A 72,089-nucleotide genomic window follows, 5' to 3' on the forward strand; every position below is an offset into this window, starting at 1 on the left:
ATTCTGATGAACCGCGGGACTTCATTATTCCGGTACTTGTCTACAACTGTGCTATCCCTCACCAAGGATAATTTCAAAGTGATACAGGGGGAACATTTGCTAAGACAATTGGGCGAGGGGTTGAATCCTCTGAGACCCAGGATTAACCAACTCCAAACCACTGCGATAAGGGAGACCTGGTGTGGTTGGTCCTTTGCATTTTTAGTTGTTGTTTATGTTTCCCTCAGCCCCCCTCTCCTCCCTTCCTGCCCTCTGTGGTCTGTAAACAACTTGTGCTCCTCTGGGCTTCGATTTTGTTTTCCTCATGACTTGCGTCTTCTGTAATGCATAGTGCCAGCGTCCTGGCTGTGGGTCCTTCCAGCTTCCTCTCTCCCTCACGGCTGTTCTGGGTCACAATGCTGGGGACCTGAGGGATCAGTGGGGTTGTTATGTGTTAATGTTTCAGGTTCAACAGGCCTGGGGGACCCAGGACAGCAGGCCTGTGGGGAGACAGAACCTGTTGGAATGAAAACAGAGATTTAAAAACTAGAATGAGGCGGACTCAGAAGTGAATATTGGGCAGAAGCTACTTCTGAGAGTCGTAAAGAGGGACAGAGCGGGGAGGGGAGGCTGTGCTCAGGCGTGCGGCTCTGAGCACCGATGACTGCAGGAGGAAACGCGGTGAATATTTTGCCCCAAATAGGAGCGTGGCCCCTGAGAGTGGGGACTTGGAGTCTGGAGTTGTCCCACTCCAACTCCAAAGAATTAATAGTTTGCATCTTCTTCCTGCCTTCAAAAAATTAAAGCCCCAGGCCTTGTATACCCTCCAGATGAATGCTAGGAACCACGTAGAAGTCAGCAGTAATAAAGAAAAACCCTTGGGAATGGCTGGTTTTCTCTTTTTTTAAAAACTGTATTTATTTTTAGAGAGGGGAAGGGAGAAGGAAAGAGAGAGGCCACTATCAATGTGTGGTTGCCTCTTGAGGGCCCCCTACTGGGGACCTTGCCTGCAACCCAGGCACGTGCCCTGACTGGGAATCAAACTGGCGACCCTTTGGTTTGCAGGCCTGTGCTCAGTCCACTGAGCCACACCAGCCAGGGCTGAATGGCTGGTTTTCTGTTTTCCAGGATTTGTCCCCATCACAGCAGCTGCAGCTGGGTTAGGACGAGGAGTTCAGGGACAGATTGTGGCAGGCCTCTGATGTGAACTGACTGACATGAAAGAAACCAATGCACCCCTCATTGCCCGACCAGATGCCTCACGCAGCACCACACCAGCTCGTGCAACAATAATACGACCGCAGCAGGCCAGTAATGATGGCCAGGATTTCCAGCACAGACCGATTGCACATTCGACTCATGGGCTGCTCCCAGAATTGCTCTGGCCTCATTACTGTTAGAAACAGATGAAGATAAAAGTGAACATGGCCCCATGAGTCATCTCGTCAGGACTCAGGTTACAGACGCAGCCCTTGCAGGAGAAGGACTGAGAACAAACCCTCTGAGATGGGCCACAGACAACAGCAGAGAGTAACCCCTCTAGGAGTCTCGTTCCCAGGAACGTAGTGCGAGAGAGCTGTTCCACGATAATAGAGGCTTCTTGTTAATCTTTTCCTGAGTAAACATGTGCGACAGCCATGTGGGAATATCATCTGCAGCTCCAAGTCTTCCTAAAATAGAGCATCCCTAATTGCAAATATTTAACTTCCTTTACAAATATTCCTCTTACTCTTCCTTTTGTCCAGCTTGGGGAGGAGAGAGGAGTGGAACAGGTGACAGGATAGCCTTCTCTGACACTCGTCCCATGCCTCCCCGGGGAAGTAGCCTTGGTCTCCCTCTGGAGAAAGAGAACTGGCAGTCAGAGATATCCTACAAGTCAAGTGTTCCTTTGTCCCTGGCACTCCATGATCAGCTATGACACTCAACATGGCAACATCTTGTGGGAATGCATAGGTAGCTTGGGGTTAAACCTCAACTGATCCAGTTAGCTGTGCGACTCTGGGCAAGTTGCTTAACCTCTCTGGGCCTCAGTTTTCTCACTGATAACTTGGGAGTGATGGTACTCACCCTAAATCAATGCTATCAGTTACTTGACAAGGGGAGCAAGGTCTTGGTAAGTAATTCTACTCCATAGGACAGGGCTTGAGGATGTGCTGTGGGTCCAGATGGTCTGCAGTTGGATCCTGGGTGCATGAAGGACCCCGGGTCTTCTGCCGACTGGTGCCAGTCACGTCTGCCTGTTTATGTTCTCCTTACAGATGTTCTCTGGGCAAAGGAAGAATTATGGGAGGCCTGGTGTGAGGAGGCTTATGCTGAATTCATGACTGTTTTCAAACTGGGAGTTCTACTCCTGGAAACCCAGAATAGGAGCTCACAGAAGCAAAGAGGTTTAGAAGCAAAAATATCACCACTACCACACTAAAATGAGCTCAGACGCTAAAGAAAGTCGAGACATAATGTAAGAAATACAAGGTGAAAATAAAAATAATGTAAAAACGGGGTTTATCACTATTCATTTGTAGTAGTGACACAGTGCAAGTAATCTAAATGTAATACAATAGGGGCTCACTTTAAAAATGGAATATTATGCAGCTGTTAAAATGTGATCAAGGAATATGTACCGACAGAAAATTTAACAACATGCAGCTGAATGGAAAAATATATTTGAACTGAGACATCAAAATATTAACAGATTTATTATATATGAGATGAATTATGGATATTTTTTCTTTGTAATCACTTAAAAAAACAAAACATAAAATTTACCTTGTTCACTTTTTTTCCTTTAATTTATTGGGGTGATACTGGTTAACAGAATTACACAGGTTTCAGGTGTACAAGTCCACAACATATCATCTGTACACTGTATTTTAAGTGTATAGTTCAGTTTTTAGCAGACAGCATACCCTCAAATAATGTTGTTTTGTTCAACATCATTTCGTTGAGATGCTGTAGGAACTTCAGCTCTGTTTGTATTATTGGGCCTATGGTAAAACTAGTTTGGTTATACACGGTTTTGATTAGAGCCAGAAAGCCTCTCAGTGACATTGAGGACTCGCTGTACTCAGAGAACCAATCTCCAGAACTTTGTCGTCTTGTAAGACAACACTCCACACCCATCAGCCTGCTGCGGGCTCCTCTTCTCTTCCCTCCAGCCCCTGGCGACCCCCGTTCTACTATGCAGCTCCATGAATTTGACTACTCTGGGTACCTCCTATAAGTGACCTTTGGGGACTGGTATATTTCACAGACTAATGTCCTCAAGCTTCATCTGTGTTGCAGCACGCGGCGTGATTTCCTTCTTTTTAAAAGCTGAACAATACTGCATCGCACACATAACACATTTTGTTACCCACTCGTTCACTGATGGACACTCGAGCTGCTTCCAGCTCGTGGCCTTTGTGCGTAATGCTGCAATGAACATGGGCGTGCCGGTATCTCTTGCAGATCCTGTTTTTAATTGTTTTTGGTAGATACCCAGAAGTGGGATTGCTGGATTATGTGGTAGCTCTATTTTTAATTTTTTGAGGAACCCTCATATTATTTTCCACAGCGGTTGCACCATTTTACATTCTCGCCAACAGTGCACGAAGTTTCCCTTTTTTCACACCCTCACCAAGACTTGCTATTTTCTGTTTTTTTGAAATAGTAAGGTGGGTTTTTTTTTTTTTTGTACCCTGGTATATTTCCCAATTTCTTTTGTACTCTGACTAACTGCTACTTTTATCATCAGGAAAACCAAAATAAGCGTAATATAAAAGATAATGGGGAATGACACATGTTTTCTGTGACCAAGCTACAAGGACTAAAGCATTGAACTAATGATTTGAAGCTACTTAAGGACGAAACCAAGGCAGAGAAAACTCTGCCGTGTTTCCTCCTTCCATGCTCTGCTTTATTCTGAAAAGGATTTGAAATATCGCCAAATAGGAGATTAGGGGCGAAAAACTTGAGTGTTTCCTTGCCATTTCTTTCATAGCAGCTCTTTCAGTCTGTATGCCAGTCAAAAAAAAAAAAACACCAAAAAATAGTAGGAACAATATTGGGTCCTGGTGAACGTGTCTGCTGGTGAGAATCAGGGGAGAGGAATGAATACGTAAAAGAACACCATATATTTTTACTCAAATTCAAGTGAAAGGGCATAGACAGGAACATTATTATTTTTTTACCGTGGAGAAGAAACTAGCAAAAACACAGTAGCGTCACAGAGCAATGGCATCTGTTCAGGGGTGCCGAGTTCAAGGAGCAGCCACGATGCTTCCTTTATCTCATTCATCCCCATGCTTCCTCCGTGCTGGGTACTATCATTCCTCCACATTACTCTTCAGCACATTCAGGCTTGGAGAAGTTAAGTGACTTGCTCAAGGTGGCCCAGCTGAGACAGGCCAGATCTGGTGAACCTAGCCAGCCTGCACGATCCAGAACCTCTTGTTTATAACCAGGATGTTTTTCCATCTCAGATGTGACTGTCCCCTGGAAGTAAAGCTTATGCAGTCCCAAGCTAGCAGGTGGCCTTTGAATTTCAGGATTACTGTCCCATTTGGACTCCTCTAGGCTTCAACTCCACATTCATCCAGGAGTTGGTGTGGCGAGACATCTCGTGTTCCTGCCCCACACTGGCAAGCTCCGTCTTCTCTGTCCCTGGTGAGAAGAGCCTCGGGGCTGTGTCAGAGAGTGACAATGGCTTTAGGTTGTCAGGGGAGCCAGCCGGAGCAGTCCCAGGATACAGGGAGCAGAGCCTAAGGCAGAGCCTCGCTGGAGCAGTCATACTTTATGGTTTACTAATGAATTCCATTTTATAGCCCAACTCCCTTCAGTTGTCTCTTCCTGTGATTAATTCCCGCTCTCCGAGTCCCCGTGAAGCAGACGGTTGTTGATAGGGAGTGTTCCGTGTTGAATGAGTAAAACGGACTAATGCATGTTCTCTCCAGCCAGAGATAACCTTGCTTTAAACATGATGAATGCACCGTTTACGAGGGCAGATAGCACCGGGGAAGGGGCTTCAGCTCACGCAGCAGGCGCTGGCCACTTAGGGAGAAGCGCACTGCCCAGCAGTGTTTTAATCTCTCTCTCTCCCCCACCACCTCAGCCTCTCTCTCTCTCGACTATTTCCAATAACTGGATCTGTCTGGGTCCCTAAAATGAAGCGATTCACTGATATAAATAACCCAGCTGACGGCTTTGTATTTCAGTCCAAGTTGCCTTCATCCCAAACTTCTTAATTTTGGCCCAGGCCACCAAAACTCAGAAGAAAGCCACCAGTCACTGGTGATTGTTATTTATGGGGATGTGTCCAGTGTCTAGAAAGTTATAGATAAAGGGGGAAGGCGAGCAAGGGAGGGGAGTGAGCTAGCATATTGCTCAGGACTTGGACGAGATGCCCACACGACCCACGTGCCCACTGGAAAATAGAAAGAGGAACGCCAAGCCAAGCTGTCTCCGTGTGAACAAATTATTTACACGCCTCATTTCCTGCAGCTCTTGCAGCGCATCCCTTCCACGCTGGCAGGAGAAAACTTCAGAGAGGGGGGTGCAATTCCCTCTCCCAGAACTGATAACCAAATAAAATACTGCTCTATTTTCTGTCTAATAAGCACAAGAAGTTCCATAACTCCCTTGATTAAGCATATTATCCTTCTTCAGAAAGTCAGCTTGATTTATGCAAAAAGTGATTTGGACATACTTTCTCCGGCCACGGAGATTTCATAATTCCTCGTGTATGTCTGGAAAATCTCCTCTCGTCATGAGTCCAAACCAAATTAATGTCTCCAGAGTGACCGGAGGAATTAATGAGGTTTCTGCTGTCAGCTCTGCCCGTCCAGGGTCAAGTAAATCATTGGCTGGCCCTGGGGCCGCTGCTTTCGGGCTGCCTCTCTGACTCCACGTTCAATGATAACAACAGTGCACATGCCTTTGAAACACTGCATCACCGACACTCTCCGTCCATCTGCCGGGACATATTTTAGGCTCTGCTTCTCTTTCTGCCTTAAACTCGGCCTTTAATGGAGTCAGTAATCGCTGATAAATGGGGTATCAATGAAGCCAGTGGACTGCAGGTTTCCCCATTCTTCCCTGCCGGTGTGGGCTCTTTAAACCCCCTCCGACGTGACTGAAAATGATTGTGTGCCTGGCTCTTTAATTCCCCTGACTGGTGTTCTTGGCTGGAGACTTGATTATTTATTTTTTCCCCCTTCTTTTTGGACAGACCAAGCCGGATGGGTAAAAGGCTTTCCTGGGAAGTCTTGTTCTTATGAGGGGAAACCCCACACCCTGCAATAAGTCTGTGTTCACAGAACTGGTCGGAGTCTTTAGGGCATTTCTGTTGGTCTCCTCCATCACCCAAGAGCTAGGACCAGCCCTTCAGTGGGCCTAACCTATGAAATGATTGGGAGGTTTCAAAAGCTTTGAAAGTGACTTTTTGGGAATCTTTGTACTGGAAGTCTGGAGTTTTAGTGTTTGCCACTAAACTTCATCACCCTTTTCCCCTTTATTTATAAAGAAGGATTCAAAGCAAGTGAAGATTATGAGCAAAAGCCATGATTGTCTCCCTCCTGGTCTCCTCCTTCTATTTAATTTTGCTTTTCTCATGAATATTTTGTTGAATTGCAGCAGCTAATGAGAAAATAGCCCAGACAGTAGGGCTGGTAAATTCCTCTGTGGATCCTTACTTAGTCTCATTTAAATCTTTTCAAAATAGAAAAACGTGCTGAAGTTATCCACCAGCCATATGGCTAGAAACATGGCCCAAGGGGGCATGAAAGGTCAAAGGTACAAGTGTGGTCCCAGTCTCCTTGACCTCTCAAACCCTAGGTTCCACAGCTATACAGTGGGGCTGGTCACACCTGCCGTCCTTATCACACGGGGTTTGAGCACACGGCTGCAACCAGCTTCCATGTTTGAGCCCTTGTGGGGCCGGGTATGGGCTGAGCGCCTTCCCTGCGGTACCTCTTTTAATCCTCACAGTGATTGTGTGTCGCAAGCTCTGTTTGATATCACCGTCTTACTGACATCAATAGAATAATGAGTTTTTAAAAAATGTTTTATAGCTCTGACTGTTTTTAAAACACTTTTTTCTACATCATTTTTCCTCCTCAAAAACTCTTTTAGGTATTCATTGTGTTCCTTTTGTTGACATTTGGAAAGAGGACAAGAGGCTTTTTCAAGGTTGCGCAAGTCAGGAAAGGCAGCGGTGTCACTTGAAGGAGGCTTAGCGATTGTAAACACGCCTTGGTGGGGGAAAAGCTGTGGGGCTGATATAATTAGGTGCCCAGTTATCTTGGATATCATATAGCCCTTTAGCCCCTGCGTGGCCAACGGTGTGGTCACACTCATATTTTAGAATAGACTGTAAGACAAACAATAAACCAGAGTGTTGCGGGCATGTGAGTGGAGACCAAGGAAGGAGGAGGTGTGGACGGAACTGGCGACCTGAATGAGGAACTTCAGGGATTTTGGTGAAAGGTTGGGTCCGAGGAAACCCTGATGAATAATTTTGATAAAGCTTTGAAAATGTCAGGCAGGCTGAGGCTCTCTGGTGCTTCTCGTGCGTTTTTGATTTTGTGCAGCTGGGAAACACCTCAGAAGTTTTTCTCCTGTTGTGTCTCCCATCGGTTGGGACCTGGTGTGTGGGATGAGGGGCTGTTTCCATTTAAAGTAGAACAAGGGAGTAGAGGGGACATTAGAATTTGTGTCAGGGGGCTGCATTGGAGAGGTTCTCTTTGAAATGTCAAGATGTGCTTTTTGTGGGTTCCTAGGTCCTCAGCACCTAACGCCCCCAAACAGACCTAGGTCCTGGGTGCTTCCCCATTGCCAGGGGCCAGCTGGAAAATGTGCGTGGGCCTGTGGGTGTGTGGAGAGAGGGCAGGTTTTATTTCTCTGAAACACAGTGGGTGCTTTGGCCAGGCACAGGGGTGTGCGTGGGTGTGCGGTGTGAGTGGTGGCCTCTACTGTCATAACCACAGGCCCCGGAGCCTGGAGGAGCCTGGATCATGTGTTCGCATGGACTTCTTTGTGGGTGAAGCCCTGAACTTGAAACTCTCTCTCTCTCTTTTTTTGTAAAAGATTTTATCCATTTATTTTTAGAGAGAGGGTAAGGGAGGGAGAGAAACATTGATGTGAGAGAGAAACATCAATCGGTTGCCTTCTCATTGGCACCCCGGCCAGGGGATGAACCTGCAACCCAGGCATGTGCCTTGCATGGGAATTGAACCAGCAACCTTTTGTTTTGCAAGACAACGGCCAACCCACTGTGCCACACTGGGCAGGGAGAAACTGTCTTCACTGTTACCTCCTACAGTACAAAACCCTGAACAAGTCAAGGGTCACTTGGGACTCACTGACTTGGAAATGGTGGCAGGGAGGAGGGTGCTGTACCACCTCACTGGGCGGTGGAGACTGGTAAATGGATTAAGTGTGCGGAAGGGTTCTAAAACAGCTGCCAGCATTAATCACTATTAGGGATCCCTCCCCCCACAATTTTCTGTGTGGAATCAAGTGAAAATTAAAGTCAACGGTCCCTTACTTAAAACCACAAGCCGGAAAAGTGTGGAAGACACGGGGAGGGTGGTGGTGGTGGTGACGGTGGGGGGCAGGGACATGGGTCCTGGCCGGACCCTTTGTAGGTGTGTTTGGAGTTTGGCAGAACCTTCCAGAGGGATCACCCCCGCTGGCTGCACCCCAACACGAGCACACAGGCCCTGGAATTGCAGGTGACAATCAATTTGTTTCCCCACAACTCTGAACCTTGCCTTAGGATGTGAGTGCTGGGCGCAGATAGTGAAATACACTTCAGCTTTACTTAACTTCCCAGTGAGCGCCATAGTATATCATAAAATAGAAATGAAATGAAGTGAAACACTGGGAAATTTCCAACACACCAGCCCCGGGCTGCCACAGGCGCTCAGTCCTCCTCGCTCAGCCTGCCTCTGAAGGCTGTTTTGTGGGGGCTGCTGTGCCCCTCCTGTTTGGGAAGGGTCTGTGTCACCATTCCATCCAGGTGCTGCATGCTCTGGGCAGACAGGGAACCTTGTCCCACCTCTGCCAACAGCCTAACCAGCCCTGACTCACCAGGTCCGGACGAAGCAACTGGTTGCTTGGAGGCACAGGGTTTCCCAGCAGGTTTGCTTGTATCAGTTGGTGTTCAGTTCATGAGGCTGGTGGACCAGAGGATGTTCCTGCAACAGGATGAGGAGGAGGAAGCTGTGTGCTATGACAGTGAACCTCCAAGAGGTGAAATCCACACTCCCCCACGCTGGCGACCTTATCTCTGGGGGCTGTGAGGTGTCTTAGAAGCCCCCTGTTGCTGTCACTGTCATTGCTACAAGACTGTCATACAGTGACATTGTGCTGTGGTTGTGCTGTGTGGTTTAGAGAACTAAACCCATGTGATTTTGAGCAAACGAGGGCCACTTGCTCCTACCACAGAGCCCGGCTCAGGCTCTAGAGATGCCCAATGGATGTGTGTTGAATGAGTGACTCAGTAAATGATCGGGCATGTGACACTGTCCCTGGTTATGTTTCTGGATGATAAAGAGAACTTGGAGATGGGGAGGGGACCTCTGTCACCTTGGTCTTGACTGGGAAAGGAGATGAGATTTCGACTTGGAGGATGCCCCTGAGCAGAGAATGAAGGTCATGTGGCCTCACACAGGGTCTGGGGAAGGGACCAGCCCGAAGAGACAGACTGCGGAGGGGCCTTGGATGAGAGCCAGCAGTGTGGGCTCTGTCCTGAAGGCAAACAGAAGACAGCACACATTTTTGTCCTGACTAAATGTGATGTAAATGCAGATCGATCGATCGATCGATCCATCCATCCATCCATCCATCCATCCATCCATCCATCCATCCATCTCTATCTAGAGAGAGAGAGAGAGGCCAAGTCTGCAGGCCTCAGCACATCAGGATATGGTGAGGGTGGTATCTAGGGGCCATGCAGGGAAATCTAGTGGAGGGTGGGGGCAGTGGATTGTTGCTCAGAGATGGGCAGAGAGGGACAGCTCCCCAGGGAAGGTGCAGGTGGCTCCAGTTCTAAAGCCTTGGCCCGCAGTGTGTTCTTGGGCTCACCACATCCCTAAGAGAATGAACAGAACAGTGTCTCATCGTGGGGGACGAGAAGTGACCCTCCTCAGGAGGCAGTGCAGGGTAGGTGGTGCTGCATCTCTGTGAGGGGAGCGGGGGTGTGGTCAGACACCTTGGGCCCTGGTGCAGGGACCCTCCCTGTGCAGGGCTGGCCAGTGCACAGGGGCAGTGTATCTGCCTTCCCCTTCACCCTGTCACACCAGCAGATCCGTAACAGGTTCACAGATTACATTGGGAGTGTTTGGCAAGAACAGCGATCTGTTGTGACATCTTTGATGTGTGTGTGTATTTTATTCTTCTCTCCCTGTAACCCAGTTTTGCAGATTTCTAGGTAACTAGGATTTAGATAGAACTTAAATCATACCGTATAGCTTACGAAATAATTGGTTACTGGCAAGCCTTCATTTAATGTAAGTTTAGGCTGTGAAAAGCACCACGAGTTAGAGGGGAGGAGGATTGGGAAGCTGGGAGAAAAAGGTCAGGGGTTAAGGAAACAAACCAATTCGTAGACAGAGACAAACGCATGGTGACTATGGAGGGAAATGGGGGGTGGGGGGGGGTGGGGGAGGTAGGAGAGGTTAAAGGGAAGGTTAGTGGTAATGGATGGAGACCTGGCTTGGAGTGGTGGACATATACAATGCAGTATACAGGATGCATTTTAGAATTATACCCCTGAAACTTATATAATTTTGTTAACCAGCATCACCCCAATAAATTCAATAAAAATTAAAAAGAAAACGCACCAGGACTCATTGATAGGTGTTTGAAATACCCTGCATTCCACTTCTGTCCTCACTCTGAGCCCCTCCCTTCTCCCCCTTCCCTCAGTTACCAGGAATGATGTAACCTTCCTCATTGGTGCCAGTCCTACGTGAATCCCCATGTGACTGGCTGAATAAAAGTCTGTGTCCTGTAATAATGCCTAATAATACCAGGCCCCTTCCAGGAAAGTTTCAAAATCAGAGAATTTGATGAGCAAAGCAATTGCCACATATTCATGGCCTTGAGTGTGCTTCTCACCATGCCGTCTTCATACGCATTTCCCCCTCATCGTTATTGCAGTTTTACTTCATTTATTGAGAGAATCATGTTGAGGAACCCGTTGCCTCATTAAGACACATGCAGACCTGATGCGTGGGACTCCAGTAGGCGGGGCCGACCTCGGTTCCCTGGGTGGGGGAGGAGATGATTGGAGGAAATTAAGTCCAACAGGCAGAACAGGCGGTAAATTGGCAGGTACCAGGCACGGGGAGTCCTAACCCAAAGTAACAGAGAGTCTAGCCGGTGGGGCAGGGTGGTGGGGGTCAAGGTGCTGATGACAACAGCTGGCCTTCACTGGGGCCCTGATCTGCTAGTCAGTGTCAGGGTTTCCCAACCTAATTTCTCACTCCGACATTAAACTGATGCTCTAGCTGATCTAACCTCATTTAATGCTCACGTCCACCTTTCAAGGTTGACTTTATAGATAAGGGACCTACAATGTCAAAAGGTTAAGTGCCAGGCCACACTGCTAGTGCAGGACAAGGCTGTGACTTAAATCCAGGGCTGGCTCCCAAGGCTGTGTCTCTTCCTCACCACGTGTCACTGTCTCCACAAGGAGGTTTCCTGCCCAGTCTAAGCCAGTGGAGCTTCTCTGGTCTCATGGGGGGGGGGGGGGGCTACTGCTGGGTAAGAAACCACCCCAGGCCTAGGGCTCACCTTGCCTGGAACCAGGGTCAGCTGGAGTCCCTCTATAGCACCTAGCATCATGGACACACACACACACACACACACACACACACAAAACCTGGATGGGCTCTCACCACAGAGGGGACTTACACTCACCAGAGCAGCAGGCCAGCTTCCCTGACTTTGTAACTCTACCTCTGGAGGCCTGAGGGGTGATGGCCAGGCTTTGGGACTGTTGGGAGCTCAGGCCACACCTCAATGATGTAGATAAAGAGAGATCTGGCAGAAACCGAAGAATACATGGTGGGCTAGGCGAGGGAGATGGCCTAGTATGTGGTTCAGAAATAGAAGAAAAAGAAAAGAAGGAAGGAAAAGAGAGAGTGAATAGGCCAAAAGGACAGGTCCATGAGGGTTACAAGCAGGAGGAAGGAGACGAAGTAAAGTGGTGGAGATAAGGGGCTAATAGAAGTTAGTCTGCAACTCCTAGGTGGGGCTTGGACTCCTTGGACTTGTCGCTCTCCTAGGAGAGGGGCCTGGGGTCATGCGAGTGTCATGTGGCTTTTCTAACCCATTTTTTGTAACCCATTCAGATGGGTTGTAAATTAATTCTCCTGCCTGAAAGGTGTGTGGAACTTCAGGGGTACATGTTTAAGCAAAAGGAAGAATTGAATTTTCTGTTGTTGATGAAGAGTTCATATTTGTTCTTTCTTTTTGTGTGTTCACTACCCAAATGGTGTTTCAGTGATTATTCTGTTGTCCTAAAAAATTCTCTCTCTTAGGCCTGTTCTTGCTTGAAGACCACTTCCTTCATCTTGAGACTTCTCCTTTGGTTTCTATGGTTCATGCTGTTGGCTCTCTTTACAGCTCTCTGATGTTCTTTAGCATCCTGTCTAACTCCTTTTCATCAGCCCATCCAGAGTTGAGTTTTACCAGTTGTATCAGGTGCCTATTGCTGCCTAACAAACTTCCCCCAAATTTAGTGCCTTTCAACACTGACCTTTTATTTAGCTCCTGGGTCTGTGGGTCAGCTGAGCAGTTCTGCTGGTCCGGGTTGGGCTCTGTTGATCTTGGCTGGGCCCTCATCTCTCTGCAGTCAGATGCCAGTTCAGCCGGGGGGCTGACTGGGTTAGGGTGGCCTCAGCTGGCATGACTTGCTCTGACTCCATGTGGTCTCTGTCCTTTAGCAGGCTGGCCTGAACTTGTTCATGTGGTGGCAGAAAGTGTGCAAGGCTCCCTGGGGCCTAGGTGTGGACCTCACTGCATGTCACTTCAGCTGCATTTTACTGAACAAAAGCAAGGCATAAAGGCAGTCCAAAGTCACAGGGTAGGGAAACAGACTCCTGGTGGTAGGAGATGCAAAGTCACATTGCCAAGGGCTGCCGGTTTGGAAAGGATGGAGAATTGAGGTCATTTTCCTGAATGTTGTATCTCTAGGATTCTGTCTTTGGTAGTTCAAATGTTCTCTTTAGATAAATTCAATTAATGTCATGGTATTCCCTTCACCTCATGCCCCATGATGTCCATATAGTCTTCTATAAAAGTTTCTTCTGTCAAATTGAAGACTGTGCTTTTGGCATCACCTTAACTGACTGAAAATTCCCTAGCAGTGCATGGCACACTTTGGTGAAAGGAATCTGGATTAGGGGTAGTGGCAGAGACCGCTCCCCATCCAGCAGAATGGATTTCCTCCTTCTGCAGTAGAATTGCAGAGCAGTGGCTGGGCACATGGCTGCCCAGTTAGAGACTACATTTCCCAGTCTCCCTTGCAACTAGGTCAGGGAGTGTCCCCCGTTTATAGCCAATGGGATGTGAGCGGAGGAAAACTTGCCTGAGCTGCCCTGCCTTTTCCCAGTGGCTGGACCATGGTGGGTGCTGGAGCAGCTAACTTGAACCCCAGAAATGGAAATCATCTAGAGGATGGCAGAGTCACACTATAAGCACAGGACTAACTATTTATGAACTACAAAATGAGAGAAAAGTAGACTCCAATCTTGTTAAATCTATACATTTTTAGTGCTATTGTTATAGCAGTTTAACCTGTGCCCTAACCAATACTTGGATGGGACAGGAGTGAAATGGGGATGGGGGGGGGGACAGTGGCCAAGCCAGCTAGTGGACAGGTGGGGTTCAAGGTGGGAGGTAGTACCAGACTCCATTTTTTCTTTCCTCTTCTAAACTTATTCATCATTTCTATGTTTTTATGTTCTCTTTCTGCAAGGCATTTCCTCTCTCTCTCTCTCTGTTCTATAATGGAATGGAGGGAGGATTAGCAACCACAATGGAGGCGAATGGTATTATATTGGATGTAAGAAGAAACTTTTTATTTTGAAAAAAAACAAAAAAAGAAAGTGGAAAAATAGTATTCAAGAGTGTTTGTATGCCCTGCACGCAGCTTCCCTGTCGTTAATATCTTGCATAACCATGGTACATTTATCACAACTAAAAAATTAACATTGGTATAATACTGTTAGTTGAACTATAGACTTGCCAATTTCTCCAGTATCTATAATAATGTTCTTCTGTTCCAAGATCCAGTTCAGGCTACCATGTTGCATTTAGTTGTCATATCTTTTTGACTCTTCCAATGTGTGATGGCTTCTTATTCTTTTCTTGTCTTTAATAAGCTTGACACTTTTGACCCTTTTGGTCAAGTGTTTTATAGATCATCCCTAAATTTGCATTTGTTTGATGTTATCTCATGATTAGACTGGGATTACAGATGTTTGGGAAGAATTTTTCAGAAGTGAAAAAGTCTCATCGTACCATACCAAAGGATACATATTTTTTTTGTGTTGTTGTTAGTGACGTTAGCCCCACAAACTTCCTAGTTTCCCTTTTTTTACTCTGTTTGTTAGGAGTGAGTCAAAGCTCTAGCCTATGTTAATGGGGCATTAAGCTCCTTTTTAAAAGGAGGAGTATCAGAGAATTTGTGAATGTATCTTAAATCACCACACTTATTAATAAGTATTTTGGAGATACTTTGAGGGTCTGCACTATCTTGTTTCTCCTTAAAGTTTCTCTCACTAATTGTAGCATAAATCAGGGGATATTACCTACTGTAATTATTGCTTTGTTTTAGCAGTTATTTTTTATTTTTCTTATTCCTTCTACATTTATTAGTTGGAGTTCATGTGTCAGAAAGATTTGTCTTTCTTCATTTATTTATTTAGTTAGTCATTTATTTATATCATTGTTGACTTGTGGATACTTATTTTATTCTTCAGATTTTAGTCCAATATTACTGTCGTTATTTGATGGCTCCACTTGTTCCAGCTTTGTTCACTGGGGCCTCTTTGAGGTAGGCACCTATATCCTCCTATTTTACTTTTTTTAGTAGCACTTCCTTTGTTTTTATTTTGCATTGTAAGACACCACAGAATCATTTTGTGTTTTCTCTAGTCTCGCTTGTCTCCAGGGATTTCTGGTTATTGGAGAATGATATTTAGAAATCAAGATCTAGGCAGTAGGTGTGCTCATTGCTATTGGGATGTCACTACTTCTAGCACCTCTGCAGCAGGGAAGCTAGGAAATGCATGTGTATATATATACTCACCCATGTGTGCACACATGTCTGTGTTTACTTCTGTATTTCTCTGTCTGTCTGTTGATAGGTAACATGAGTTCATTCTGATATCTTTGATTTGAATTCGGTCAGTACCACAGGATTTGTTCTAGACCTCTGTTGGTTGTTTATTTATAACTTTGTTCTCTGACAATGGGAAACCTAGATCTTACTATCTCCATTGTATTTCCTTAGTTGTTCAGCCCCAGTGCACATGCGAACTCATTTCAAAATTGTCTACCTGTACCCTGGTGGTAGAGAATCGGAATAGAGTGAAAATGTACAGTTCTTTTTCTTTTTGCCTTTAGTCTTAGTATGCTATCAAAACACTGTCTTTCAAAGTTTCTCAGCTGAGTTCCCTTTTCCCCTAGCTCTTTCCCTGAAGCTTTGCATTATATTTATAACAGTTAAATTCGTTTGTCATGATTGGTATTATGCCTGCCTTCTCCTAAACATCCTGGCTGATTTTTATAAAAGTTTCACATAGTTCAGTCTTTCTGTTGTGCAGTTTTATGGTGTCTGACAAATTCACAGAGTCATTTATCTATCTCCAAAGTACCATAAAGAACAGCTCAGATTTCCTACAATTCCCTGTGTGCTCCTTTGTAGTCACTGCCCCTCTCAGCCCCCACAAACCCTGATCTCTTTTCCATCCTTCCGCAGCACGGTGGGGCTGCCTTGCTTCAGTGAGAAATGTATTTAAGGTTCATTCATGGCATTATAGGGAACAGTAGTTTGTGGAGTGGTGTCCAGTTGTATGGATGTACCACAGCTTCTTTTATCCCTTCACCTGTTTGAGGACCGCTGAATTGTTTCTAATTTTTGGAAATTATGAGTAAAGCTGCAATAAACTTTTAATTCAGATACTTTTATGTAAAGGTAAGTTTTTCAATGACTTGAGGAGGTGCCTATGCTGGGGATTGCTGGGTTGTATAGTAAGTATGTGTTTGACTTTATATAAGAAACTGCTACATTTTCCCTAAGTGGCTCTGTCACTTTGCATCCCCCTTAGGAACGAAAGAACGCTCATTTTTTTTAAAAGATTTTGTTTATTATCTTTAGAGGGGAAGAGAAGGAGAGAGGGAGAGAAATATCAATGTATGGTTGCCTCTCACGCGTCCCCTGCTGGGAACTGGCCTGCAACCCAGGCATGTGCCCTGACTGGGAATCGAACCGAGGTTGTTTGGTTCGCAGGCCTGTGCTCACTCCACTGAGCTATACCAGCCAGGGCAGAGCGCTCATTTTTAATGATACTTGCAGTTTTGTTTTCTTAAGTTATAAGAGTTTCTTTGAACAAACATATTCAGGATACAACTCTTTTATCAGACATGTGGTCTGCAAATATTTTTCCAGCTCTGTGGTTCTTTTTAATTCTCTCAATACTGCCTTTGCGCAGTAAAATCTCAAATTTTGATAAAGTTCAGTTTATGAACTTTTTTCTTTGAGGAATTTGCTTAGTATGTTATATTGAACTTTTAATGTGCCATAGAACACCTTTTAGGTTATGGTATATCTATTTTATTTAATAACATACTCTATCATGATGAACTCTACTATGTTTTTAGTATTTATAATACAAATTCATATTTCTGTTCATGCCTTCTTTCTCCATGATATCTAACACAAACTAGATGCTGCTGTTCATTAGTGTCTCTTTGGAAAGTTTTTCTATTAATTCAGCTATTGCTTTGAGGGTGGCCAGTCTGAGTGGACTTGGGGACAGAAGGAGAATTAGACCCGGTGGCACCCACTCTTGCCCAGCTCTGGGGACTGGAGTCACCATAGTCATGTCCCCTCTCAAAGTCTCGGCTTTCTCATCTGTTCTATTTCTACCCGCCTTGGTTGTTGTACAGATAAAACCAGGTAGAGGCTCGCATGGGAGTAGTTTTTATGTTTCTGTTTTTTACATTTTTATCTGCCCCCAGTCTCTTCCACATTGCACGAGAGATGAGAAACAGTGGAGGAAACAGAGAATGAATGACAGGCGTCTGTGCAGTATGGGCACTGGTGTTTCCACGGCAGGAGGAGGACCTGCCGTTCACGCCCCCAAGTGTTCCCTGACCTGGTGGTCTGTGTAGGAGGTGCTTTAGAGTCCACACCCCACCGTCTTGGGGCTGGCCCTGGTCCTCCCCCATCGATTGGGAGGTCATGTGAGGTCGACTGTGACCGATGGCTTCCCTGGGGCCTGCCTACCACCACTGATTTCACTCCTGAATGCAAAACAGTGAAGCATAGAGACCACTAAGTACAAAGCTTTTCTTGGGTTATTCAACTTTTTCCTGTTGCTTAGAACTATACAGATCATGGAATGCTATTTGTGGAAAGGACTTTGGAGGTTCACGACTCCATTGTATGGGTCCTGATTTTAGAACACGGTGGGCACACAAGCTTCTATAGGGCAGTGGCGAATTTCCTACCAAATCACTAGGGGCTTTTCCCACCAGGTCACCCTGGTGCTTTCCTACCCCCACCCCCCACCTACCCCAGCTTTGATGCTGGCCAGGCCCTCTCTCTCTGATGCCTTCTTTTTCATTTTTTTCTTGCTGAACTCTCCTTCAAGACACCTCCAAAGTGGCCTAGTCTCTCGCCAACCTTCCACCCACCCCTCACTACCAAAAGGAGCTGCTCTCTCATCTGAGTTGCCATAGCATTTTAGCGTAGCTGCTTTGGCACAGTGGTAAAGGTGCACTTCTGTGTCTGTCTCCCTTGCTAAGGCATCAGTGCCTGGAGGACAAGAAGGGTGCTTTCCCAGCCCTGGCCCGGTGCACAGACGGCCTTCAGCAGTGCTGGGAGCTTGGAATCTGACTCCAGTCCTTTGTTGCAGAGGGAAGGGAATGAGTAACTTGCAACACCCCCTTTTGAAACATTCCTTTTTCCTAGAGATTAATTGAACTATTAGTACTCTCAGAAGTAGATGGTCTTTGTTAAAGGATTTCTTTAGCTATTTTTTAGCACAAAGAACCCACAATTCCTCTTTGTGTAAGAGCAAGTGCTCAAGACTTAAGGAAGCAGACCAGGGATGCGTGTGCAATCGTGCTTCTGGTGAGCCCAGCTGACAAAGCTACAGGAGGCCCCTGTGCAGACTGTCTGGGGTTTTCCTGTGTGGGGTGGACACAATTAGATCTGCAGAACATCCAGTCCCGGGGAACAAAGGCTGACAGTGCGAGGAACAGGCTGCTGCTCCATTTTCATCTGTGTCCCTACAGAGAGACACACACTCTCTCATTTGTCGTCCAGAAACCCAAAATTTATAGATCTCTTCCTTCGCAAAAACTCCTAAACCAGGTTTATTTCCATGGACTTGACCTTTGGCGTTTAGATTTTCTCCCCACTGGCAAGCCCGGGGTCCCTTTTTTTCCTGCAGACGGCCATTTTGGCAGTCTCCTTAACAGCCTAAGGAAAGAACCAGAAGGCTTACATATGGAGACCTCATCCCCGGCCGCCTAATGGATTCAAAAGACATCCTGAATATTCATCATCTCTCCTTTTATGAGCACCTTGGCAATTCCCTCCAAAGGTGGAGGCCACAGTAAATTCAGAAGTGCCATTTCGTGAATACCAATTTATTCTCAATTCAAGTCTCGTTCCCCCAGCCCCCGCCTCAGTATAGCATCGGAGCTGCTTGGATGGCAGTGAATGCTCGGCATTGTCTGGGCTCCGAGGAGGCAGGATTGTGTCTGCAAACCTGGAGCCCGAAGGCCCACTACCCAGCCTGCTTGCTGTGCACTTACTCTGTAAGAGTTTGCGCAGTGGCCCCCATCCCCAAGCTGAAGATGTTGGGGGAATGTTAAAATCACGCTGGAGCCCTTGGTTGGGTGGCAGGGCTTTTCATTAATGGTTGTACATGAACAAATATTATTTTTCAGCTCGATGCACAAGGCTTCCCCCGATGGTATACTAGGAATCCATCAAGATTCTCCAGAGCTGTCTTTCCAGCGCATTGGTGTGGGGAGTTTGTCAATGGAGACAGACTCACAGACAGACAGACAGACGCCCCCGTTATTTTTGTTCATTTAAAGAGCTGAGGCCGGTTGACCCTGAGTGGTGGCTAGAGGGGGTGGCTGTCACAGTGTCGACTGCAGGATCCACCCTGTCTCCCCCCGGGACCTATGCTGGCAATTGTACCTTTTCTGACACCCACTTCACTGTCACCCGCGTCACAGCCGTGGTTTCTGAATTTCCTCTAGTTCTTCTCTCCTTCCTGGAAACACGGGGGCCTGAAATCTCAATCCCATTCGCTTTTGTATCTTCTTAAGCTAAGAATGGAAACACAGGTACTTCATATTTATCTACCCATACTGGTACGCTCTTTACAAAAGTCTTCCCGTTCTCTCTCCTAACTTACTCTAGGGAGATTATTTCTCAGACAACGCGAAGCAGTTGTCAACCCAGAAGGCTCAGGCCAGCCAGCGCTGGCCACCCAGTGTTTCCCCAGGGACCGGCCTGGCCTCCGCAGGTTGTTAAACTCCCATCTAACACTGGGGGGCCAGGGGACTTCTCTTTTCTCTTTTGTGCACCCTGACTATCTCACGGACTTTAAATAGCTCTCAGCCTATCACAGAAGTCCCACCTCTGGCTTCTGGACAAGTGTGCCTTGGCCCTCATGCTATTTTGAAATGTTTTTAATTAGTTGCCAACATTTACAAATGGGGAAATTTCACATTAAAGTATCCAGACTTTTGGGAGCGTCATGAAACACCTAAAGATCTGGACACTCCGGACCTGCACTTTGATTCGGCAGTTGGCTGGGACAGAGCGGATGTGGGAGGTGGGCGTGCGGTGCGTCTATGAGTTCGCCACACCCTCCACCACTGTGTGTGCTGCCTGCTCTGCTCACACCGCTCCCGGCCCTCCCACGCCTCTGTAGACACTTGAGGTTGTGAGATCTGGCCTCATGGAAGACAGAAAATCTGCCTGGGAGGACTGTACTTCCTGACTTGGTACCTCTCATTCGTGGTTATTCTTTTAAGAGAATGGAACGGACCGAGGAAGGACAATTTGTGACTTTCACCAATTTGAGAGGCCTTTTGGCTGTTTGGAAAGGTAGGGAGAAAAGATGAAAGTCTCACACAGAGGGTGTTTTTTGTTTTTTCCCTCCCCCCCCATACTCGGAGGCAGCAAGCTGACTTAGTCTGAAGTCTTGGGAGTCTGCAATTTTCTAGCGGGAATGTTAGCAGGTTGAGCTGGAACAGACTTCAAGTGTAGTTAGTGTTGGGGGAGCACAGCAGAGAAGGCATTAACCTAACAGAACAGGGAGTGACAGAGGCCTTGTCTCGAGCTTTACAGGAGGCGAGTCCATCTGGTTCCACAGAATGCCAGTCACAAGACGAGAGAAAACAGAGGAACATGGCCAGTCACCCCAACAGGAAAGATTAAGGATGTTCAATGCTTTCTAAACCTGGGTGCTCTGTACAAGTCAAGGGGCATTAATCTTGTTCTTTGTATTAATGAAGAAGAAAGAGAAGGGTGACTGGTAGAGGGAGTTTGCTCCCTTGACTGAATAGTGGATGGCAGAGTTGGACCATCTTTCACATCCTCAGGGGACAAGCTGGTACAGTGACGTGGAATGACTTTGAGAAGGGCAGACAGTGGGGCGAGTCACTGGGGGCTCACAAGCAACCGTCTCCAAAATTTCGACTTGTTCTTAGTTTGTTCTTCGGTTTAAGCAAAAAAAAAAAAAAGCGCTTAGGTCCTCAAATGTGCTGAAAGGGAAGTGCTGCACAGGTAGCTTTGGGTACCTTTCAGACCTGCGGTTCCAGGCCTTGCGAAGTGGGAGATTCCCATCTCCTACCACCTGAGCTCTAGGTGGTCCGAGTGAGCCGGAAAAGCTGGAAGGAAGAAATGCTTTTCATCTCTCTTGGTGGCAGATAAGATGACAACTTGAACAGTCCAACCAAACTTCTTATTCTTTTATTTCACGGCATGCTCCCTCAAAACCCACCCGCTTCGAAGTCACGTTTTGAACATGGGCTGACTTTCCTGCCTTTTGGGAACATTCACATGGTCAGAGCCACACTCTAGGCTACCTAGACCTTTGACTCTGTAACTCCCAATTTTTTGGAATTGGCTCATGGCTTCTGCTTCCACTTCTCATTCAAAGTCACGGTCTGGTCCCTCTTGGCTTTTGATTTTAAGTGCCCTACTTGTAATCCGCTCAGGCTGAGCGAGAACTGAGAAATCGGAAGTATTTATATTCCAGGCTGCAGGCCTTACGAGGTGCTGACAGTGTTCTACAGGGATATCGGCTCTGCTTTTCCTATTGAAATGGGTGGAGGAACTGGAGCCGAGTGCTTAACAGGGGCAGAGAGCAAATGAAACTGCCTTTGAGATAAAGCTAAGAATGTGGCGAAGGCGTGTATCAGCCTGGCCCGGGGAGGAGGGGTGCGAGAGAGCAGGTGGGGGAGATGGGGAGGAAGGGAAGGCTTCTACCCATGTGTCTGCAGCAGAGATGGCCAAGGGGCCAAGATGCTGAAGACATAACAATGAATTTGAATCACCTCTATCATAAAACATCCTCAGAGGCACTTTTCTGAATAGAAGCAAGTAACAGGCATTGTGCAATAGGCCCATGGCAAAGGGGCTGGGCTGTGAGTGGCAGGTGGAGGGACCATTCCTTGGAGTTGAGGGCAGAGGGGAATTTCTTATTCAGGCAACTTTCCCAAGGTGCCTGCAGGCAAGTCAGGGACCTCTTTGGCTTTCTATTTGCAAAACAAACGGCAGTCTGCTTTTTTTCTCCCTTTGGAAGATAATAACAAAAAGTACTTTGGAATAGCTTTTAAAAGACAGAAATATCTTTTTTTTTTTTTGAAAAGCAGGTTGACATTCTCCTATAGAAAAAATTTTCTCAATGAATCTCTTAAACATTTTTTGATTCCTTGATTTCTCTCTTCTTGTAATGGTTTTGTTTCTGTAGCCGGAGTTTTACCAGTTAACAACTCAGTGTTTTGTCTCCCCCATGGTAACTGTCAGAGAAAGTCCCTCCTGCCCATTATTAATAATTTATACTTTTATCTAAAGCTCTGGATGTGCCGCTGGATCACAGATACAGTAACATACCTGGAGGTAATCAATAAATGCTTTCTTTTCTGGCTGAAAATCAGTCTGTCTTCATGATCATTCGGCACGTATTATTATTGGTTTGGCAACAAATACAACCATTTTAAAGTCACTTGGAGGATGGTGTTATACTTGTTATACTCAGTGCACCTCAGTAAATATTTGTCTGTTGGAACATTCAGAAATAAATAAATACAGATGTCCTTTGTGTTTGGACCTGGGATAGGCTCTGGGGACATATTAGGGAATTCCTTTGCTGTCCTGGAGCTTAAAATTGTCGTTTTCAGATTATAAATTAGTATCTTTATTTGGGATAGAAAATAAAGTCTAACCCATCAAGACTAAGCACAGCATGGATATGTGAGAGACGTTTCTCAGCCCATGTGGATTGATTGGTTAATCCACTTGATCTTGGGTAGGTCTGCAAGAGCAGGGTTTCTCTTTGCTGCTTTCTCTTCACCCTCCATAATCATTAGCTAGGTGTTGCCACTGATCAGCTACTTCTGCTGTCCTTCCTCATGGGAGTTCCCTATTAAGATGCCTTTGTACTAACTTTACAGTCCTGAGGTTAATAGGAATTGCAAGCCTTTTCTATGCTTCTCAGCTCAAAGGCTCTTAGAAAGTTGAAATTGGAAATGTCCTCTAGTCCTGTGTGTTTTGCAAAGGGCACAATTTATGTTAAGAGTGTTTTATGGACAAAAGCGTCCTGAGTTTGTGCAGGTCTGGACACTCGGGCCGAAACTGCCTTACCAGATGTCTTTGGTGCGAGACAGCCCAGTGTCTACGGCTAGTGGATATCGTGCGTCTTCGATTGGGTTAGAACGTGCAGAATTTTCCAAGTATTTTTGGCCACACGATGTTTATTTTCAAAGTTTCTTGAGGCATTAGCTGTGGGTCTAGTGCTTTGAGAAATCCATATTGGAAAGGAGCGCGTGGACCATACTATGTCGTCCGAACCAGGGAGCCCAGACCAAAGACTCAGGGGCTTACAGAAGGGGCAGGAGAGAGGTCAGAGCTGCTGGGCCTGGAACCCATGCTTTTCAGGAAGCCAGGCCATTGTTGTTTCCATCATGGTATGCTATTTTTTTTTCATTCCTCCCCACTGCTCTGGCTTCAGCCTACCAGCACCCTTTGATGCTTTCTGGGGGCACTCAGTCCCCTTAGGAAGAGTGGGAGGTGGCCCCGTCAGTTGGTTCCTTGGGTTTGGACTGGAGCTTTTTCCTCTCAAGCTCACAAGTTCAGCATTTCAGCCGGCAGGAGACAGTGCCTGCAGTCACACCCTTAACCTGTCTTGGGAGGACAAGTCCAAAAGCCTTGACCTTATTGTGACCTTGTGACCTCAGATCCCTTGTTATTCCTTCGGCTCCACCTCCCATCTCCCTGCTCAGCTCCATCCAGTGAGGTGACTCATTTGACATGGCTGTTGTATAATTTGTGTGTCCTTGGGGGTTAGCTGTGTTTATGATTACTCCGAGTGCTGTTTTCCTGGTGAGATTTTTATCTGGCTGCGAGCAGGGGCCTTCTCTCCTCCTGCCCCGCTCTCCCTTCTGCCCCAGTCCCGTCAGGGTAGACATTTGTAGTTTGAGCTCTTCTCGTTGTCATGTATATGTTATTAATTTGTGTGGCATCTAGCTGTCTAGGACCGTAAATAAATACAAGAGAGAAAGTTGGTGTTAAACATTTTTGTTAATGCCGACAGAAGCTCTAGATCACTTATTTCACCCAGCGTCTTCCTACTTAATCAACGATATCATGAGGTCCTGGACTGAATCACCAAACAGCTGACTGGGCATTAGTTCTCAGTAATTTCATTTTACTTTGGTTATTTACTTCACCGATGAATTGTTTTTGTGCCATTTTATAAGAGAAAATATATACGGAATGAATTTTTATATGTTCATTGGACTTTTCTTTCCTCAGTAGTTACTGAGATTCTGCCTTCCACATCGGCTAGTTTTAATATATTTAGGGTAAAAAAGCTGTTAGATAACTAGAACTAGTAATTATTTTAATTAAGCCATTTGTTTAATGAAAGTAAATTTATCTTCAGGGTGAGATGAAATTTCTTCTTCAGCACTTCTACTAGAGGGACTGTCTGATACAGAAAACTGATCCTGTCTTTATCCGAAGGTGTTGTCCTCCCTCCCCCATCCCCCCATCCCCTCAACCCCCCCAGGCAAGAACACAAACTAAGCCTCAAATCTAAAAAAAAGTATTCCCATGTAGCCTTGCTTTTAATGTAATCCTTTACTTCCCGTTGGAGGAAGGTCCTGTTCATTGGCTAGTCCCACCAAGAGACACATGTAATTACTAATTCTTTGTTTTTGCTTTTTTAAGTGTTATATTTATGATTACCAAAGCTTGTTTAAGGCATTACGGCTGAAAAAAATGTGTAGTCACATGTACTGGAGCTCTTAAGAAACTTTAATAGGCTATCAGAAAACAGTGAAGATTTATTTAATGTCTCCCTTCCAGGAAGATATATTGTTGGTTCAGCTGCAACTTCTTAACTTCATCATATTTTATAAACTTTGGCCATCATAGATTGCCACAAGGCCCACTGCACCGTGTGATTTAAAATGTGTTCTGATTAAGTATACAGAAGTGATCCTGTTCCCCAATGGAGGAAGGAGGGACATCGTAAATATACATTGTTTAAGTGTAAATTCTACTTCGCACTCATAGGGTTATATTGTACTTGTATGTTTTATGCTCTGTTGGTACTTAAAAAAACACAGCAATTTCACTCGGGGGCATTTCCAGGGATCAAATCAAGAGCCAGGCAGCAGGGACCTACTTAGAATTCCCCCTCGTCATGGGGGTGGAATAGGGCAAGTAGAGGAAGTACATCTATAGAAGAAAACTATTCCTTCTATGTAGAGTGGATACCAATCTCAGTTGACCTGTTCAAAGAGACAAGGACACTCACTATGTAGTTTTCTCACATCAGGGCTCCCAGTTTGCCTGATGGGCAGAAATTCCACCTTGGTCACTTGTTGGACTCTCCTTTCTTCAGGGAGGTGCCAGAATCTGGGTGCAAGGCTTCTTATCACTAGACTCCCATGTCCCCAACGGACATCCTTGCGGTCAGACCACCTAGTGTCCTGGATGTCTGGTTGTTCGTTGTCTCCATGCTGGGCTTGGGGCACAGCCATTTCTGCTGATCGTGGGATCCTGAGTGTCTAGGGGTGCCTGCCCTGGAAGTCCCGCCCACCCATGGCCTGGCAAGGCCGTGCCAGCTTCACAAGCCACACCCAGGGCGGAGGGGGTCCTCATAGCTCTCGGGTCCTACAGCCCTTGTCTCTTCCTAGACCCAGTGGGATGACGGTAGGACTCAAAAGGCTCTCCCTCCCCTCCACTGTTCTGGGGCACACAGCACCACCTCAGCCCTCAGACGCTTCTGCTGGTAATTCTGCTATGATCACCGAGTCAAGGAAGCCCAAGGAGTGTGTCCACCTTCTTGGAAAAGGTGGTAATGGTGACAGAGTGAATATGTAGGGAGAACAGTAACACACTTATAGTTCAGTAAAATTTCCCTTTTACATGTTTTGCTTTAGGTGAGCAGAGATGTTAAGACCACAGGAAATGGCAGTGTAAGCGGCCCGATTGGGAAACTGGGTTGACTAGGGCACCGCGAGTATCCAGTAGAAGAGTTCATGTGTCATAAGCAGTAAAATAAGCAAAGACTGGACAATGAATAAAAAAAACAGGCCCCGAGATCTGTCTAGGGAAGAACAATGGAGAGGACAATGGAAGGCAGGGTCATTGTTCTGCTTGTGTGCGGACGACAGTCATTTAGTAAGTGCCGTTGTCCAGTCGGCCCCAGCACTGGGGAAGCCAGAGCTCCTTGGAGCTCCTGCCCAATGTTCAGTTCCCATCACAGCCCTGAGCCCCAGATCCTAGGACCCCGGTGCTTATGGATAGTTTCAGTTATTACGAAGGTAGCTTTGCGCATATACCTCCCACTGCATAACGCCCTCTGCAGAGCCAAGGGCAGCACTTTTTAATCAACACAACATTTCTTAACAAAATGCCCTGTTACTTTGAGTGGATAAAATAAATAAAGACTATAAGGACGGTCACATCTGTTTGGGTCAGGTTTTGTTGTCATCTGAACTAAAATCAGGTCAGGTTTCTGTGGCCAAATTATTTGTTACAAAAAACTCTCTGTGTTCAGGGCTTTTTGTATTTCGGACTTGCCCATAGGGATTGTGGGTCTTAAAAGAGAGTCAAAAGCTGTTTCTGACTGGGCCAGAAGAGATCTCATGGTATGAGCATATACCATGATATATTCTCATGGTGTGCGTGATGTTTGCTTATACGGCATGAATGTCTTCATCTCCATGCTGTGGTATTAGTTGTAATAGGAAAAAATGTTTTTTTTTTCATATTACATCAGTTAAATGACATTAAGAAACTTAGAAACAAACTAGAAGTTTTAGTCTTTCTCACTGCACTTGACAGTGAATGAGGACCTCCTCTGTGTCAGGACTGAGTGTAGAGGATGTAAGGCCCAGAGGACGGTCTCTGTCTTCACGGTGCTTCTCCCCACTGGTGGGGGAGAGTGGGCAGTTAAGTGGATAGGGATGGACGGTGTGTCAAGGGCTGACTTAGGCCATAGCTCAGGAGGCTACGGGAATGGAGAACGGGTGGCCACCTCAGACACAGGGCAGGGATGAGAATGGGTTTTGTGTGAATGAAGGAGGAGAAGGCCTTGAGCTGAGTCTTGAGTGACCTCTAGGCATTACAGGTGCATGGAGGCAAAAAGATGGGGGTGGGGGACATTGAGGACATGTTCCAGACAGATGAAGCCACATGCACAAAGGCAGCATTAGAGAATGTCAGCTGGGGAGAGTGGGGACTGGTGATGCTGGAAGAGAGGGACCCAGGGCCAGATAGTGAAGGATTTGTCTGATAATCTGGACCCCCTGCATCAGTGGGTCATCCATGAAAAGCTTGTTCCAGTGTGCGCAGCAGGCTGAGAGTGTCTGTTCACGAACCACTACCAAGGGCTCCTCTGGTGTTATTAAGGATCCGTGATTTGTGCCAGAACCAAGGGATTAGGCGCTGCTCTCTTGAAAGCACTGAGACGGACGAAGAACCCTGGAACACACCTGGAAAGAAGTAGAATGGGGATCCTACTTGGGGAACCAGCTGCTGGTGGCAGCCTGACAACGGCCACCAGTCATTTCCAGGGGAAGAAGAGAAGGCATTGTGGACACAGCTTCCGACAGACCAGAGCTCTGCCTATACATTGTACCTCTCTGTTAGGCAGAAGCAGTCATAAACAAATGGATTGCATCAAACTTAAAAATCCTTCTGCACATCAAAGGAAACAACCAGCAGGGTAAAAGGGCAGCTTACGGAACGGGAGAAAATACTTGCACATCATATATCCAATAAGGGGTTTATATCCAGAATATTTTAGGAACTCCTACAACACAATAAAAATAACACCAAGACCCAAGTAAATTAAAAAACGAGTAAAGGACTTGAACAGATAATTCTCAAAAAAAAAGATGTACAAATGACCAACAAGTATAAAAAAGATGCTCAACATCACTAATCATAAGAGAAATGCAAATCAAATCCACAGTGACATACCACCTCATGCCCGTTAGAATGGCCACTATCAAAAGAACAGAGAATAATAGGTGTTGGCTCGGAGGCAGCGACATCAGAGCAGAAAATAATAGGTGTTGGCGAGGAGGCAGCGGCATTGGAACCCTGTGCAGCGTGGCTGGGGATGTTAGGGCTGCAGCCACTATGGAACACAGTATGGAGGCTCCTCAAAAAATGGAAAATAGAGCTGCCAGATGATCCAGCAATCTCATTCCTGGGTAAGTAGCCAAGAGAACTCAAAGCGCATCTTGCAGAGATCCTTGCACACTCACTTTCATTGCAGCATTGTTCACAACAGCCGAGAGAGGAGAAAACGCCAGTGGCCATCCCCGTATGAATGGTGAAAGGAAACATGATATACACATCCAGTGGAATATTACATAGCCTTATAAAAAAAGGAATTCCTGTGACGTGCTACAACATGGAGAAACCTCAGGGACATTATGCTAAGTGACATAAGCCAATCACAAGAGGACAAGTACTGTGTGATGCAATGCACATGAATATCACAGAAAGCGGATAGGTGTTTGGTTGCTCAGGGCTTGGGGACGAGGGGGGGAACTTACTGTTCAATGAGTAGACAGTTTCTGTTTTGCAAGATGAAAAGTTCCAGAGATCGGTTGCATAACTGTGTGATTTTTACTTACTTAACTCTACAGAACTTTTAAAATGGTAAATTTAATGTGTGTGTGTGTGTGTGTGTGTGTGTGTGTGTATACATATTTTTTTTTCCTTAGTAAAAAAAAAGCCTCATTGGGTATGAAGGTTCTGGTGGCTGTGGAGGCTCCCTCGGGACCCGGAAAGAGGGGGTCCTAAAAAGGGGCCGGCAGTCTGCGCCGTGGCCGGCTGAAGGGCACAGACGTGCGGACGGCACGTAAAATGGAACAGGAAAAGAATGCTGCAGACAGAACCAGCCCGGGCCATTTCAGATTCTCAGTCCCTGCTGGTCCCCCTTCCTGGCTCTTTCCCTTGTTCTTTGCATTGTTGTCATGTTACTTCCAGCTCTTAGAGCCGGTGAGTTATGGGCAATGGTTGTTTCCCAAGTGCTGGGCTTTCTTCCTTGATTAGATTGGTTCCTAATATTACAGTGCAGACCTGCCGGTAGGACATTTGGCACCCGGGCAGGTATAAATCCCTCAGCAATCTCCCCACACACCATTCCTAGGATGTAACACATACTCTGCCACCACCGGCTCTACATGCCACCTCCTCCCCTCTCCACACATGCACCCTGAGTGAGTGCTCAGGCCTTGGCGGTGTAGGTTTTTTTTTTGCCAAGCTCAGTGACAGTGGACAGTTTTACATTCCAGAAGAAAATGAAAACTAATCTGGCCTCCACTTTACCCTGGGAAGCCACGTTGTCGAGAAGGAATATTGTGTTCTCTTTACGCATTCAAACATGGGGTTTGCATGCCGAGTTTCCTAAGACAGCTAATAGCCTAGCAGAAACTTCTATCTGGGGTTGCCATGGGGAAAAGTGATGGAGGAAGCACCGTGGGGCTCGGCGGCTACAGCAGGGGCAGGGTTTCTTGTAGATGTTCAAGAATCTTTCTGGTGCGTGTCATCTGGGAGAAATGTACACCAATGGAGATTGTTTCTCTCCTTCATGTCCCTCCTTCCCCTCTGGAAGACCTGACTCTAGGGGCTCAGGATGTTTGTACCAGGGGTGGCTTTCCAGAAGTCTCTTTCTTCTTCACCTTTCCTCCCAATGAAAACAGGCCTGTGGTAGAGATCTTATAAAGGGTTTTCTATCAAAATATAGCGCTAAGATGATACTTCAAACAAATACGTGGTAATAGGGCGTGTCTGGGGCCGTGGAAGGTGCGTAAGAGACATAATCAGAAGTCAGCATGCACAGATCCCCACCAGGGGGTGTCCACCAGGAGCTACATCCTCACCGGTCCAGCCTCTCAGCACAAGCGATCGGGGCTCCTCTCTCCAAAGCCAGGGTGTTCACTTAGGCACTGGTCTATTCACACGAAATCAGGGTGTGGCTCCTGCAATTCTCTCTCTCGATGGTGTCATCATTTGTCTTCCTTCCATGTCATTTTAATCAGCTTATTAACCTGTTATTATTACTCTTATTAAAAAAATCCTTTTGACTCCTTACCCCACCCCCAAACTAGCATTGCTTGACTTTGTTATCCTTGGCAGAAACGTCTCCTAGAAGGTTTTGTATTTCCTAGTTGCCTCCCATTCTTTTCTCTCATGCCGTCTCACATCTGTTTGAGTGAGTCTTTTCTTTTTTTACTCCTCTGAGGCTGCTTTTGTGAAAGTCACTCAGGACCTCCATTTGCTAAATTCAGTGACCTATCAGCACTATCTGACACTGGGAATACTTTCTTTTCTGGATATCACTCTCCCTTGGTTTTGTTCCAAGCACATTGGCTGCTCCTTCACAGTCCTCCTTGACAGATTCTCTTCTCTAACCTCTGAATGTCGGAGTCCCCAGGGCTCAGGTCTCGGGTCCTTTCTCTTCTTTATCTAGAGGCATGACTTCTTGAGCTCACCCAGTCTTGTGGCTGCAAACCCCACCTATGCTAATGGTGACCAGATGTGTGTGTCTGTCCCAGTCTCCTCTCCCGAATCTCCAGACTTCTGCATCCAAAGTGCATCTTCTCCCTCCCTACTTGGATGTCAGTTGTAGATTTTGGCCAAGGTAAAACTGCTAATGTCCCCCCTCAAGTCCTCAGTCTGATCCACTGATTCCCCTCCAATCCTCACAGTCTTCCCATCTCAGTTGCTAGGCCAAAAGCACTGTTATCATCTACCCCTCTCTTTCCCACGTCCCATATTCATTATCCGTCAGGAAATCCTGATGGCTCTATCTTCACAATAACATTCAGGATCCAGCCACTTTTCAGCATCTTCACTGCTCCTCTTTCGGTCCAAGCACTGACAGCTGTAATCTTAATTATTTCAGTAGATTGGTAATTGTTCTCTCTGCTTCTCCCCTTGTTCCCTCATGGCCTTTTCTCAACAGAGAGAGCATTATAAAATATTTAGAAAGTTAGCTCATGTCCAGTGCTGTGTGCACATTCTCCAAAGGGTCCCCATCTTCCTCAGAGTAAAAGTCGAAGTCCTTACAATGATGTGAGGCCCTCACGATCTGTACTCTTCCCTCGTTGTTCCTCTGAAGTTTCCTCTCCTACTTGGCCCCACCCATGCCTCCCTCCCCCACCCTGCCTCACTCTGTTGTTCCCCTTGCTGGACCTCAGTATCTCAGACGTGCTCCCCACGTGGGATCTTTGCCCTGGTTTTCTCCTATGTGCCTCGGAACCTCCCGGAAGTATCCACCTGACCCGCTGCCTAGGTTTTTTCTCATGTCTTGGTTCACATATCCCCTTTGGACGAGCCTGCCTGGACCATCCTGTTTCGCATCGCAACCCACCACATGGTGCTCCCTACGCCCCTCACTTCAGTGTGTTATTTTTCTATAGCACTTACCAACTTGTGACCTGTAACTCATTTATTATGTTTTGTATAACTGTATGTCCATCCCTGATGCCCATCAAGAGTATAAGCTCTATAAGGGCAGTTAAAAAAAATACATTGTTTATTGGTATATTCCAAACCCTTACTAGTGAGTGGGTACCTGGTGCTGAGTAGTTTCTTAGTTGAGTAAATATTAGTTGTATGAATGAATGAAAAAACCACATTAACATAATATTTTAATCCTCTTAACAGTACTTATATTATTAACAGGGAGTATATTATTATTTTTATTTATCAAGACGTTAAACAAGTTTCCCAAGACTAGGAGTGACTACATGGCTGATGTACCAGTGTGCAGAGTTGGCCTCTTAGAAGCAAATCTACCCCAGCTGGCTGGCCCATGTGCGAAACCATGTGCAACCATGTGCCGTGGTTGACCTGTCTAAAAAAGAATTATTTCTGCCCTTTTGTGGCCTTGTGAAGATCTGTGGGTACCCTGGTTGTACCCTTGAAAGGTTCTGCTTTGGAGACAGGCTTTGAGGCCAGGAGCCTCATTAGAGGTTGGCCCAGAGAGTTGAACATGCAATTAATAAGTGGTTCCATTTATTTCTAATGGAAAGTATTTCTTGAAATCATTAGCAAACTTCCCTGTGTTGAAATTCCCAAGACTGTTCTTACAGACTTTTCATTTCCTTGAGCACCACACATGCTTCCCTGAGAATAAGAAAGTTTCCCTGGAGGATCTTGCGAGATGACTTTCTCTCTATATTGGTTCTCGTTGCTGTGCAGACGAGTCTCCTGGGCACGCCTGTGCTTCCTTTTGAAGCAGGAAATGCTCATTTCTCGAGGTAGTAAATCTGCATATAATATTAAAATGAGTTCCTTTGGGAGGGCTGGGAGGTGCTGACTCAAGGAACTCAGTTGAAACTGAGTACTTACTTGCATTGCTCTGAGCGGCCTCTTGGACGGGGTGGTTGCAACAGCGTCAAAGGATGCTCGCTGGTGGAGAAATGGGGTCTCGGGGGACGTCACTGAGGAGTGAGTCATGGTTTGGGACCAGGCCAGGGGAAAGCTCTCCACCTCTGTCTCCTGACCCTTGGTGTCAAGGGCCTGCTGGACCAAGTCCTGGGAAGTGTCCCCAGAACCTACAGAACCTATGTGTCCATGAGAGAACTCAGGGACCAGGTACTACCTTTGACTTGTTGGAGAAAAGACAAATTCATTTTGCTCTAAACAGTGACTGGTCAGGGATGATTTGGGGGGGTGGGCAGGGAGGGAAACAAAATCATGGAGATCAGCTCACATGAAAGAAACAATCTGAGTGAGCTCAGCTTTAGAGACTTATGGGAGGGACCTCTGGACACTGACTCTGAAGCCAGGAGTTCGTGTCTTGCCTGGCCCCCAACTCTCAGTGGGGACTTGTGAGATGTAGAACCCTCATTTGTAGGAGCAGGTGGCCTTTGGGGCAGAGGAAGAATTTAAAGGGACATCAGAAGACATGGACAAAAAGTCTCTGCCCTCTTTATTTTCAGGGTGTGTTTTCTCATACTCTAGACGTCTCTGCTATTGATTTAAGAATGGATTTCAGTGGATCTCAAATATGTTCACAGATGGAATTGTCTTAGAGATCATCTAGTCTGATGCCTTTACTTTTCAAAGGATAAAATAGAGATCTATTTAGGTCTTGCTCACCCGACACCCGTGACCAAAGAGCAGCAGCCACACCAATAGTAGCACCGACAATTTTTGCCGTTACTCAGCACATCCTCCAGCACCATTTCTTCAGCAAGTGCTGCTCGGTGGATCCCATGTGGCCTTGTAATAGAGACTGCATCCTTTGTTCCATCTTCCACAAACTGACCTCTCAAGTAGCGTGATCCAGTTTGAAAGAAGAGGAAATTGAACCTTCTACATTATTGGTCCATGGTTATGCAGTTGATGTTGGGGTCAGAATTCAAATTCAGTTGTCTGGCTGCAAGGTCTTGGTTCTGAGAGGTCTGTCATCTTCTCGCTGTCCCCCACACTTATTTTCCTTTTTATATATAACATAAAATAACAACCTGATTGAAGAGAAGTCCTCTCCATCCAGGGCAGGGGTGTCTAACCTGCAGCCAGCGGGTCACATGTGGCTCAGGGTGGATATGGATGCGGCCCAACGCAAAATCCTAAAGTTACTTAAAACATTATGAGTTTTTTTTTTGTGATTATGTGTTGCAATGTATTTACTGTGTGGCCCAACACAACTTTCTTCTTTCCATGTGGCCCAGAGACACCAAAAGCCTGGACACCCCTGACTAGGGTTTCCTCATGGCACGGGACTCTTCAAGGTTCTTAATGAAACCCCAGTCATTATGGTGGTTCTTGTCAGAGCAGGAACTTTGGAGTGACCGGGTCAATGGCAGCAGGGTTGGGGCTGGTCAAAGCTGGCTTAAGCGTGTGCCCAGTTGGGGGCTGCCTGCATGGCTCAAAGCGAGGGAGGCTGTGGTGGGTGTACCACTGTGTCTGTCCCAGTTATCCCCCAGTTTAATAGGGGTGTCCCAGGAGGGGTGACACATTAAGTAACTATCATACCTGGAGCCGTTTACCGGGTATTTGGCAATTTTTATAGAGTGAGGGAATGATGAGAGTGACGCCCTGACAAGGATACATAAGGTCCAGGAGGGTTCGGACTGGGAGAAGTAGACATGGGGCCCGGAAGTGCAGATGGTGTGGGGGAGGGGAGACTTCAGAAAAGAAATCAGGTCCAGAGTTCTGAGCCCTCCTTTCTGCCCTTAGAACAAACTCCAGGCTCTTAGCCTGGCGTACCTCACCCTGTGGGACTTGCACCCTCTGTGAGTTCCTTTGCTCACCATCCTTCTTTTGGTCAAAGCTCATTTCCTTCTCAGGGACTCTGCGCAGCCCTTCCCATGGCTTTGGATGCCTTCCTGCAAACCTCCCACCCATCTCTCCCTTCTAGTAACATTCATCCAACTTAATTGTCAGTTCCTTCCCGGACCCCCACCCTCATGTGACATAGCCACCAGTCTCCGACACCTTCTTTTACTTCTCCACATGGTAATTATCACTGTCTGATATTTTTCTCGTTGGTCCAAAGCCTTGGCTATGTATTTTTCTTCTCTGCCCACAAAAATGTGGTGTAGGGAGCCATTGCACCCCAAGTCCCTAAGACCACCTGGCAATGGAACCTGCTTGAAAAGTACTTGTTGAATGAGAGTGAGTGAAGGGGGTAGTGGGCAGATAGAGGTTTTGGAGTCATATGTGTACTGATTGACCCGTTAGATCATCCAGTGTTAGACCACACCTTAGCTCCACGTTAGCTTCGAAGCCTTGGATAATTTACCTGATGTGGACCCTGGCGTTCTCATATGCCAAGTGCACGGAAGATGTCCTGCTTCTGAGTTGCTGCGAAGATGTGACGAGATGGCTCACATAAACTTCTGATGGGTGGACACACGCACAGCCCTACTGCAGTGTTTATTTAGCACTTAATTGTTTCACGCATTACAGTACACCCAGCTCTTCATATTGACAGGTGAATGAACTACAGTTAGTTTCCACATCCTTCTGGACCAACAGTAATGAATACAGGTTAGTTCGTTAGCTCAGCCTCGTCTGGCTGCTTTATCGAGGTCAGAGAGAGAACACACGTTTCCCATGGGCAGGGGGAGCATGATGACATGGACGGGGGTAGGGATCTGGAGGCGAGGGGATGAAAGGCTTGGTGTGTGTGGGGTTTCTGCCTTGGTGTGTGTTGAGGAAGAAAAGCTTGGGATGCTAAGATGTTTTTAAGGAGAGGTTTGTGGAATACGCCCTTTTGTTGTTTGGGGAATATATCCTGGGCACGTTATGCTGTGTCAAGGGACAGAGTTCTGTTCCCAGGCAGCGCGTGGTCTTGTAGCCGGCAGCTGGGGGGGGGGGGAGGGCTGTCCCCAGCAGGCACTGTGGTGCTGGATAGCGAGGGTTTGAATCTGGCTCTGCCATGTATTAACTGTGTGACCTTAAACAACATCCTTAACACCATTGTGCCTCACTCTCCTCAGCTCTAAAGTGGAGAAAATGACAACAATCATCTCTACCTCATGGTGAGGACTGTGTCTTTCAGATTGAAGGGGCTTAGCACAGTGCTTGGACCACAGTGAGTGTTAAGTGGCTATTGGCCACTAGACTGGCAGCATTGTTCTTCTGTCTCCAGTGCCTAGATCTATAGAACTGGGTTGATAGCATTTGCCTTATCAGATTGTTGGAGGGAGTAGATGAGCTCACAGCTGTAAGGCCTGTTAAAGGGGGACTGGGGTGTAGGAGGCACCCTTCTGTCTGTGTGCGTTCATCCTCATCTGGCTGCACTTCTCTCCTCCTATTATTTTTAAATCTCTTGTAAGGTGCATGGAAGGGACCTGCTGCTTAGGAGCAGGGGCTACAGTCCTGGCCCATTAACCTACCTGGGGAGTTGAGCTACCTTTAGTCTGGATTTTCCATCAAGATATTGGACAGTGCATTTTACCTGTCTGTGGTCTGATAGTCTCACCTGCAGAGTAGGGATAGTGATGCTGGCGCCACATTCCCTATAGGATTGTCGGTCAGTGAAGTCTCATGTGTGCATGTGTTTGAACCAAGCTCAGAGCACCATGAACTGTGAGGCAGTGGCATCCGAATATGTAGTCAGGTGGGAATATATAGGCAGTGGCCCAGCAATGAGCAGTGTGCTCACTCCTTCCCTTTTACTGAGAGTAGCATATACTTTCTCCTCTGACTGCCTCCTGCATTTGCATGTACAGGCACGTAGACACCTTGGTTTCTCCTTTCCCCAAATCATCGTGTTTACCAATGGTTATTGCAGGTGGGTGAGCAAGGCTCTGTGCTATTGAAGAAGACACACATCTATCTCAGACTGCCCCTCCTCTAGCACTAATCACTTCCAGTTACTCACCTGTCTGCTGTGGTTGGGATGGAGATGCCCTGCGTGGCTATGAGGTCTGTCCAGAAAAATACAGCCAGTGTTGATATAATGAGGATGGTTTGCAAACACCAATGTGACTTGGCAACCAAGGAGAGTGGACTGGAATTCGAATGTGTGAACAGTGGTGACTTCACTGTACTAGTCAGTGGGGGTGGTAGACACCATTGAGTGAGCATGTGTGCCCTGTGGCCACTGCATTCAAAATGACTGAGCTAGTAGAGAAATGAATCTGCATCCAATTTTGTGTTAAGCTTGAACATTCCTCTGGAAACTATTCAGATGATTCAGAAGGCTGCAGCTATGGGTAATTGGTGATTGGCAGCTTCATCATGATGCCATGCCCACTCACACATCACGTTTTGTGCGGAGATTTTTGGTGAACCATCAAATCACCCAGGTGACTCAGTCCCACTACAGATCAGATTTGGCGCCCTATGACTTCTGACTTTTCTCAAAACTAAAACCACCTTTCTTTGAAAGGGAAGAGATTCTAGACTGTTGACGAGATTCAGGAAAATATGTTGGGGCAGCTGATGGGGATTGGGAAAACTGTGAGAGATCTCAAGATGCCTACTTTGAAGGGGACTGAGACATTATTGTTTTATGTGCAGTGTTTCTTGTGTCTTTTATCCTCTTCAATAAAGGTCTTTGCTTTTCATATTACGTGGCTGGATACCTCCTGGGCAGGCGTTGTATGAAGTGTGATGCTGTGATGAAATGAGCCCAGGTAGCCATCCTCCGGTAACGTGTACCAGTTCATCAGCTAGGCATAAAATACTCTTAAAACTAATTTCTGGATGTGTAAAGCAGCTTTCTTTTTTCTTCTTTTCTTTTTGTTTTGCTGAAATTTGAATGAAGGAAATGGCTTACACATTTTGATCTGTTCTTCACATGCTCTTTGTGACTTCGGAAACAACTGAGACTTCCTTGACAACATCTCGGGACAAAACTGGTTGTCTTTCAATCAGCTGGTCCCCTTGTGAACAGGACCCGAGAGGCTAAACTGAGGAGGTCATTTTATTTTTGCTGAAGGTAGGCATGACAAGGGAGAGGAAGGATATCAGGAACACATGGGAAGTGGTGCTCAGTGAGAATGTCTGTCCCGTGCCATCCAGGCTCGGGGAAGACCATGCTCCTGGCTTAGATGCCCACCGTGTACCATCAATGAAACAGGGAACCCTCCACATCCCTAAAACCTAGGGATAGTGTGCCATTAAAGGACCACAGCTGGGCTTGTTTTGCACCCCGTGAATGTGTTCATTGGCCCGAGACTAGCTCTACCACTGTACCTGCCCTTGCCCCATGGCCCTGGTAGGTGTCACTTGGGAACATGCCCCCTCTGCTTCTCTGGGTAGGCTTGTATCCTCTCAGGGAAAGTCGTGTGGGGGGGCTGGTGGTGAAGTGAGAGGGAAATATGTACACAGAGGGCCTGGCTGAAAATGACTTTAGCACAGAGTTTATTTAATACATCCTCCAAATTGTATTTTGAAGCCTCTGTTAACAAGAAAAGCACTCTCTTTTTGAGCAGCGGGGGTGTTTTATAAATGGAATTTGCAGACCGGCAGTGCTCCCATTAATTTTCCCTGTCTACAATTACTATCATTACATTCTTAAAGCACTTTTAAAATAAACTTCACCATGATGTAATGTGCACACTCGGAGCTCCAGCAATGGGGCAGCGAGGCCACAGCATCTGGAGTTTGGAGTGCAGTCTTCTAGGGAACATCTTGATGGCTATAATTACTGTCATGTTATGGGAACTTAAAAAAAAAAAGGCGCCAGAGTTCCAAATAAAACATAAAATGGCTTTGATATAATAAATGTTACTATCATTGTTTAAAAATGTTGTGACCCGTCTGCTATAGTTTCTGAGAAAGATATTTTCCAGCACTTGATATTCACCGCTCCCCCCGCTCTCGTATTCTATTACCGCAGATAAGGATGGAGAAAAGCCTTAGGACAGACTTGTTTTAAATCAGCGTAACACAATGCCAGCATTGTCTCTCTTCAAGATGAACTTTGAAATTAAATTTGGCATGAGCCTTGCCAGAACACTTTATCCATCCTATTAGGGAGCATCAATAATTCAGATGTGATGGTTGTAGTTAATTGTGCTCATTAGGATGAGGCTGGGGCTGAAGCATTCTTCTGTAGGACACCCTTGCACACACTGCGCCCCTAGCCAAGGCATCCGGAATAGGTTGGGCTCACCCCAGAGGAATCGGGACTACACAAAACGCGCATGTGGTGTAAATGGTATCATCCCATGGGGACCACGGTGAACTTGGACCCAGGTATTGGACCGATTTTGTACCAGTATGAAGGATCTTCCATGTATATGTGGAAGAAGTGATTACTATGGGTCCTGATCTATGGAAGTATTCGTTCAGTTTCTCAAGGAAGTTTTATAATGTGCAGTTTATTTAACCTTGTGAAATCTAAGTGACTGTTTCATAATAAGTATTAGCAACTTTAAGGAAGCCAGTGCATCTCAGGCAATGGATGAGCTTTGAGAATGGCATGTACCCAGACCCCAAATGGAGTAATCTGCTCTGTTGGTCATTCCTCTCTACTGGTTTGTGGATGACTTTTTTCAGTTTGAAGATGGACTGTTTGATGTAAGAGTTGGGACTTAACTTGATCTGGATTCCATCAGAGTCAGGGAGTTTGTAGTTTTTTTGTACACGCTGCATGGATCGACTAGCTGTCTCTGCTTGTTCTCTCGGGTAGTGACTTCTTTTTAGTTCATTTGGTATCATGTGTCCCCTTTTCTCAAAGGCTTGTCCAGATGTCTACCCTGTGGCTGACTGGCAGTAAGCTAGACCACAGGACTGAGGGAGACAGTGATTCAGTCTCCAGGTGTGAGTTTCTTTAGCCTCAATGTACTTACCGAGGTTAAGTTCAGTAGTCAGCACTGGCTAGTTCCCTAGAGCAAGCGTAGGAGATCATTCCAGGACAACCCAGGTCAGGGGAGTAGAGTTGACCCTGGTGGCTCATCTGACTTTGGGAAAAACCAATCCAAGCCAAGGCTCTGCTGATAACATTCATAGGGCTGTCTTTAGGGGCAGTGCAGGATACATCACTGATGTCTGTGCTTGTCTGGAAGATCTTCTGTTCACTGGACCCACGATTTTCGACCTTCTCCATCTCAGGGCACATGTAAACTAATTTCTAAAATTCTGTGGCACACCAAAAAGTATATTGTGTTTTTTGCTGACCCGACAAGAATATAGGTATAATTTTGATTCATTCACACCAGACAGCTGTTATTATGGTGACCGCTGTCATTGTTTTATTTGACAATCTAAGGGAAAAGAGGCCAGTGTCCCTGCCTGAACAATCAGGTATTGTGGGTTTTAAAAATTCTTGGGGCACAGCCATTGAAAATCGCTGCACTAGACACTTTCCAAGGTCTGCTCTTTCTCAGAGGTCGGACTTCATTATCACAGCTCACAATAATGTTAGGTGGAGAAAAATTGTTTGCAAGGGATGTGAGGCCCATTGATGGAGGGCTCTTTGCCCACTACCCTCAGGTCCAAGCCAGGTTTCAATTGCTTTGGTGATTCAGCTTTGCAAATGCTCACTTCTTGACTTTGTCTTATAAGTATGCTTCTATCTTTTGAAAGATAGCTGCACCTTTGTACTGCTCCTTCTACCCCTTTGCTGTTTGCAGTGTGGCTCCGAAGTACTGGAGACTCAATAACATTCCGAAGAATATTTGTGTGAGTGGGCTTTCTAAAACAAATGGAACCTTCTCACTGGAACAACATTATGCCATTTCAGCACTTAGTAGTGCTTTATAAAAAGACTTCAGCAACACTAACTCAACATTCAGTCTACTCTCTGTTTGTTGAAGCGTTTATGGCTATTACTCAAGACAAGAGAAATAACAAGGAAAGAAACGACTCTGAATGTAGAACATTTTATTACACAAATAAAAAAATAAGAGCGTATCTGTTAGCTCTTGCCAACTTTTGAAATATGGATTCCATTTGTCTTTATTACGGCCTATTCCCATAGTGCCTTTTCCCTATTTATTAATTTTTGAACGTTACTATTAAACAGAGATATGTGCCTACTGAAAATAGTCAAAGCTATTTCGAGAAACATGAAAAATGAGAAGAATATATTAACTTACCTTTTTACTATTCTGTCAATAAATTAAGAGGCATGCAACTGTTGTAGCTTATACTTCCTTTAAAAACGTCCTATGCATTTTCATGGCAAAACATCTCATTAAATCTATAATAATGATGATGACTCATAGATATGTGATTCCCCTTGTTAAGAAAAAAAAAAAGGACAGGAAATCCAATATAAATGAGCTGTTTTCCTCAGTAGTGTAATAAAACTTGGATACTGGTATATGAGTTTTTGATTATATCATCCACTGATAATCTGGGGGTTCATTTCCTCCCAGTGAAGAATCAGCCTCCTTCCTCCCCCATCCGTCCCCCTTTGGCCACTAACATTTCAGCTGGGGAAGAGGCCTCCCAGTCCCAGCCACTGCAGTCTAGCATATTTTAAGGGCTGTAAATTTTCACTGTCAGATTTGAGCCAGGGGTGTTAAGCTCTAGAAGATTCACATCTGCTTCCTACTCAAATGCGCTTTTGTTATGCTTGGGAGAGAGGATGCTGTAATGCCACAAGGATAAATCCCTACTGGGGAGGGGTAAATGATGGTGTTTCAAAGAGAAATGCTCCTGACTACAAGTGGAGCTGGCCTGAATTCTGCTCTTCAATTCTGCATTTCTTCCCAGAGTTACATGATAATTTTTTATGGCTTCTGAATGAACAGAATGAGTCACCATTAAATTTCTAACGTGAATAATTATTTTGTAACCCAAGTCACAACTCCCGCACGTATTGGGTTTCTGAGTTTGGATTACCCAACGTCAGGTTTTCCTAAATAGGATCGCATGAATGCAGGGCCAGAAAACAAAAGAAATGTCTCAGCAACTGCTCGGGACGGGTGCCCGTAGGCCAGGCCAATGCATCTAGCCCCCGAGTGTTTATTAAATACCCATAAAGGTAATCAAAGAATACTTAGTGTTAGAAGTATATTTATGTTCTCTCTATTTGAAAACCTCACCAACCAAGAGGGGAAAGACGATAGACCAATTGTACAGCTAGCAGCAGTGCGCAGAGATAAATATAGTCAATCTTCAGTTTACTAATGGCTTTTGTTCCAAACTCTGTAAGTCTTTTGGAACTGCCAATGCATTTTCCCATAGACACGAACTTATAAATGGCAGTGAGGTTTCCCAGCCAGCCCACAGAACATACTTAACCCATAGACAGCTGAACACAAATATGGATAGAGTTGATCACCAAGTTTCTGGTGATTTATTTATTAGTTCCTTAGTTTGTTTGTTTGTTTAAAAGTGTACTGAGTACTTCCAGATGAGAGCTGTGGCAGGAGGTAGAACAGTGTGTTATGTGAGTACAGAAGACAGTCAGCTGAAGGGGAAGGGGGTCAGAAAACATTGGAGCCCATTTTTGCTTTGCTGGGAGAGAAGGTCAGAGCCAGAGAAGGGGGGGGAAAGTAGGGGTTTCCTCGGGTGTGACGGGTCCTCAGCGTCTTAGCCTGGTAAGGACAGGTGGGGAGGTTGGTGACCACGTCAGTCAGAGCTGGGTCAATAGGAGGTGACATGTGTGGGTTTGTTTGCCCCATTTGGAGATGAGACATCGAGTAAGGGACTAACGTGATCACACGCACACTTTAAAACTTCATTAGGTCACCGTATTAATACTGGAAGAGAGCGGCCGGCAGTGCAGAACAGGGCGAAGGGCTGGGAGGCCGTCGGGGTCGCATCAGGGAATAAATATCTAAGAGGCATGAGGGTGGGGTAGATGGGGAAAGTTAGGAGGAGAAGAATTAGGGATTTAAAAAAAATTAGCGATATTAAGGAGGTAAATTTGATAAGACCTAAAGACAGGCTGCCTTGGTGGTAACGTCAGAGATGAATAGAAAGAGATGGTAATAGAGCGATTGCAAAAAAAATCAAATAGAAAGAAAAAAGAAACAATGAAAGGTAAGTGAGGGGGCGGCGCAGACATGGGGAAGGAGGCGCTCGGCTCCAGACATGCTCTTGGGTCACGGCCCTTCTCCGAGGCTGGAGGTGGGGGCCACACTCCAGAGCAGGAACTACAGCAGGCAGGAGGCAAGACCCTCAGAGCAGGCGGGGGTGGGGGGGTGTCTCCAAGGGGCAGCCAGAGATGGGGACCACAGCCAGAGAAGGAGTCATGACAGAAGTCAGGACAGTCAAAATTGTCAGAGGAGAGTGAGGAATACATGTTGGGTTTAGCAAGTGGGTGGACGCTGGTGCTCTGCGTTCCAGTCTGGGAGCCCAGGAACCATGTCTGTTTGTCCTGTGCTGGTGGCTCTGCCACAGAGCAAAGCAGCTTTACCGGGGTGACATGGGATGAAGGTGGAGCGGCAGGTCTCTGTCAGGAGGGTGGTGAGTACTGGGCTGGAGCAGTGCAGGTGGTGAGCTGCAGGCCTGCATGGTGAGGTTTAGAGGCGGTACATGATGTGAGTGGGAGGGGGACAGGGTCTGCAGGGCCCTCTTCCAGTAAGGGAGAGACCCAAGAAAATGTCCTGTGGGGACCAGTGTGGGGCACGGGTGCCGACTATAGACATAGGTTATCGACAAGCTGGTCCTCATCAGTCACTGTGTAATTATTACTGTCATGACCATGTTTTCATAAAGCTTGAGGATAATGTCTGTATGACCCCGCAGACCATACAAACCTCGTCACAAGCTCCTCCTCACTAGCTTCGTCTCTTTCCACTTTCCCACCAGGTTTCCCCCGTACTGGAGTCCTGTCCGCACCTCCTACCCCCACCCCCATTCTCTTCCCCGCTCTGTGCCTTTCACATGCAGTTTGGTCCCTCACCAATGTTTGCTGCTCCTTCTCCCAGGCATCTTCCTAAACTGCCAGTCTGCCCGTCACCTCCTTAGTGATGCCTCTGGTAAGAACACCTTCCATGCTCTGCTTGCTCGGTGCTTTGCTTGCATCTCTATGGTATAAAACTATGCAGCTTAAAAATGGCATCTCCCTCCCCTCTCGGACCGTAAGTTCAAGGACACGGAGGTGCTTGCTGATTTGGACCTTCCCACTGCCCCGCTCTATGCTTTTCCCCACCGGGGCACAGGGTTTTTTAGTGGCGAACCCCACCCAACTCAAAGGTTAGATGTAAAACAGTCGGTCAGGAAGGATGGCGCTGAGCTTCACTGGCTCCGGAGTCCCTGGGGAGTGGGAGACACTTCGGGCAGTGAGAATGGCGAACTGCTATGCAAGCTTCGATGTTAGGGTGTGCGGTGGATTCCCGGAGCTGCGTCCTCAGTGGTACTGGGCAGCCAGGATGACTCATGACTCTCAACTTAAGCATCTGAAAGAGGCCATTTTATTTTGGGAGAAACTCTCTGTCACCTTTATTGGAAAAAGAGGTGCACTGGAGGCCTTGGCAAGAGGCTCTGTCTCCTAAACCTGTAAAATCAATGAAGTTCTTCAGGGACATGGACTCTTCCGTAACGTCTCTTGATGAGTTCGGAACATATTTATTATGACATAGAGCCAATTCTGAAGTGAGGCTCGGAGAATTTCCTTTCCTGAGTTCCTGGAACACAGTATGGTCGGTGATACTAATACGTGATGATGACTCAGTGGCAGGAAGTGACACTGGATGTGACCTGGGCTAAAACAACACCTGAGGGGAGAGAGGAGTCCAGAGGCCCGAGGGCCTTCGCGGTTTCCTCGGAGTCTGGGCTACAGACAGTTGTCCTCCTCCCTTCGGAGCCTGGTCCAGACCCTGCCAGCCCTGCAAGGATCGCTTTGGTTTCTGGCACCAGAGTTACACCTTCATTTCCGTTTCTGTTAGACTCAGTCAAACCGCACACATGGTATTGTGGAAGTTTTGCATCTAAACAGTGAGTCAGTGAATCACAGCAGAAGGGATACTGTCGGTGACTTTAGACCGGGCTCCAGTTCCAGATTTTCTGCGAGTTGTCTGTACGACTCCTAGTGTCACTTAACTTCTTCAAGCCCAGTGACGTCATCCCTATAAATGGGGAAGATGGTAGGTGATAATGAACTCACGCCAGAATTCACTGGGCACTCACCGTATACCAGGCACTGCTCTGCGTGGATTCGTTCTCATTAATCCCTATGGTGCAGCTGTGACCACTCCCCACCATGTAGATGAGTGAAGTTCACAGAGAATGTGGGCTGTGTTCACAGGGAGGAAGCGGTGGAGCTGGCGTTAGAACCCAAGTCCTTCTGAGTCTAATGCTGAGCTCTCAGCCACGGAGCTAAATGTTGCACTTACTAAACTAAAAACCCTGACGGTAGTGTACGGTGTCATCAGGCACCAGGTTCTTCCAGACTGAAGGTCGTTCCTCCATGTCCCTCCTTTCAGCTCCCTCCTGTCTCCTGCTGGATCTAGGATGCCTCTCCCAGTCCAACTGAATGAGAATTCCGTGGGCTGCTGCTTTCTCCCCGCATTTCCAAGTAGCAAAGGGCCGTGAGTCCGACCAGGGTGTGACACAGGACATTCCCGAGGGGACCCGAGGAAGGAGCTCCAAGGGGAGGGTCCTCGAGGGATCACATGACACAAAAGCACCATTGCTAAAGTAGATTACAGTCATGTCATCCATATTTCCAGTGACAAAGTAGCAAGTGTTAGCTTAGAAATGGAAAATTTAGAGAACAGAATAAGCAAAAAATTAAAATCATCCACATTCCCTTACCTTGGTAATACCCAGTAGACATTTTGCAAAATAACAGTATTTCTTTAACGTGATGGTATCATGCATATTATCTGAGCTAACACAATGGTTTACATTTGGGGGAGGGGCAGGCAGGCAGCACCGTGAGAGACAGAGCGGCTGTTTTCCCTACCGAGGTTCAATTTTCTACATCTTATTTTTCTCTTCTGCCTTCCTTCGTTCCCACCTCATATCTCTTCTCTTTTCTTCAACTAGTAACTTTGTTAATTTTTTAAAGTCAAAGAAGATAGTTTACTAACAGACAACAAGGAATCAGCAAGGCCCACGGGATAAAGGAAAGCAGACGTTAGCTAATGGGACAATCCGCACGGTCCAAGTGGCAGCCAGGTTACGTAACTTGCTACATCTCAGACCCAGGCCTTTCTCTTGAGTGCCTGTAAGGTTTACACAGGCAATTGCTGTAACCTAGTGCCCAGTGATGGAACCGTGTGTTGTTGGTCACAGCGAGACCCAGCAAGACAGTGGGGATGCCCTACCGCCACGTGCCATCGCTGCTGGAATTTGGCAGCTCCGTGTAACACACTGCGCTCGGGCACAGTACAGAGTGTGATGACGAGGACATCTCAGCTGGCTTCTGGCCAGTGTAGGTCTGACGCACTTCTTTGACATCTGAATAATCTGATCACAGATTATAGAGAGAAATAAACCCCATCCTTGCCAGTTACCACCTCCTATCAGTGTTCCCCAACATTGGGAAGTTGTTTGTTTTTTAAAAAAGATTTTATTTAGACAGAGTGGAAGAGAGTGGGGAGAGAGGGAGAGAAACATCAGTGTGTGGTTGCCTGTCTTGCACCCCCTACTGGGAACCTGGCCCACAACCCAGGCGTGTGCCCTGACTGGGAATCCAACCAGTGACCCTTTGGTTGGCAGGCCCTCGCTCAATCCCCTGAGCTACACCAGCCAGGGCTGTTTATTTATATATTTTTAAACAACAGCAAATCTGAACAAACTACTCATACTGCCAAGAAGAAAGGGTCTGTAAATTAGCTGGGACTTTTTGTCATCAGGTAATTTGAGCAAGGCCACTCTCTTACATTCATGATGGAACATTATTCAGGAAGAAAACTAGATGGGTTTTTCCTGTTAATCAGTGGTGAGTTCTAAGTTTCTGAGAGATAAGGGGAAGGAGAACTGTGGCTAAGCCTTGAAAGGCTGTCATCATTAGTGATCGGAGAACATGGCTGTCGGGAAGGAAGATATTCCTGAGAATGATGGGAGTGAGGGATAAACAGTTCCCCTCTTGGCAGGGCTGCCAGATTTAGTACATGGAAACCTGGGACCCAGGAAATCTTGGGGACATACTTATACCAAAGCAATTGTTTGTTGTTTATCTGGCTGAAATGTACCTGTCTCTGGGTAACCTTAATTGTGTCCGGTAACCCTCCTTCTGGGCGCTGAATCAAATTAGTGAGCCAGTGGAAACATGAAATGCTTAAACAGTTCTCTACTCAAGAGAGTGTTTAAAGTTTAATATATTTAAAATTTTCTACTAGGTGGATATATGAGACTTGTCCAGCCTGTCCTCTATGGATGAGATTTTAGTTTTATTTCCTGTTTTTTTTTTGTCATTAAAAACAGAGCTGACACTAACATTAAAATATATACTTATGCACAGATAGGTTTCAGTTCTATAAGCAGAGGGTTCACACAGTAAGGTCCACTAGGTCAAAGAACATGCACATTTTAAATTTTGATAGATATTACACAATTACTTTCCAAAAGGTTGTAGCGGTCTGTACTCTTCTTCTTCCTTTATCCCTGTACCCCACAACAGGTGGGGGAGGTCACCTCCTCTCATCGCCATTAGTACTGATTGTTTTTGACTTTCGTCAAACTAATGCATGGCAGAATGATATTTCATCTTAATTCTCATTTTTCTAAGCACCCATGGAGTTAAATATATTTTCATTGATGATTGGCCTCTTGGAAAAATGTTCTTTGGAATCACCTATTCATGTTATTTGCCCACTTTTCTATTAATTTATCTTGTTCCAATTAATGTTTAGGTGCTGCTTGTGTAGGAATTATATTACCTTGTCTTTGCGCTGAAATTATTTTTCCTTCTCAGGCTATTATTTGTCTTTTGACTTTGCTTAGGCTGCTTCTTTCGCCATGTGAAGTTTTAAAAATTTTTATATAGTCAAATATTTCACTTTCTTTTTTTTTTAAAATGTTTTTTTACTGAGGAAGAAATACATCTCCACGATAAAAATTAAAATGACACAGTGAAGTGTAGAATGAAAAGTAAAGGTCCTCTTCCCCTTTCTTAGCATTCTCAAGCTACTTCCCCAAAGCTAAACATCGATAATATTCTCTTTTGCACTGACTTGGAATTTCCTGTGGGGATGTAAGCATCCCTCTCCCTCTATCTAAAATTGCCAACATTTACTGAGTACCTGCTTCTTGGTTGGAACTGTCCTAAGGGAAGTTCCTGCCTGTAGAGCTTACATTTCAAAAGTAGAAAAAGATAAGAGATACATAAACCAGCAGATAAGCAAAAAAATGTTCAGATCATGATAAATTCTGCAAATAAAAGAAAGCTGTGTTAGAGCCCAGAACACGATGGTGAGGAGGACAATCTTTAGAACGGTGGTAGAGAGCCTGCCGTTTCCCAGATACAGAGAAGCTCCCGTGGTGATGAAGGCGGTCCCTTTGATCCACGGGGATCTTTGTTGTGGCTTGGCCATCTCGGCCTGGCTCCTGGGCAAGGGGGCAATGTGGAAGTGAAAGGGAGTCCGTGCCCCACAGGTCTGCTGAAGACAAAGGAAGCACACGTCGCCAGTTTAAAGGAGGAAGGAGAAGTGTAAGACTGAAGTCAGGTTCAGCAGTTAATCTCTGGGTTCCTGCTGTTCGTTCAGCTCCTGGGCCACGCTCTTCCGTGCCTTGTGGAGAGCTGGTTTGCTGACCCAAACAAACAGACAAACAGATGACTTTCGGGAAGCTCCTGAGTCATGCCCGTTCCCATAACTGCCTTTTCCCTGCTCTGAGAAAGCGCAAATGTATCCTTTTGGCAGGAGGTACTCACAAGGGCCTGTCTACACAGCACATTCCTGCGGGAACATGCTGTGAAAGCGTGTTATGTTAGGATTCCTCCGCTCCTCTGATGGACCCCTTTGGGTAGTCAAGGTTCTCATGTACTTTCTTAATTACTGTCATTGGGTGAGTGAAATGACAAACCATTTGGGGCTCTCGGGGCGGTGCTTTGCAGACCTCTACAACCGCTGGGTAACAAGACACCTTTAAGTGGTCAGAAATCCTGATTGAGGTGAAGGAGGACTTGGAATCACCTGGATGCTCAGCCCTTGGTAAGCGCCTCATTTATTTCAGCTTGTTCTGTAGGTCTTGGCACAGGGAAGCCCAGTCTGAAAAACACATTACTAGAACATCCACTCGATGCAGGTCTCTGCTGTAGGTTCTCAGATATGTTGGTACAGGATCCATATGGGACAATTGTGGGAGGAAGTCAGGGAAATGTGGAATCGGCAAGAAAAACAGAGAAACCACATCAGAACACAGACGACATGGTTCTTGTCCTTTTAGGAACAATTACAAAATGAGCCAAAGACCTTTCTGAGCAAACCTAAGTGGGAATGGGTATAGTGCCAGCCGCGGACGGAGGCATTTGGAAGAGCGCTTCGCTGTATGCTATGGGAATACGAGCCGAGTCGGGGTTGGTCTGGGAAGACATCCTAAAATGGTGAAGAAGTGGAGGCAGGTATTTCTGTTATGACGGTGGCCTGTGTAGGCAGGACAGAGTGTGCATGAAGTGACCATTGGTTATTGGTTGGGGACACAGGGCTGGGGAGGGCAGGACAATTTTCCGGTGAGAGTGACGAATAGTGGTATTGCCTTAAGCCTCTGTTTGGTCCTGTTCAAAGTTACCTGCAAGGCAAAGCCATTGGTCTGCTTCTCCTCATCTGTTCAGTTTGCCTGAGCTGTTACACAGAAGTAATGATAACCAACAGTCATCAGGCACTTACTATGCCCAAGCGCTGTGTGGGGGTCATCTCATTTGATCTTCAGGGCAACACTGAGTGTTGCTAAATGTCATCATCACCACCATCTCATAGATAAAGCATGAATTAGGGTATGATATGTAACAAGCAATCCTCAAATCTCAGTGGCATATAAGGTATATGCTACTATGGATGGGTAGTAGAGGGGGCTCAGCGCATGGAAGTCATACAGAGGCACAGGCTGACAAGGGCTCCATCTTGAAACACGTTTCTAGGATCTCTGGGAGGGGGGAGCGGAGAGAGAGAATCGGTGACCTGGCTGTTAGTTTTGGTTTGAAGGCGATGCCTGCCATTTCAGCTAGCATTTATAAAATAATGCAAGTCATGTGCCTATGCCTAACTTCAAAGGGAGTAGGGAAGGGAAAGTCTAGCATGTAACTGGGGGGAGAGAAGAGTAATAATATCTGCGAATGGCTGTGACAACTTTTGGCAAGGGGTCTAAGGGACAAAGAGGACACTTTGGTGGAAAGACTGTAGTTAGAAATGAGATTCCTTCTTAACCTGTGGCTGTTTCTAGATTGTGGTGACTAGAACAGAATCTTTGAAAACATGATTTCATAGTGTATCTCCTGCCAAGTGAGAAGGAGAAGAGATAGAATGCTGGAACTGTATTCAAAGACTCACTAGTCAGAAATACTATGGACTTATTGTCCTTTTTGGAGGAGGGCTGGAGAATACTGGAAAGCAGTCATTTAAAAATAACAGTGCCATAGTTGGCCTCCTTTGATCCTTAAGATGTTTAAACAAATTAAGATGATGATTCTGCTGCTTGCTTCTTGGGGTCATCTTGGTGCCTGAATCAGAGCTGCCTGATTCTGGCATCCATGGCTGAGTCTGGGATGGAGGAGAATGAAGGGAGAGAGGGAAAGGCTCACGGAGAGAAGTCAGTGCTCGGAGAAAAAGAACGGAGAGTCTGAAACCAGGGCGTGAGCTGAGAGTGGGAGAGAGAATACGAAATGAGTAGGCCCACCCACATTTCTATTTTCTATTCCAATGCAATCAAATTCCTGGGCCAAAAACAAAAACATCCTCTATAAAAAAGCTGTTAAGTTGGTGGGCCCAGCCAAGAATCTGAGCACTGCTGTGATCTAACCCCGCCTTGCTGGGGCTGGCAGACCCTCTTCTGGGGCAGATCTGCCGAGTGACTGAATCGTCAGGGGCCAGAGAACGGTCAGTCAAAGAATTTGTCCTGGCTTCTACTTTCTGAGTGAGACACACAGAGGCTCACGTGGTTTTTCTATGGCCCTTGGATTCCCTGGTGTCCAACGTAGCTCTAAAAATAGCATTTCACTTTTAATCATCAAGGGTGAGGAACTATTTTCTGTTCCGAGAATTGAGAATTTGTTATAAATGTGAATTTGGAGTAGGGTCCCTTCCAAGTATGATATTAAGACCTAAATTTTAAGGCCAGATCTATACTATATGAGTGTTACTGCTAAATTTTGTGAGCAAAGTAAAAATAAATAAATTCATTAAAATAAAAAAGGAACTTGCTATTTGGTGTGGTACAGTCAGATTTATTTATTTCATTTCTTTTTTGGGGGGCATTTTATGACATAGATATGGTCAGAATGATCATATTCTCACATCACATGTGTAAGTTTTAAGTTTAAAAATAAAATTTTTAAGTACTAAAGTTAAAGTTAAGTTAGTTTAATTTATTTAAATTAACTGTGATTAGTGCCACAAGTGATATGGGAGAATATGCAATAAAAAGTTAGAATGCACTTTCCATTGAATCCCAGCCCTCAGGTATAATCTCTAGGTAAAATAGATGCTAGCCAAAATAGAAAGCTTAAATAAGATCCAAAGTCTTAGAACATAATACCAAAAGTGTCAATGTTTAAAATGAAAATCACTCACTATACTAAGAATTAGGAAGATCTCAAATTGAAAACTCAAAACTCAATAAAGATAAGTAACAGATGTCAGCCCCAAGCTGATGGATATATAGAATGATAGACATTTTAGAGAATTTCTCATAAGAATGCCTCAAGGAACAATTACAAACATTATAATGTTACAAATGAAAATTACAAAGCATAAACAAAGAAGCAGAAAGTCTCAGAAATGAAATAGGAAAGGTAAAGAACTACCGGTAAATGGAAATTTAGGGCTGGAAAGTACAATAACCAAAATAAGAAACAATGAAAAAACTAAAGAACAGCCTGGAAGGACTGAGAGAAGGAAGAAAATAGAAGAAATCACCCCATCTGAACAATAGAGAAAAAATAATGGAAAGAAACTGTGCACAGAGCCTGAGACCTGGAGAAAGAGGAGAAAGAGGAGAAAGAGGGAAAGGCTGAAAGAACATACCAAGAAATAATGGCTAAAAACTCCCCCAATTTGGCAAAAACCATAAAGGAACAAATTTAAGAAGCTGAGTGAATCACAAAGAGGATGAACCCCTAAAGATGGCCATTTGAAAGCACATCATAGTGAAACTTGAAAACTGAAGACAATACTAAAATTTTGAAAGCAGCTTACCTATAGGGGTAAAACAGTTAGAATGACAACAGGCTTCTCACAGAAACTATATAGGTTAGAAGGCAGTGGATATTTTTCAAGTGCTGAAAGAAAAGAAGTCTCAACTCAGAATCTGATATCCAGTGAAAGTGTTCTTCAGGAATCAGGAGAAATCAGGGTGTTCTCAAATGAAGAAAAACTAAGATTTTTTTTTTCAGTAGTAGATCTATTTTTAAAAGAACAACTAAAGGAACCTCTTCAAGTGAAAAAGCAATGATAGATGAAGGATCCTTGGAGCATAGGGAAGAAAGAACATGGTTAGCAAAAATATGGGTAAATACACTTGACTTCTCTTCTTATGTGTAATTAAAAGAAATAAACCTGAAACAAACCAAAAACACATAACACAAACAATGTTTTGAAGAAAGTGTGGAGAGCTTTTTCTTCAGTAAAAATTCACATTGAATACAAAATGTGCTTCATCGTTTACTCAAAATGAGAATTTAGTCTTCAGAATAACTCTTTGTAAGAAATTCATCCTAAATGGAAGTGGCCATTTCTGAAATTTTGTTATAAGCTTCTTCCTTTCCTGTCTCCTTATTTGCATCATGTCTGCTGAAGAGAGTGGATCAGATCTCCCCAGAGGTCTGTTCAACTGAGCTCACAGAACTCTCCTGCTCTGTTAGCCAAATTTCTGGGAGAGTCCAGTATGTCTACTGCATGGTACTGCCTCTTGAAAAATAATTCACAAAAATCCTAAATCCTTTAGAGATACTATTTATAAATAAAATAACGCCTTGGTGAATGAGATAGCTTTATTTTATGAAAGAATTGTAAACATTTTAAGGAGTGTTTTATTGTACTTGTTGTGCTGGCTTTTCTTCCTCTTTTCTCTTCCATGCTAATATTGAAGGAACTTAATTTAGGTCAAACATTGAGGCAAATAAAAAAAATGAGTCAACACTGTAGAAGCACTCTGTTCCTTTCCTTTCCTTCCCTTTCCTTTCAGGACCTTTTGAGAGCAAGTTGCAACTATATTACCCTTCTTTCTAAATAAATACTTCAGTGTATATCACCTAAAAAGCAGGCTCTTCTTATAAATAACCACAATATAATGGCAAGATTGAGGAAAATTACCATCAGTACAATACTATTATCTGAAATAGAGTCACAATTCAGAGATATTTTCTTTCAGAAAATAAGACACTGCTTTTTAAAAAAATGAAATAGGGTAATAGGAAGGAAAGTCTTCCTTCCTAGAATTTGTCACCCCTTCCTTTCTGGACCTCTTTCCATTGAATAACGCATTTCTTCTCCGAGACTGGCACTCACCTTGTCTCCACCTCCAGAGTCAGTGCTGTGGACCATCAGCACCCGGGAAACTTTCCCACGTGCCCTCAAGGCTTTCCAGGGACTGGCTCCGGGTCTTTCTAGCCTGATGCTGGGGATGCTGCGGCTGACTTTCTATGATCCCATTTCCCCAGGGCCATGAGTAGTGTTTTCAGTGACCTTCAGAAACGTGGACACTTCATCAAGGTCTCTGGGAGCCAGAAGAAGCATTTAAAGAAAAAAGACAGCTGCTGCCTCCGGACCTTACAATAGTAGCTTCCTGCCTATCCATAAGCAAATACGAACAATTTAAAGCTGTTTACAATTGAATTGGTTTTGACCAGATTTGGAAAGCTAGTATTTTCAATGGGTTTATCATAGTCTCTTATGAAAAAAAAAAAAAAAGCAAAGCAAAGAAAAACAAGTTACAGAGTAATGTTGATGGAATCAGTTTATCACCATAGATAAGGACAATTTCTCTATGACCATGTACTTGTATGAGCATAAGAAACCAATCAAAGGATATATTCAATACCTCAAATTATTAACGTCAGTTACCTTAGAGACATGGGACCGACTCTTTTTCACATACTTCTATACTTTCTGACTTACACAGAACATATGTTCTTTTTGTAATCAAAAAATGGAATGATAAAGTTTTTGAAAAGCTAAGTATGCGGAGCAAGCACACAGACCTCATTTAATACAAAGCTCCCAAACAGCAGAAGAGGAGGCTACGGGCAGGGCCTCCATCAAGCACATTGCTTGACTCACAGGGACCGATTGCCGAGTGAATGGATGGATGAGCTGGGATGCCCCTGCTCTACTCCAAAGAACTATCTTTGATATAAATCCATTTCTGCTGGAGAAACTGTTCGTATTCTTCCCTGTGAGGACGCGTTTTGCTGATCTGAGAAAAGAAGCAGATTTGGAAGGAAGTGAGATTTCATTTTGGAGAAATAAAACTTGAAAAGGCTTTTTTTCAAGGAGTGAAATGAGGCTTTCTAGTTGAATACCAGGAAAGCCAGCAGCACGTGCCCCCTGGGTTTTACATATTGTTGCCCCCAAGTGCCCTCTGAGTCTTATTACTTCTGGGTTTGAAACACCTTCTGGCAGCATCCTCTTTTCTCAAGATCTCCTAAATGCCAGGCTGTGCCCCAGGGCACCGTTCTAAGCTGTGAAAATGCAGATGGTTACGACAGCCATACTTTGTGTTTGTTGCTTTATAACACAGGCTCCAGCAAATCAGTCTCATTTTTCCGCTAAATTGTTGGACTCTTCTGGTTCACATAGGGTCTGTGAAACCCAGCTTTCCCTAAAAGGAAACTCTTTATCATTGGCTTCATTCGGCCTTTAAAAGGGCCTCGTTTCTGTCTGAAGTTCAGTTTTGGAAGCATCTGACTTGAATTTTCTCTGAGCAGCAGTTACATTAAATGGAAATGACTTTTCTCCTCTCTCCTTTCCTCATTCTAAACCGTGCTGGCCCTCGGCTTCTAACTGTAACAGTGCTTTCAGGTCGGCTCATCAGAGGACCTCACACAAAGGAGTGGGACGTGTGGCCGTTGCGGAAGTGTATGTAGCTGGGCAGGCCTCCAGAGCAAGGACTGGTCAGTGTGTGAACCCCTTAGCTCCTCCCTTTTGGGGCAGCCCCATTGTCGCCTTAGACATTTGCATCTCGGAAAGGGACCCTGTAAGCCAAACACTTCTTTTTGCCTTCTCAAAGGCTTGAACCAAGGCTTGGAGAATCTGCAGGCTCCTTACACATTCTCAGATATACTCCTTTGTGTCTGACAGAGGCGGAATGATACGGGATTCAGTGGGAGAATCTGGGCTGAGCCGGCAGATGGTTGGGGGCGTGGTGCCATGTGACTCGAGGGGGGCAGGGAAAGCCCTTTCAACTTGGCAACACCGACCTAACCTTCCACGTGGGACATGAGTGCAGTCTTGTAATTAGATGAGCATTGCCATGGACTGGGCACAGTGCTGGCGACGGGATGGCAGCAATAGGGCCTGGACCCAGCAGGTTCAGTGTGTGGGGTTTGAGAAACCTCAACTCTAGTTTTTTTTATCACTTCTTTGATACAAGATCTCAGAAAAGTCCTGCAGCCCTGGCCCACTTCCACCCCATTCACAGTCAAGGGCAAACCCTGTGAAGACTGAAACAATCACAATAATAGGGATGGGAAAAATGATCCTCTAATGATCAGACATTAAAGTGCAGCGTAAGGAAAGTAACTTTCCCTCACGTACTTTTAATACATTTCATACACCACACAGCAATTTACTGGGACATGGATTTAACACACCACACAAACGGCAAGATAAGAATTACCGAGTTGAATGTGGGTTCACTAAATCTGCTGGAACCCTTTTATAGAGTCAGCTCTGAGGAACGGGGCTAACACCCTCTTTATGGGTGCATGGAGAGGGCTTGTGCTTTCGCTGTACGTAGTTGTTATGTTTCAAGGGACATGATTTCACTGGTAGCTTTGCCAAATTTTTGCAATAACAAGGTTCTACTGTATTTCTATTTTAGCACCACAACAGCATGCACTAAAGTTTATTTGAAAAAAACTCATAAAAAAGAATGAATTTCAACCAAACCCAGGTGACTCGGGATTTAAGATTATGTCCACTCTTCGCTTCTCTTCATCCACAGTGTTTGTCATTTTAGGTAGATGTTGTTGCTTAGTGGCTCATTCCCCAAGAGCTGTCAATAGAATCTAATTAGTTAATGTTTTGTGCAGGAACACTGCCTTGATGTCTTTATAGTGTGTGTGTGTGTGTGTGTGTGTGTGTGTGTGTGTGTGTTTGTGTATTAGAAAGAGAAAGGAAGAGAATTGGGAGGCATTGGTAATATTTTCTGATACTTACAAATTTAAAGTCAAATTCCCTGGACAGCATAAGCACCTCCCCCTTTTATCCATTTAAGACAGATCATTGAGAGATTGCTCTATGTTATCATCATATACTTCTCAAAACTAAACTATTAAGGACAGAGGTAATCCATTTGTACACGGTGCACACCACACCGTGTGTGAAGAACATGTCCAAACCTTGAGATAACAGTAGGGGATAAGCCGTCTACAGAGGCACTGCATCTTTCAGAAGACACGCAAACCTTCTGGAAAGGTGACTGAAAGGGCAAGAACCCTCTCATTGAAAAGGGAGTCTTACCTTGGGAGAGTGAAATCAGTGTGGGGCACCAAATCCTGAACTATCCAGAGCTCCCTGATTTTGCCTTTGATGATATTGTGGCTCCCTAACCAAAAAAAAAGGTTGAAGAGTAAAGTAGCCAGTCAATCCTTCAAACTATTTGTCTACATTAAGTTAAACAGCAGGATGTTTGATTGAATTCTTTGTCAGCAGAACACTGGGAGAGAAGTCTGTTTAACTAGAAGTGACTGATGCTGTGAGCTCACACCAACATTTTAAAATTCAAACAATTGTACACTGGAGTTCATCTCACCAGTAATCCTGGTTCCATCTTTTAAACCATGTTGCAACTGGATGTTGGGCCATGTGCGTGCTCTCTTTTTGGTGACACAAAGTCGTATATAAGCACCAAGAACGCCCTCAGCCTGGGCCCATTGGCTATAAAAAGGGCTGCCTGAGCCAGCCCTCCACCTGCGGGGAAAACCAGCCTGGACTCTCGTTCAACTCGGAGGGGATCAAACTGTCAGTCGATGGCACGATTTGTTCTCATTTTTCCGGACAGCCGCTTTGGTGCTGCTGCTCACACTGCCATGGTCATCTTCGTGTTGGCCGGTCGGGAGACTCCCAGACAATCGCCTCCCTTTCTACCTCCTTGGTGAAACACTGGCTCGGGCTCCTATCGGGACAGCAGCGCCTTTGAACCCAGCAGACAGGGAAGTGGATTAATAGCTGTTAAAAAAAGAAGAGTACATATTTAATGGAAAAATGAGGTATTTTCCATTGTGGTAAAGTCTCTTTTTTCAATCATAAAATTGCTCAAAAGAGGAAGCAAAAAGAGGAACATGTATTCATTTGTTTTAACTTGAGTTCGTAAAATGAGTTCTTGAGAAAGCTGGTAGCTATATATTTCGAAGAATGATGACTTCTCCTTGACATCTGAATGTTGCATCTGTTTCAGAATATAATGATCTTCCATAATTATCTGAATTTGTGAATGTGACTACAGGTCAACAACTAGTCATCCTGTTGGCAGCTCTGCATGCCAACATAAGGAGAGGGAGGGCGGGAAGGGGGAGGGGGAGGGGGCAGAGAGAGAGAGAGAGAGAGAGAGAGAGAGAGAATGTTTGCATATGTGCATTATTCAGATTATAAGATCAGAGACTTAAGAGTAAGTAAGATGAGACCTTTCCTATGGTGACCAGTCGTAGTCGACTGATACTAGAAGTACATCATGCTAGCGAGTGCTCAGGTACTTTCAAACATGGTGGTTCTTAACCAGCCTGTAGTCCAGAGTTGTATGTGGACACCTGTGCTGCAGCACAGCCTTGGAGCAGAGGTAGACTTGGACTTGTTATTCAGAGAGACCCTCCACGTTCCTAGTACTCCCCAGTTGGGGAACTTAAACTTTGACTACAGATTACTAATTACAACTGGTCCATGAAGAACCAAGCTTTGGGCTACCAAATGTGGAAAACCCACTGCACAGAAGCCACCTACAACATCCAACCTCCAGCTGGCCACTGGCAATAGGAGGGAAAGAGAAAAACAGGCAGATGTGGTTGCTAAGTCGTTGGAATTATGGTACCAACGAGACTTTGAGTGAGGTAAGTAGTAGGATTGTGGGGTGTTATGTTCTCTCTGAAGTTCTCTTCTGAGCCCACCCAGACCTGGCTGGCGACTTTTTCACTGTGCTAACTAGGGGACAATGACCATGACAGTGTTAGCAACAGCAGCACAGCAGCTGTTTGAAAAGCGAGCCCCTTCCTTCTGTACCTGAACCTTTGCTGCATGGCAGATTTCACCCTCTTTTCATTTTCCCTAAGCACCATCTTCCTTGAGTGTGGCTCTAAGGAGAGGCGAGTCAAGGCTTTCTGGGTTGCTTGTAGGAAGGAAGCTGAGTGGGGCACTTTCAAAAATGGGGATGAATTTAAGTGGCATTAGGAATCTACTCATAAGTTGCTTCTCCCGAGGGTAGTTCTCCAAGTTCCTGTGTAAAGAACTTTGCAAAGGGAGGGGATGCAAGTCATCAGCTCACAGAAGATCAGATGACTCTAAAATTGAACTTATTAGGGGATAAGAAACATAGATTGAGCTCTTTCTATGTGCGGCGTTCTTGGTCACCATCTTATTCAACCCCAACAGCAGCGTATTAACAAGATACTGTTACCCACATGAATGTAAGCAGGTAGGGGCAGGGACTTCAGTTCACTATTGGGTGCCGAGCACTCGGCAGGTTTGCGTTTTAAATTCTTTGACAAATATTATCCTGCCAGATGAAGAAACTGAGGTTTAGTGAGAGTTAATACTCTGAGAAGCTCACCCAGCGAGGTAACGGCAGAGCAGGGAATCCTGCCTAGTACTCTGTGGTGGCTTTATGCTGTGGGGGAGCTGCGTGTCCCAGAATCCCTGTTCCTGTGGCCCCTAGTTGAGGTTGGGCACGAGAGACATTTGCATGAGATCTGGGAGACAGGATGAAGCAGCAGCCTTCGTGCTCGCAGGGCAGGCTTCCCTAGCTCCCAGCTCCTCTCTAGCAGGTTATTTGAGTCCTGGGCTGGCACCCTCATGCAGCTTTGTGGCAAAGGGTGCCAGTGCTTCTGCAGGTTACCTGTACTGTCAAGGTTAAAGGCCAGGGGAGCCACGGAGAGGTTCTAGGTTGTTCTTCATCTCCCTGATTCCAGTCTAGCTCATCTCTCCAACTGTTGACTCTGCTGACCTGCAGCTACTTCAAGGTCACTACCAAAGGCAGAGGCATAGACTCCCATAGATTCTTCACCAGCTCCCACAGTGATGGCTGGTCTGATCCCTATAACAGACCCTTCACCACACATATGGGGGTTCTGCTTTTCCCACCAAACCTTAGCTGTTATCTTCTGTCAGATTCCAACCTATCTGGAGCACTGCGATTACTAGGACAGCCGGAGGGTGAGGGGACAGCTGGTTCCGGTGGGATTTGAACCGTCTGGCTCTGAGAAACTAAGGACTTCTTAACCAGATGCTCAGAGAACACAGGTGGGGGCACATTCAGTGCAAAACAGAAAATTAAGAAGTCATTTCAATGTTTTTATTTAGCCTAACAGAATGCAGAGCTAGTTTTCATTGTCAGTTCCATTGTTTAGATGGGCTGAGAGCAAGTTGATGAAAAAATATTGCAGTAGCCATTTGTGGGGGACATAAAATTATCTTTTCTGCCCTGGCTGGTGTAGCTCAATGGATTAAGCGTGGGCTGCGAACCAAAGGGTGGCAGGTTCGATTCTTAGTCAAGGCACATGTCTGGGTTTCAGGCCAGGTCTCCAGTTGGGGGGCATGAGAGAGACAACCATACAATGATATATCTCTCCTTCTCTTCCTCTTTAAAAAAGAAAAAAATTATTGTTTCTTCTGATTTCTCAATCAGTGATTTTACATATCTTAGTCACAGGCTTCATGTACATGCCAATCAACCAGCTGCATGGAAAGTGAAAGTGTTCTCTGTTCTTACCTCCAAGAAACATCAGGGCAGGGGTTGGGGGGATGGCGTTTCATTCATTTGGTGCCACAGAGATTCCAGCATCAATATGGGTCTCTTTTCCCTTAAAGTGCTATTTCATTTTTCAGTGTGCTTTTTCTGGAAAACAACTTGGCAAGGTGCAAGCAACTCAGACGCAGTGGGGAAACCTTAGCTGCAGGGCAAACTGAGCCAAACCAACCAGCGCTTCGACCCCCAGGGGCAGCAGTTCGGAGGTTCACCCTTGGCCATTCAGCACGGTCCCTGCAGTCTGCTCACACACCGTGGGCCCCGGGACTTTCCGGGGTTTCTCTGCCTTCTGCTTTTGGGGTCATACTGGTTTGACCACCAGAGCAGCAGCACTAGAAAGACCCAATTTTCTTCCATGGCAGCGGGAGAGACTTCACACAACCCATCATTACACTTAACTTACAGGAGCCTTTTTTGCCTCCTCAGCCCCTGACTCCCTCTATCTCTACCCACTGTTCCTTCAGTGTGTACATTGTCTATTTTGTGTGAGAAACCATACCTGTAATAGGCCCTCCCTTATTCTACATGGATCAGCTAATATAAAGGAGGCCCAGTTAAATATGAGCTTTGTCTAAACAAGTAATCGTTGGTATAATAAGTACATTCCAAATTTTGCATGGTTCATACTTATACTAAGAAGAAAACGTATTGCTGGGCTGAAGTTTCACTTTAACCAGGCATTCTGCATTTTATTTGCTAAATCTGGCAACCTCGGTGTGGATGCGCCTGCATCCCTCGACCCCCAAGGCCCCCACTTTCCAAATCCTGCACAGTGAGTGGGCTGCCAACTTTCAGCTGCCCAGCTCTGGACAGTTGGTGGCATTTTCCTTGGTGAGTGTATTTGCCTTCAGGCCTTTGCATGTGTTTCTTAGTTCCACCACCCAAACACAACGCTAACAGGGCATCTGATAGGAACACTGGTGTTTTTTTTTTTTTTAACTGCTTTGGCGGCAGAGCTGCAGAGTTAGACACCTCCTCCACGCAGCACCAGCTTTCTGACACGCAGCGCTTGTACACAGACCTCACGCGCAATGTGAGCGCTCTCGGAGCTGCACAGCGTTCCTTCTGCTTCCTTCCTCCTGTGTTCACAGTTTGCTGGTCCTTTTCTCTTACGAAGGTGGTGGTCTTCTCTGTGCTGACCTGAACTGGGCCGAGGATTCGTGCGTCCTGATTTTGTGACTCAGCAGTGGCTGGCTGAGCAGGCCACGAAGGCACCCTTGAACTGGAGTGTAGGTTCTTAATAACCTCATACCCATCTGCAGTGGAGATTCTTATGACCCAGTCACACAATATCAACACAGAGAGAGAGGTTCATGAGTAGCTTGTGAAGTCATGCTGCAGGGGAGGAAAAAGGCTTTTTGAAATCGGTTGGAAAATAACATTGATCAGGCTTTTTAGATTCTAAAACTACCATGTTCACTGTAGGGGAAAATGCAGATGGATAGGAGTGCCAAGAACAAAATTAAAAAAAAAAATCATTCATGTACTGATACCCACTGTTAATATTTTTGGTGTGTCTTTTAAATATTTTTCCATATATATATACACATATATGTATATGGAACTATATGTATTTCAAACTATGTATATAGTTTGAAAACAGTAGCATGTCATACAAGAGTATTGAGACTTTTCCGTTACTATTTAACACTGAATTGTGGCCATTTCTTCAGCACCAAGTTTACTTGTAGATCAGTAATTCTCTGTGGTGTTTGGGTTGCAGGTCTCATTCAAGAAAGTAATGAAGGTTTTGAACCTTTCTTCTAGGAAAAGTACTTATACAGGTACCCAGAGACTTTTGGATAAAATTAGACTCTTACGATGAATCTGTGGTTCCTACATAGGTACATAGAACCTGTTTTAAAATACAACTGATTGTAATTAGTACCAGCACTTGGGACATTTTGTGGCTCCCTCCCAGGAAGAATTCTTTGCTATCAGCTAAAGGGGCGATTAGCCATTTGCTACTTTGAGACCTCAAGTGCTAAGGTTTTTCCTTTTGTTTTCTTAGAGTCTAAGGTTCGGTTATGGTAAAGAGGAACTGTGAGCAAATTTGCAGATTGTCCTCTGTTTGTTTACATGTAAGTTCTGAAGTTGTTGAGCTAATAGGTCTTCCCTTGGTTAGGAGCCAGCAGCAAGTCATGAGCGAGAAACCTCATTTGGATTTCACAACAACTCTGTCACAAGCCTTGCGTTTCCTGTAGGAAAAGCGGAATGTGCCGGTGCCCTCACAGTGCGGCTGGAGCTCTGCTCTCAGTGTGCCACTTCCACTGGAGACGATACAAAATCTAAGTCGTTAATCCCTGGATGCTGAAGACGTCTTTTGGCTATTTTTGTTCTCTATGTGACTTGCAGTGTATTTTTAGTTAGAAGGAGATGAGGCAACTTGGGAAAACACAAGAAGGTGACAATTTTCTAAATGAAGATTGTTTGGTTTTACTGTCTGTCCCCACCTCCCCACAACAGGTCTGGCCTGGGGCAGGACTGTAGCTCATAAAATGCAGCAGCAGGGCTGCTAAAATATGACGATGATGATGATGAACTACACTGATTGTAGGTGCTATTTACTGGGCACCTGTTACACACCGACCATTGGGCTGGGCACTTTACCTGAAGTGCTGTAAATTCACTGCACTCTGAAAAACAGGTATTGTTTTCCTCTTACATGGGAGAGGCAGTGGGCGGAGTGGTCAAGAGCCCAGACATTGGCACGGCACAGTCTGGAGTCCCATCTGCTGGCCCTGTGACCCTGGGGCTCGTTTCTCTCATTTGTGAACTGGAAGGTAAAAGAAGGATTTGAAACCCAGTTAGCCAGACTCCCTGTGCAGCAAATCGTTCAAGGGTTTGAAAGTCAGAGAGGTCTTCTCCTCATTCTCAAGCACGTGAAGGCACTCCGTGCAAAGGGAAAAGCTGCCGAGTGGGACGGAAATAGCCTGAGATGGGAAGCGAGAGGTTGGACTCTACCTAGCCAGGTGGCCTTTGGCCAATGGGAGTGACACTTCCTTGGCCCACTCAACAGGGCTGTTGGAGCTGCTGAACGAGATCAGGGTGGTGAACTCGCGTACTTTGCTTTTCCTTGCTGCCCTTTCTGACGACGTTGCTGACTCTGGGCCGAGAAGGAATATTTGTTAGATTCTGCTCTGTGCTAACTTGGGCGTAAATATCAATCCTGAAACAACCCCTGGCTGAGGGAGTGACAGCTACACATTGCAAAGCAACCGCTACACCCTGTTGTGTAACTGCAGAGCAACTCTCTATCACATCGAGGCTAAAACCATTATTTTTGTAGTTTAAAAGCCCTAAACACTGGTGTTTAGCCAAGACCTGATGTGAATTAGTTTTAAGAATACTTTAACATTTTATTTTGCATACATTTTTCTTTTCATGTGTGCACAAAAGTTTCTACGATACAAAGATCCACATCAAATAAGTCTAAAAAAGCACTTTGAATGACAACGCGATAGGAATTACCAGTAATAAGAAAGCAACTTTTTCTTTCTCTTGGGTAGATGAAATAAAGGGATGTTTTATGATGAACAGTGTATTAGATTAAATGACATAGAATGATTACTATTTAATAAGTGCCTGATAAGTGTGAAGTGCTTTACATACATGACCTCTAGTCTACTAAGGTTAAGTTGACAGTATCATTACTGTTCCATTATTACAGATGAGGACACTGAGATTGAGAAATGCTAAAAATTGCCCAACACAGCACAACTACTGCATAGAACTAGACATAAAACTAGATCAGCACTCTCCAACCTTCCATAACATGATATACATAAACTAATTACTAAAATTCCGCAGCACACTAAAAACTGTATTTTTTGCCAGTGTGACAGAACAAATAATAGGTACAATGTTGATAGGCTTACAAAAAGCAATAATAATCATTACTTACCCTTTTTGCTCCAAAGTGACTTTTTATACAATCAGGTTCCTATAGGGATTTCCATTACCAAGAATTAACCAATCAGATGCAACTTTATCATGTGACATGACCAATAAGATACAGCTCTATGATATGACCTACCTATGTATTTATGGTTCAAGACAGGACATTCACACTGGGCAGCTATTGTGTTCACCTTTATCATTTTTTAAAATTTGACAATACAGAGGGGACCTTTCTGAAGGGGGTGGTGACTCTCACCAGCATGGGGACAATAGTGAAGGTGCTGGTGCAGATTCAAGAACTCTGAGATGGAGTTCAGAGGCTGCGTTCGTTGTACAAGCATTGAAGTCAACTGTGCATTGGGCACCGGGCCTCCCAGAGGCAAGTCTGAGCCAGTCCTACCCTCAAAGAGCCTACCCCTGGGGGACAGAGCTTGGATCCAGGATCACCAGCTAAGGCAGCATAGGAGGAGCTGGGAGAAGGAGAGAATAATTCTTGCTGGGGCTCCTCAAAGTCAAAGTCATTGAGCAAGGCTAGCTTTGGGATGGGAATGCAAGAACTGAATTTTGGTAAGACCTATTTCGGTAGCACTCAAAATCATATTGCAGTGAACAGAACTCATGAATCTACATGCATTGATTGGAGAGAAATGTGGATAAGAAATAGGATATAGTTTCTGGCCTCAAGTAATTTCAATCTAGTGGGCTTCTGTGATAATCCCTCAAATAATATCTCTGGAGTTAAGTAGAGAGCCAGGAAAGCCGACTTCCTGAGTCAGGCCTTAACTGTGTTGTAAAGGTGTCTTTGACTCTTCGCTTCAACCCTTTCTTCTCTGTGCGGCACCCTCACTAGCCACCTCTCCCTCTTCCCTCACCTCGTCTTCAATTTACTCCTCCTGTCCCCAGGCACCGGATGCCTGCTCTCACCAGTGGGAGGCGCACTGTGAGAGAAGTGTGCAGTGTGGTGGGAACATTACAGCAAGGGCATTCTCAGGACCGCAGCGCCGCAGGAATGCAGGGAGTCATTTTCTGATACAAGGACGTCTGGGACTGTGACGAGAGGCTGAGGGAGGCGTTTGGTAGCAGGTTTCCACTTAGTGCTCTACCCATGTACACAACCCTGGCAGTGACTCTCCTGCTTTTCCCTGCATCAGTTGGGCTTTGCTTTGAGTCTGGAAGAAAATCCTGCCTTACAGCTTCTGTTTGGGATCTTAGTACCTTTTGGCCATGTTTGGACAACTTGTCACGTTGGGGCTCAGGCAGTAGGTAAGACAGGCCCCAGCTTTTCCAGAACAAGCCCAGAACAGACCTTGCAGATCGGTAAGGGCCCCTTCTATTCCCTTTCATGAAGGGGGAGGAGGAGAATAGTGTTGAGCCACCACCTGGTGGCTACTTTGTGATCGGGTCACGCTAACATTCTTGGGAAGTTTTCCATCAGTCTCTGTTCCTATCTGTCAAAGTGGTAGCCGCGACATTTGCTCTGGATTTTACAACTTCTCATTTTGTCTTCGGAACTATCCCATGCATCCGGGGCCGGGTGAGAAGTTCCCCAGAGGAACTGGGGTCATGGTCACGGTGCTCTGTCAGGAGGGAAAGGGAGCCAGCAGATCCCCAGAACTAGGATGGCACCACTCAGTTTTGGAGAAGATGTACCTGTGGACATTACTCTGCCATACACTTTGGCTTTATTTTACTCAAGAGTCCCATGAAGGCTCTTCATGGCACTGAGGGATTCTCCTCTGAAATGGAGACACAGTTCATAGTTGAGCCTGTTGTTTGTGAGCAACTAGTGTCTAATTAGCAGTGCAACTCATTTCTCTGAAATCATCTGCCCATAAACTTCATTGCAAATATTCAAACACTAGACCTGGAATGAGGGAGAAGTATAAAAAGTAAGAACACGGATTGTTTTCATTCAACAGGAGGTATTTTGTCTTTTGTTATTTGAGCATGCATATATTTAGGCCACTGTAAAGTGGTATGGGGTCACCCTGGTGAGATGGCTCAGTTGGTTAGAGCATTGTCCCAACATGCTAAGGTTGCAGGTTTGATTCCCAGTCAGGGGACGTACAACAATCAACCAGCAGATGTGTGGATAGGTGGAACAGCAAATCGGTGTTTCTCTCTCTTCCTTCCTTGCTCTCTCTCTCTCTCTAAAATCAATCAAGAAGAAAAAAATTTAAATGTTAAAAAAGATGGTACAGGCATAGTGGTATATGTGATGTTGTCTTCCCCCCAAAAGACCATACAGTTTATTTGGGAGATAAGGTATATAATAAAACCTCTACATAAACTTATAAAATGTATAGAAAATGAAGCATATACTCTGTATAATTTACAAAGATGTCTTCCCAAAGGAGTCTTCTGTGTCTGGTGTTATTTTCAAGTGGTACAGTTTTGGATATGTTTTACCTACTTTTTTGTGTTTTTATTTTGCAGTGAAAAATTATTTAAAATTTTAATAACCAATTTAAAAAATCAACCCAATTTAAAAAGAGATAAGTAGTCATGTAAGCAATACTCCAGCTAGTAAAAAAAAATGGCTTTTTCTAACAAGTTTAGGAAGGAGTGAGGGTACCGTGGGCTGATGATACCAAGGAGGTCTCCATGTCAGTTCTCGAACAGGTTCTCGAAGGGAGAACAGACAAGAGTCATTGGTGATAGAGGGGGTTTGAGGAAGAGCAAATTGGTGGGCAAAGATAGGATTGAGCTCTGTGTGCTGATGGTCCCAAAGGACCACCAGCAACCCAGTTTTTTTTTTTTTTAAATTTCAAATGGTTGTTCTCAAAATAAGTTGTCCTTTTGTAAAGGTGAGAAATTGAAGAAAGAAAATCTTGAGGTTAGAGGATAAACAAGCCCACATTCTTGTGGGTGAAAAAGTATATAAAAACACTCACTTTCCTGGAAGGAGAGATTTTTTGAAATTAATTCTGGACATTTCAACTTAATTTTAGATTGAAATTCCCTCAAATTCTGGAGGCATTGGTTTTTGTCTTGTCTTCTGGAATTCAGGGTTGCTATTGAGAAGTGAGATACTGATCCAGTTCCCAGTACAATAGTTTCCAAGAACTACTTTCTACTCTCTTGGAAACTTTTTTGCCTGGTGTTCTAAAACTTTAGAATAATATTCTTGGGTAGTCATTTTTGTTATTAGCCTCGTAATGGGCATTTCAATCTGGATACACAGTACTGCAGGTTTTGGACATTTTCCCCATGTTATTTCTTTGCTCATTTTGTCCATTATGTTTTCTCTGTTCTCTTTGAAACTACTGTTAGTTGAATATTGAGCTTCCTGAATGAATTTTCTCATGAGCTTGTGTTTTAGGCCCCGTTCTCTATCTTTTTTTCTTTACTTTATTGTCTTACTCTTTTACTGAAAGTTCTGTTTCTGCTGTGATATATATACTTTTTCTTTTCAAGGGATTTTTCTTGATCTTTGAGTATTTCTTTTTATATAGTGTCTTGTTTTTGTCTCATGAACACCATTTTTTTCTTATCTCTTTGAGATATTAATAGTTTTCTGAGACCATTTTTTCTGTCCCCTGCATTCCTATATTTCTCCAGCTCTGGCGTCAGGTTGAGTTCAGGTCCGCTCCACGTGCCTTTGCCCTGGGCCTGGGATCAAGGTGCAGGGATTACTCAAAACATGTTCTCACGGAGCATCATGGGAACACAAAAGACCAGGCTCTGTGAGCACGTTTAAGTCATCTGTTCACATCACATCTGCTCATACTCCGTTGGCCAAAGCAAGTGACCTGGCCAAGCCCAGAGTCAGGTAAGCAGGGAAATTGTATCTTGATAGACACCATTTGGGATATTATTGTGAAACCTGAGGACATCGGGCAGAAAGAGAAGGTCCTAAATGTTAACACAGATATGCATGCTAACAGGTAAGCAGCAGTCATAAAGCATTCATATCTATAAGCCTTTAGCTTAAGGGATTAAATGTGTTTTGTCTGGCAGACAGGAGCCATAAGTATTGCTTATATGGTTTGCAAAAGAACAAAAGAGACTAATGATTTCTGCATTTTAATCTTCATGATGGAAATGGTAAAGTTTACTTTTTACCAAAGTTCAGAACATGGTACAATCGGGCACACCTTCTCATTGTTCATCAGGAACTCCAGGACCCCATTTATTTTCTGAAAACAATTTCTCTTCCCTTGAATTCTGCTCTGCTATTTTATCTTCCTGTGCATTGAATTGACCAAAGAGTCATTTTCATTACTTGAACAGTATCATTTTCCTTCAACCAACATAAATTGCAGCCAATGAACACACTCGTTTATGGGAAGAAACCTACTAGGGCTATCGTAGGTGGCATGGTGGGTGCATACCCGGCCAGCTGCTTGCCTTGGAGGTCTCGTTGGAAAGCTTGGCTCGCCTCACTAGTGGAAACATGTTTAGTGGTCTCATCCTCTTCTCAGACATCTGTTCATTTCTCTAAAACCACTGCAGGTCTTGGCACCACATCCTAGCTTTTTGGGAGAGGCCCCCAGAATGGTCTGAGAGGTATTCTGTACGTTAGGAGTGGGGAAGCTTCTATAGTGTGCGTCCACATCGACTTCTCAAAAGAGCATATGAAGGAAGGCCCACTCCCTTTGATTTTATGAACTTACGATGGAAATAGGGCATCCTATCTCATCTTAGAATAAAGGTTTTAGAATTAGGTTGTTTGTACTTGGGGCTCAACCTAAAAAGTGCGAAATTTGGGTAACAGACAGTTTTGTGTTTATGGGGTGCATGTCTGTACAGCGATTAGGCTTTGATCCCTTGGGATAGAGCTCCAGCACTCAGAAAACACACACACACACACACTCAGCGGGATATAGGAACATACCAGAGTTTATGAGCATTGGGATTTAGTTCTCGGAAACCTTGTCCTTTGGCATCTGCCAGTATGCCCTCTGGAATTTATTATGTGCCCGCAGTGTCTCTCTGAGCAGCCATTCTCCCCTGTTTCCACTGTCACCAGCGTAATTTCAGCCCTTGTCGCCTCGCACCTGTATTATAAAAACAGCTTAGTCCCTGTCTCTCTGACTCCAGTTCCAGCTCCCATCTCTGAGTGATGAAATTTACTCCAAGACTTGGCTGTTACCATGTCGCTCCCTTCTCCACCTCTGCTAAAGGCCTCCCTCACTTCTTCACTCAAAAGGACTTGTTCCTGCATCACCTCTCCAGGTCCTGGGGGTGGGGAGAAGGTGACCCAGGAATGTCTGATTATTAGGATCACGTGGGAGATATTAAAGACATGTGGTTGCCTGTCCCTCCAGTTGATGGGACTAAGGGAGCCACATTTTCAAAATCTTTTATTGAACTCTTATGTACATATAGAAATATGACAACTAGAATAATTTTCACTTTGCATCCAGCACACAGTTCAAGATATAGAAAGCTAACAGCAAAAAAATGTAGCCATTATGTTGACTTCTAAAAGAAATCCATATATATAGCTTTCTAGGTTATGAGCTTGGTTTTGGGGGCAACTCTGTTTTATGAGAGTTAACAAGGAATAGTTTGTGGTCTTGAGATGATTTTAGGGTTCTTTTATATGTATACAATTTTTGCCCAACCAAATAGTAGGCTTCAAAGACCGAGAATTTCCTTCATTTATTTCACATCTTTCCAGCAATGCACCATTAAAAATTGTTCTTGCTTTTGTTGACTTATTTGAGACACACTTACTGTGATTATTGTAAACTGCTTGTAAACACAATATTTACCCATCTGCTCTCATGCAGAGTGGATGCCTGGCTCGTGTTTCCCAAGCTAAACCATTTTATGTTCCCCCCATTTTCCAGTCGATGGGTGAGGAGAGAACAGCAGAGTGAGGACCAACATGGCTGTGAGTTTGAAGCAGTCTGGGCTCAATGCGGGGACCCCTGACTCCAGGGCCAAGTCTCCTCACAGTAGGGTCTGCTTCCCACTTTTTGAGGCTGCAGTAACAGTTCTTAGAAACTCTTAAAAGTAGAAGTGACATCAAATACAGTCATGGGCCCATGGTATGCAACAAATACACATTTACCGAATGGAATAAATATGAGAGAACTAATTGAAATAATGCCAACACATTGTCTCTGAAGAACACCCCCCCAACCATAGCTCCTTGCATAATGTTTTATTGACTGAAAGGTGTGAGCTGATAATATTATTGCTTCATGAATAACTTCCTTTTACCACCTGATGTTGAACTCGATTTGGTTGTTATTGTGCATTCAAGTGATGAAAATTGTTTGTTTACAGGAGTCTTAGGGAGGTGGCTGTTTCCTCTCTGAGACATTATAACTTTGCAGTCAGGACCCATGCATGAAAGTGGACAAATGCTAGCCGAAAAATAAATCTTGTTTTTAGCTATCTCTGTCAATTAGCACAAATAAGAAACACCATTCTGTTTCTTAGGTTCCGTTGTGGTGGCAGGTACCGTTTTACATGATGCAGAGAGATCAGGTGTTTATAAGAGCCGAGGACAGGATGTGGTCCCTGTTCTGAAGGAATTGAAGAAGCCATGATGAAACAATAGAAGATGAATGATGAGGGATTTGTCAGTCTGAGACGCCAGAGCCTGCAAACATCATTCTGGCTGCAGAGGGCAAGGCGGCTTCATGGGGAAGATGATACTTGAAATGGATCTTGAGGGATGGTGAAGCATTTGACAGGTGGTGATTGGGGCCAAAAACAAAGACAAGGATGTGAGAAAATGCAGGGCAACTTGGATGGGGAGCAGAAGACCCAGATGGGGTTCTCAAGATAGATAAATCCAACGAGGTAGCAGACTGCAGAGCACGCAGAATTCTGGGCCAGAAAGCTAGGAAGTTCTCGCGGGGTCCAGGTGTGAAATAATAAAGTTCAGCATTGAGATGCAGTAGTGAAGCCTGGCCAGGTGTCTCGGTGGGTGGGAGCACCGTCCCATACACACAAAGGCTGTGAATTCCATCTCTGGTCAGGGCACCTGCCTCAGTTGCAGATTCGTCCCCCGGTCAGGGTGTCTATGGGAGGCAACTGGTGAATGTTTCTCTCTCACATCCTTGTTTCTCTCAGCAAGTTGGTGAATGCAACACAGGCGTGAGGGATTTGAGATATCGAAGTGGGCAGGGTTTTGGGCCTGGGGGACAACTATAATCAAAGTGCCAGGCACACACAAAAAAAATCCCCACCATTTTTTCTTTCACAACCTTGCACTTCTAGGAACAGTAATCTGTAGTCATTGTCTTCTCTTTTATCTCAAGTCACAATTCTATCTGTGGCATCTGTCCTGTCTATCTCATTTATCCAAGCCACCAGTGACCTCCAGCCGGCCAGATGTAAGGGACCGGTTCAGTTTTCAAGCACTGGCCTCTTTACTGTGTGGCACTCTTCCCCATTCCCTCTGTGAAACTCTGTCCGCTGATTTTCTTGATTCCATTGTCCTCATGAGAAGCACTTCAGAAAGAGCAAAGCAATCCAAGATCTTTAGTGCAATAGCAGAGACAAACAGAGTAACCAACAGGATGCAACTGTCTTCTGTCTAATGCATGAGAGCAGGGAGTCTTTGCTCTTTTGCTTCTTTCTATGAAAACTGGAGGATGGGGACTCTAACCCTGATTTTGCAGGTATGACAATGCTTAACTAATGAATTGCCCTGGAGGGACGTCAGAATGTATGGGGTGCTAACAAATATTGTGCAAGTAGAGATGAAATCAGACCAAGTGATTTATCAGACAAGTCTAAAAAGTGATATAATTGGCTCCAGGGAGTAGCACTGGATTGGTTTATAAGATCACTGAACTTGGAGCGATTGAGTTGTCGATAGTTATTGTTGTTCTAACTGCAGGAACCTGGCATAACTCCTAGGTTTCCAAACTCCAGAACGTGACGTTTATTCAGACTGCAGCTCCATCAAAAGTGATTGAAGATATTAAGCTATTGTGGTTAAAGGGGTCAAAGTAAATAGATGTTCCCCTCCGTTGGTTTTATTGAGCTGCAATTTTGTATACAAATTGGAGCCCCTGTTTATTATTGCCCTTAGTGATTGCTATATCTCATTCTCATTTCGTAAGCTACAGCACATTTTCCCCCACGGCAACCACAGGAAGCTCCAATGGGACTTCAAGCCCAGCTGCAGGCTTTCTGTCTGTGTCTGTTGCCTCCAAAAGCAATAAAGATTCCACAGTTATGTTCGGGTTGGACATCTTAGCGTTGCCCAAAGTGGCAGAAAATCAACCTCTCTCTCTCTCTCCACACACACACACACACACACACACACATACACACACACACACACACACACACACACGCACACACCCCAAATAAACAGAGACATGCTGGTCAGAGGAGGTAAACTTTGTCTGGTTGTTCTCATAAATAAGCTACACCAGGAGCCGCTGAGCAGAGGGAAAGTCAACCAAGGAGACAATTAGGAACTGTTTGAGAAATATGCTTCCTCTTACATGTAATTTGACTTCAATCTGTAGCCTGGGTTTTGGAGCCTTGATTTTGGTATATGAGGGTTTCTTTCCACTTAGCTGAGGGGGCTATTATAGGCTCCTTGGGTTGAAATGTATTTACAAATCACCCAGTCTTTCAA

Source organism: Artibeus jamaicensis, unplaced genomic scaffold (assembly GCF_021234435.1).
Source record: "Artibeus jamaicensis isolate MK-2021 breed Jamaican fruit bat unplaced genomic scaffold, CSHL_Jam_final contig_467, whole genome shotgun sequence".
In the NCBI taxonomy this organism is placed as follows: Eukaryota; Metazoa; Chordata; class Mammalia; order Chiroptera; family Phyllostomidae; genus Artibeus; species Artibeus jamaicensis.